The 65,563-nt window shown below is 44.5% G+C and overlaps 3 protein-coding genes across 5 annotated transcripts in view; 1 reads left to right on the forward strand and 2 right to left on the reverse strand.

Moving 5' to 3' along the window:
* The window catches only part of TMPRSS5 (transmembrane serine protease 5), a 12,825-nt gene extending 1,281 nt beyond the window's left edge, over positions 1-11,544 (reverse strand). The window contains exons 1-12 of one of the 3 annotated variants that reach the window (XM_074356898.1): positions 11,422-11,544; positions 9,080-9,203; positions 8,622-8,720; positions 7,968-8,090; positions 6,779-6,914; positions 6,315-6,428; positions 4,907-4,950; positions 4,085-4,247; positions 2,935-3,113; positions 1,244-1,342; positions 629-771; positions 205-357 (exon numbers count right to left, since the gene is read on the reverse strand). In XM_074356898.1, coding sequence (XP_074212999.1) covers positions 205-357; positions 629-771; positions 1,244-1,342; positions 2,935-3,113; positions 4,085-4,247; positions 4,907-4,950; positions 6,315-6,428; positions 6,779-6,914; positions 7,968-8,090; positions 8,622-8,720; positions 9,080-9,203; positions 11,422-11,424 — 1,380 coding nt within the window. In that variant the 5' untranslated portion in view covers positions 11,425-11,544. The remainder of the gene's footprint in view (positions 1-204; positions 358-628; positions 772-1,243; positions 1,343-2,934; positions 3,114-4,084; positions 4,248-4,906; positions 4,951-6,314; positions 6,429-6,778; positions 6,915-7,967; positions 8,091-8,621; positions 8,721-9,079; positions 9,204-11,421) is intronic. The other 2 variants (XM_074356899.1, XM_074356900.1) reach the window with 2 other exon arrangements.
* Positions 11,545-27,546: 16,002 nt separating this feature from the next.
* ZW10 (zw10 kinetochore protein) lies at positions 27,547-56,090 on the reverse strand. Its single transcript, XM_010953537.3, has 16 exons — positions 55,887-56,090; positions 53,805-53,939; positions 50,707-50,808; positions 50,437-50,514; positions 50,125-50,284; positions 48,642-48,794; positions 48,014-48,205; positions 42,697-42,860; positions 41,626-41,808; positions 38,660-38,898; positions 36,593-36,664; positions 34,330-34,499; positions 33,344-33,474; positions 32,684-32,815; positions 30,803-31,005; positions 27,547-28,151 (listed from the first exon to the last, which is right to left on the reverse strand). Exons 1-16 carry the CDS (start codon positions 55,989-55,991, stop codon positions 28,031-28,033), a joined length of 2,340 nt encoding a protein of 779 aa, XP_010951839.2. The 5' UTR covers positions 55,992-56,090; the 3' UTR covers positions 27,547-28,030.
* A 3,824-nt stretch (positions 56,091-59,914) lies between these two features.
* On the forward strand, positions 59,915-60,604 carry CLDN25 (claudin 25). Its single transcript, XM_010953536.2, has one exon. The coding sequence runs from the start codon at positions 59,915-59,917 to the stop codon at positions 60,602-60,604; it is 690 nt and encodes a 229-aa protein (XP_010951838.2).
* The last annotated feature ends 4,959 nt before the right edge of the window (positions 60,605-65,563 follow it).

The raw sequence follows: 65,563 nt of genomic DNA on the forward strand, positions 1-65,563 counted from the left end.
GATCTGGGCTACAAAATCAGGTCTACTTTTCCGGAGTAAATGGTTAAACTGATCAAATGGATTCAATGTTAGAAGTGTCACCTCTTCCCCCTCCCACTCTGGGGACATTCCCCAGCCCCCAGGCGGGCCCAGGCCTAAGAGGTCACGATTTCCGAGGGTTGGGTCCTCTACAAACAGGTCTGCCCCACCTGGCCCCACATTCACCTGCGTGGTGTCGTGGATCCAGTCCAGGAACTCGGCGATCTTGGCGTAGACGCCGGGGTGGTTGGGCTCCGCGCAGCCGTGGCCCCAGCTGACCACCCCCACCAGGCGCCATGTGCCCCCGTCCAGGCACACCAGGGGGCCCCCGCTATCCCCCTGAGGGATCCAGGCACCAGGACAAGAGAAACAAGCAGTGAGTCCTTCCTGGGGGAGGGGAGCCAGGCCGCCCCAGGGCAGGGAGCGCACCGTAGATTCCACACCATCCTGCTTCCAGGATGGATCCCATCTTGTCTCGCCCTCCTAAACCCTCAGCACACAGCCAACTTGCCTGGGCGCTCCCCACTCCTAGAGAGGATGTTCAGTCCCACACCCCTCTACCAGCCCCGCACACCCTGCCCACCCCGCCCCAGGCCCCTGGCTGCCGCACCTGGCACGCATCCGCCCTCCCGTCCAGGTAGCCCGCACACAGCATGCGGGGTGTGAGGGCCCCGCTGTACACGCAAGAGCTGTTGCAGAGCTGGGTGCTGAGCAGGGGCACCATCGTGTCCTGGAGCATGTCCGAGCTGTGGGCTGCAGGAGGCAGAAGCAGAGATGGAGGGACACGGAGCCAGGCCCCAGGAAGGCAGAGCAGCAAGAGGGGGTTAGAGGCCCGGGAGACACGGAGACCCAAAGAAGGGGTCCCAGGGTGGGAGCTGTGGACTCTGGGCAAGGAGGCAGGGGTCTGTCCGACCTGGGGGCAGGGAATGAGGAGGAGCAGACCTCACATATACAACCCGATGCCAAGGCCCTGGAGCTCCCAGGACAAGGGAAGGGGAAGCAAGGGCCTGGGTTTGGGGGAAACATGGGGTTGTTCCCCCAGAAAGATGCAGGCAAGGAAGACGGGCCCACAGGTCTGGCCAAAGGTGATGCCAGAGGAGGAGGGGCCTGGCACTGCCCTGTGGCCAGGGGAGGAGGCGGTGGGAGGTGGAGGTGCCTCACGTTAGGGAAGGATGACCCCCACCCCCCACCCCTTTTGCATCCAGAGCCCTGGGAGCTGACTCACTGTGGCTGGGGTCAGTGTGGCCCCAGCCAGACACCCAACACTGAGAGCCCCTCGGAAAATCTTGGTCTTCAGCCGGCAGGCACACGGCACCCACGGTGTCTGTGGAGAGTGTGTGGTGTCTGGCGGGGGTCCTGGGCCCCACTCAGGCCTCCCTCCCCCTGAGGCTGGGAAAAGAGCAGGCCTGGCAGACATCCTTGCCCCCTCCTTGTCTTGGTTCCAGCCTCCTGTACCACTGGGCAGGTCACGCATGCGCTGTACCACCGGAGGGGCACCATGCACACAGAGGACAGTGTGGAAACCGCAGCTCATGGGGCACCCGAGGCTGGGCGATGTCCACACTGAGCACCCCCGACCTGGGACTGAGGGGGTGTGGAAATTCCTTCCTAATCTCTCCTAATGATGACCTGTTTTAGATTTTCCTCAGGGTGTTTGGACCCCCCTGGGGCATTGTTCCAACTGGTCCAATGAGGTGTAGCCCAAACCTGATTTTAAGTAGTGAGTAGACATGCCATGAGATAAACACCGCCTCACTGGGAGAAAGAATTCCCTCTCCAGTTCTCTTTCAGCCCCTCGACTGCACCAAGGAGAACAGCTCCGGCTGCTGCTCTGTTCCTGTCTGTGCGCCCCCGCGAAGCAGGGAGACGGCGCCCCGGGCAGGGCCGCTCTGCAGAGGACAGCTTGGAGCTGCGACTTGAGAGTGCCTTTGTGCACTCTCTGCATTTCGGTGGTGATTATTTGTCGTGATTATTATTATTTTGTGGTTATTATTTACTGTTAGTCATATGGGTTCTCTAGTTAGGGTGTAACCTAAAGTTTCCCTTTAAATACATTTAAGTCACTTTAGAAGTGTTCATTGTTGAACAACAGGGCAGAGACAACAGCAACTGTGGTTCGGGAAACCCAAGGCTCCAGGTAGCAACGGGAGGGAGGCGTGCTGAGTGTTTGTGAGTGTGCGTGTGTGTGGCGTGGCTATGTACGCATAGGAATGAGCGTGCATGCGTACCCCTGTGAGCCTTGCATGAGCGTGTGAGCATCTGAGGGCACGCACACGTGTGTGTGTGTTTCCGCGAGTGTGAGTGTGTGTGTATGTAGGTGAGTGCAGCTGGCCTGTGCGGGTGGCAGAGCCGCCCTTCTAGGGGAGATGCTGTGGGGGAGAAGCCCTGGCCGGGGGGCTGTCTACCTCGTGAACTTGAAGAGAGTCACTTCCCTCACTGAACGCCAGCATCCTTATCTGTATACACCTGCCTCCTCTCCCTTTCGGGGCTGTTATGAGGATTGGATGAAAGCATATTTGGTAAAGGAAATCTTATTAACCATAACAAGGTTCTAGTTATTAACTGTGATACTGTTAACTATCTAGTTAACTATTCTTAACTCTGGCCTGGCTGGGACCTGGCACCAGCCTGGGGACCAGGCTGGAGCAGCCTGCAGGAGATGGAGAAACTGTGATGCTCCTCTTTGGGACCTCAAAACGCATCCCACCTGCAGCCCGGCTGTGAAAAGGGCCAGAATGTTTGTCCCCAAAGGATTACATGGAAGAGTCAGGGCCACCTCAGGGCCAGGTGATGCCAGAGCGCACGACAGCTACCAAGCGAAGTGAAGGTTTTAAGGTTCCCAGCTCGAGGAAATCTTAGAAACCAGCCTGCCTCTCCGCCTTTCCCCGGCGCCTGCTCCTCTCACCGCAGCCTCACCTGAGAAGTGGAGTGGGGTCCGGAGCTGCAGGAGGGCCACGTCGTAGTCATGGGTCTGGGCGCTGTAGAGCGGGTGGGCGATGATCCGCTCCACCAGAGCCCCCTGGTGTGGCCTGACCGTGCTGTGGCTGACCAGCCCTACGTGGACCCGCCAGCTGGACAGGCGGGACAGCCTGAAACTGCACACAGGAGCCACGCTGAGCCCCCGGGAAGGGAGGGGCTGAAGAGGCTGATGTAAATGAGGCGGTGGGTGGAGGGAGCTGCCAGCGAGGCTATTGGTGGGGCCCCATCACTGGGCCTCTCAGAATCCCCCTAGCAGCTGGCAAGACCCTGGGCATGCAGTAGGTGCTTAATAAATGCTCAGGCACTGATGGAGAGCGAAGTGAGACAGTTATGGGGTATCTACAACCACCCCCCACCTCTCCTGCATAACCCCCCGCCAGGTTTTACGACAAATGGGAAGGCCCTGTGTGAGACGGTAACTCTCAGCCAAGGCAGTGAAGCTTCCATGGGTCCTGTCTCCCCCTTCCTAGCTCTGCTCTCGGGGAGGGGCTTCAGCCCTCCCGGCCTCAGCGTCCTCGCTGTAAGATGAGGCTTACGCTCTCTGCCCTGCCCGCCACCAAAGAAGAGAGCTGAGGAGCTCATTCATTCCTTCCAACCAGTAGTTATTAAGCCCCTGCTATATTCCAGGACTGTCCTAGGCCACGGGGACGAGGCGGTGGACAGACCGACAAAGGGGCTGGATTCAGTGAGAAACAAGACAGAGTCGCTGTTCCCGTGGACCTTCCAGTCTAAAGGGGGAGAAGGACGTTCAACAAATAATCACATGGGAAATGATTTAATTACAGTGGTGATCAGGGAGTGCTGGGAGCGTGAGAGCATTTTAAAAGCTGAAAACCCGAACAAATCTAAATATCCTAAATCTAAATATTCTAAAAAATATTTGTATTATTTCTAGAGAGTATTTGTATTATTAGGGCTATTCAAACAAAGCTGTTCTTGGCACTGCACAGGGAGAAGTTCACAAACACCACCGGCGCCCACGCGCAGCAGACATGGGAGGCAGGCAGTTGGACAAGGACATCTTAGACAGGACGTAGCAACAGCCAAACAGAAGAGGCGTCGGAGGCGCTCTCCTCCCCAGACTTGCCTGTGCACACAGTGCGCCGCCGTCACCACCCAGCGCGGGGCCAGCACGGAGCCCCCGCACGTGTGCCGGGAGCCCAGGGCCACGCTGGCCTGCCAGGGCCAGCGTCCGGGAGCCACCGCCTGCCCGCCGACTATCCGGGAAGCCAGGGGCCTGGCCCCACACTCTGCAGACAGACAAGCACCAGCGAGATGGAGAGGAAGACAGGCGGATGTCGGCACGGTGCTGCTAACTGTCGGGAGTGTGGCCCCGCGGCGTGGACGGCCCCCGCTCATGACTCCTGGTCCTGAGCACGTGAGCTCAGGCTATGAGCCTGCTGAGGGCAGGGACGGTGGCTGCATTATCTACAGAGCCCCAATACCTAAGAAAATATCTGTCCCGTAGGAGGGGTCAGATACTGGTGCGTGGACGGATGCACAAAGGACAGATGACAAGACGGCTACGGGACTGGGAAGACGGGTGAAAGCAACACCACAGACTGTCTCCCATGTGGCCCCTTGTTCCCCACCGTCCTTAGTCTCCAGAAGCTGCTACTCCATCTCTGGGGCTCTTCAGAAGAAGAGGGGTGAGTGTCAGGGGCCAGGGCAGGCAGCAAAGCAAGGAGGTCACCTGCCCAGACCAGCGGCTGGTGGGGGACGTGACAGAGGCTGAGACACGGCTCTGCTTGGGCAGAATTGTGTCTGCAAGTAGGCACCCAGCAGGCAGGTGGGCAGGCGGGTAGGGAACCCCACTCCAGACCCGGCTGAGCCTCTCCATGCGGCTCTCTCACCCTCCGGGAGAGCCCTCCTCCCATCGCCACCTTCCTGGACCCAGGACAGGACTCACCAGAGCATTTGAGGGAGACAATTTGACCGGAAGTGCAGCTGTCCCTGTGAAACAGAGGCGGCGCAAGCAAGCAGCTGGGCGGGGTGGGGGGGGGCACCCAAGGCCGCACACCCACCTGAGGGCGTGGAGGAGGGGGTAGTTGTTGGGGGGAGCGGAGGTGGCCTCTCCCAGAGCGACAGCCATCTGCCTCCTGCCTCCACCCAAGCCCCAAGGCCCTTCCTCATAGCAGGTGTCCTGGCCAGCAAGGCACCCTCTGCCCAATGGCCCCAGGCACGCAGGACATCGTGGTCCTCTGGGGTCGATTTGCACAGGGCCCAAAGTCACAAATAGAGTATTCACAGATGTGAAAATCTGGCTGTTCCCACTCAGGCCCCTGCGTAAATGTGTGCTCAGTGGCTGAGAGGATAAACGAGTCACTGAGTGGACAGGGTTCTTGGCCCCATCCTCCTCCCTAAGCTGACTCGACATCCCCAGCCCTTTTCCTGGCCACGTGCGCTCATACGCCGGCTCTTCTCTCTCCCCTCCTCTTTCTTAGCATAAACCTCAAGTTCTTTCGGACCAAAGCCCTCTTCTCTTTCTTTACTCATCTCTTGCCCCAGCAGCCCAGTGTCTGGGTCCTCAGTTTCTTCGTTTCCCATACCCACGGCCCTCCAGTCTCCTGGTGGAGTCCATCCTAGCCCTCCTTCCCTTTGCCTGGTCAGGTATCCAAGACAGGGATGCATTTTGAGCCTCCCTCATTGGCAGCCACATTCCCCTGATGGACTCTCAGGGGGGGACAGGAGCTGGACAGCAGGGGCCGGAGGTTCAGACGGGAAAGGCGATGCAGGGATGGCAGGAGGCTGCCGGAAAGCTTAGGACACCCAGGCAGGGCAAAGACCTGCTCAGCTTGCACCCGCCCCCAGGATTTGAGGAAGGGTCCATCCCAGAGCCCTCTTCTCTGGAGGGTCTCTAGGTTCCAAGCCATCAACTGTCTCTCTCTTGAGATGCCAGACTTTCCAAAAAAGGTGCAGCAGGGGTGAGAGGGCACTAGCTTGGAGCCAGGAGCCTGGTTTCAAGACTTGGCTTGACTGTTTATCAGTTCTGTGGCTTTGCACAAAGCCCTTGACCTCACTGAGCCTCAGTTTCCCTACTTGTAAAATGGGAATCAGAGTACCATTTCAAATCCTCTAACAATAACACCCAATCCTGCCGTTCTTGTGAGGGGCGGATAGGATAACGTGTGTGAAACTCTGACGGGCAGGGCTCCTATGAACTGAGTTAGTAATTTCCAATTGGGAAATGTCCCCCTTTGTCGTCCTGTTTACACCTCCAGTGTCCTGGCCACCAGGGTCCCATGTTGGGAAGATTTTTTTCCTGGCTTGTTCACTAGGAAACGAGGGGCATCGCTCAGCTTCATGAGAAGCCCTACCTGGGCTGCCACACCTCCTCCAGGAGGCCTTCCAGTCTAGGAGAGAGCTGGGCAAACTCCCTGGAGCTGTTCAGCCTGATGTCAGACAGGTTCACTGCCTTGTCGTGAGTGAGTCTTGGCAGGAGAAAGGAACAGAACAGGAGGAAATGGGCTTTAAACTGCAGCACGAGAGATGGGGGTTAATCATAACCAGAATGTGCGGGAGATATGGTACCAGGATAGTGACTGAGCAAGACTTTGACAATGACCTCTTCTGGGATTCATAATTGTTAAAAAGCAGGGATGTGCAAAGGAGAGAAACAGGCTGGGGTACCGTCATGCCCAGGGGCCAGGAGATGACCAGAATGACCTCTTGCCATTTCCTGAGTACTTTGATGCTGACAGGCTGATAGAGGTCTCCACTGCCCCTCACCCCACCCACCAGCCCTCCACCCTCCCCAGGCCCCGGGTCTGGCCCCAGTTACCTGAGATGCCCGAGGCTCCGGCAGATCCGCACCCCCAAGGCAGAGCTCCAGCCCTCGTGGCAGACCAGGAGCCAGCCTGGCCGGGCCCTCACCTGCACTTCCAGAAAGAAGTCCTCGGTGTTTATTCTGAAAGATACTGAAACCACAGCATCAAAGCCACATCCCACCTGCGGCTGGATGGAAGGGCGGTGTGGGCAGGGCAAGCCGGACCTGGCTACGGAGGGACTCGAAGATGCCTTCATGACAGCATCTGGGTCACCCAGATGCTCCCCAGGGATCCGGCCAGTTCTGAGAATACACAACCCCTCTTTGCACAGAATTTTAGTTCTGTGTTTTAACCAAGTGCTTTCAAACATGCTCCATCGCAAAGTGTCACAGCAGTCCTGTGGGGTGAGAATTCCCATCTTCCCTGCTCTGCAGAGGAAATTAAGGCGCGGAGGTTGAGCGACCTGTTTAAGGTCACAGAATCTGCAAGTGATGGACCCACGTTTCAAATCTTGTGACAGTACTAGCGATGGTCGCCATTTATTGAGCATCTGCTTTTTCCAGGCTAAACTCTCATATATTATGCTATTATTAAGCTTACAACTTGGTGCAGTGAATATTTTTTACCGCGTTTCATGGAGAAGGAAATGGCGGCTCAAAGAAGTAACTTACCCAAAGGCACACACAGCTAGCCAAAGGCAGCTCCAGGCTGTCCCAGCTAACCTCTGTGACTGAGTCTAACCCCAGCCTTGGCAGCATGGTATCTTCTGATCCTCAACTCTTACCTGGAGGGGAGGGGACAAGATTGGGGTTGGGGAGGGGGAGACAATGTGGAATGATGTCCCCAGCCCTCTACCAAAGACCCTGGCCAGCCACACACTGGCTCTCCCATCCCCCCCACACACACCTGCTGGCTTACTCAGCCCCAAATGGCAAGTCGCCATCTCTCCTGCCAGCCTGGGCTCTTGGCTATGCCCCAGCTAGAGTTAAAGACAGTCCCCAGGGAGGGCTGGAAGCCCTAAACTCAGAGCTCAACTCTTCAAGGCTGGATCGTGTCACCACCCTCACACTACGGAGACACAGGGGAATGACAGTGAACTCCTGGCCCTTCACGTTGGTCCTCTGGCCCCCAGTCAGAAGGGAGGATCTCAGAGCCGTACAGCAGCTGGGGTGGGAGTCTCCCAGCCTTGGGGGTGTGGCCCACCTGCTCTGGGAAGCGAGGGTCGCAGGGCTTCCTCACCACTGGCCTCTGAGCAGTTCAAGGTCATCTCCTCATCCTGCAAGTTCCCGGGAACGGGCTGAGAGGCAGCTGGCCACAGGTAGAGCACTTCAGAGGACAAAGGCAGGAAGAGGGTCACCGTGAAAAGGCTGGGGGAAGGAAAGGATTCCTACAGGAAGGGGCCAAGGAGCAGGATAAGACCCCTGCAGCAGAGGGAGGCAGAAGCAGCCTCCTGGGGACCCCGCATCACCACCCCGCCTTAGGCGCGTCCGCACGCAACACACAGAAGACAGGCAGATCTCTCTCTGACTCTGTCACTCTCTGACCAGGAAAGATCTCTGGAAAAAGTTTGACTAGGGCCTCCCTGGATCATCCCGCAGGCCTCCCTGCTCTCCTGGGGCCCCTAACCCCACCAGAGCACATTTCTCACCGCAGGACTAAAACATTCTTCTTTATGTAGAGCCTGAGTCCCTCCTGTGGACCTCACCCCTCCTCCACTTGCCATCTACTCAGAGTGGATGGAAAAGATGCTCGCCCATCCGCCCGCCCCTAACACCTGCTTGGCACCTGCTCCTCTCTCCCAGCACCCCCTAGATCCTGTCCTTTGTCCCTCCCAACCACTGAGGTCCCAGCACTGACCTAGAAGCCACGAGCCCAAGCTCGCACCAGCCAGCAGCCCCAGGGCTCCCAGCACTGCACAGCCGCGCCGCCCTGTACGCCAGCGCCCTGCCCGGGAGCCTGCGGGGGAGGACAGAGGAGAGTCTAGGGGCCCTGCTCCTGCCTGCCAGCCTCACTCCACCCTGAGGTGCCACGCTGGGGCCAGGCAGCCACCCAGTCAGGACAGGAGTTCGCCTGCTGCCCCAGCCCGCCTCTCTCTGCCCCATCATCCTGGGATGAGTCAGGGGCAGGGCTCTGATCACTGGAGCCCTCAGAGCCCAATCGAGCAGGTCTGGGATAAATAGTGAGACAGCCTCCTGCCATCAGCCACTTAAGGCTGACCTAGGAAGATATGGGGGAAAGAGAATCTGGGGGACGTAGGAACACTGTCCCTTCACTGCCCCCACCCTGTCATTCCCCTACCGCCCCATCTGGCTTACTGGGTTGCTGCTGGGCCTCCAGCCTCCGTAGCTGGTCTCCTGGTTCTGCTCTGAAGATCCCGGGTCCTGGGCCCTCCTCTGCATACGGAGCCTCCATGGGGGCCGGGCCGTCCGGCATCAGGCCCTGGGGAAATAGCTGCCAGTGACTCACCAAGGAGAGGAGTCAACACCCACCATGCGTCCCCCTTCAGTGACCCTGGCCGTGCCCTCATTGCCACTTACAAGCCTTTTATCCATCTTGGGGACTCTGTGTGTTCCCACAGATGCCTGTCAGGCCTCCCTGCTCTCCTGGGGCCCCTAACCCCACCCACCTTCCTCTCACAGCCAGTGTCAGGGCAGAGACCTGAGCCTAGATGAGGCCAGCTCCAAAGCCCACACTCTTCACCACCCCCTCACCCTGCCTCCCGCTAGTGTGGAGGGCACCCTCTGAGTCCCTCAGCATCCCTCCTCAGCCCCTACAACCCCAGCCTTCCTCACTCCCTCCTGTCTCAGAGGAAGAGGTGCTCCTCCCCAGTGAACCATCCGTTCTTTCCCCCAGTACACAGTGTCTAGCCCAAGTGCACAGCCACGGTGGGGGATTCGGAAGGAGTTCAAGGTCAGTGAACATGGACCGCCATCACCACCGCCTCAAAGAATTTGCATGAGTCCTAAAGATAAGTCACATAAGCAAAGTGGCCCATGTTCAGTGACAGAAGAAAAGCTCAGTTCAACTACCAGTGGAATTCAAAAGCAGAGCTTACTTCTTGTTGGGGAGACCAAGGAAGGCTTCCTGGAAGGGGCAGCCTCTGAGACAGGCTGTTATAGATGAATAGGGTTTGAACTGGCCTGTAGGGGCATTGGGCGTTCCCGCGAAAGAGGACTGAAGAGGCAAAGGCGTGAGGGTAAGAAGGCAGAGGGTGGGGTGAGTCACACATGTGCCTGAGGTTCATGTACCATGAAGAGGAGTCGTGGAAAATAAGATCCTGGCAAAAACATTGGGCCAGTGGTTCAAAGCTCGGTCTACAGCCTACTATGTGAACTTGACAACTCATCAACCCTCCAAACTTCAATTTTCTCATTTATGAAACAAGAGCGATAGCACCTGCTCCCCAGTGAATAGCTCCCCACCCCGCTCTGGCCCTCATCTCCATTCCTTCTCCACCACAGCAATCTTTCTAAAACGCAAACAGGAGCAAGTTAACCCCACATTTAAAGTGTCCAATGATCTTTGTAACCTTTGGGATAAATTCAAAGCTTCCTGGCATGAATCACAGCATCCTCTGTGATCTAACCCTTCCTCCCCTCTCCATCCTCACCTGCCAGCACTAACTCCTCCACAGCAGAACTCAGGGTCGTATTAACAGACGTGCCTGTCCTCAGTGCCTTCGCTCTCACACCACGGAGGCGTGTCACCTGCTGTCCCCTTCCCCACATACTAACTCAGCTCAAATGCCGTTTTTCCTGGAAGCTTTCTTCAAACCACATGGCCACAACTGTGACCCAATACTATGCTCATTTCCTTCTCTCTCTCCTTCCTCTCTGGTCTAGAAATCCCAGGGTCTAGCTCAAGGCCCAGCACAATGTGGAAATTCAGTTAATGCATATTAAATGCAAGGGAAAGAGGAAGGAAGGAAGAAATGGAGGGAAGGAGGGATGGAGGGAGGCACATAGTGGAGGGAGGGAGGGAGGGAGGAAGAAACTAAACAAGGTTATGTGATTGAGAGTGTTTTATAAAGTACAACGCAAGTATTAAGTATAATAATATATACTAATATAATATATAAAGTGAAATATGTATAAGCTCTGGATTCTTTCTTCAATGAATTTATAATCCAGTAAAGTAGACAGAGCCCCCTAAAGTTGAAGTAACTCCCGTCTTCTCTGCAGACCACCCTACCCAGGCTACATGGCTTGGTCCAGAGAGGAGGATTCCAGGGCACGCTCAGGGAGCCTGGCTTGAAGTTCAGCCTCTGAACAAACTGGCCTCACCTCGAGTGCTGCCCCACCTCGACACTCACCTGTCCCAGCTCACGTGGTTAGCCTAGGAAAATGGTCTTGATGCCACAGGACTTCCTGGTCCCCCCTTTGAGTAGGATTTCAATGTAGCCATGATTTGCTAAGCACTGCCCGTGATTAGAGCACCTGGCTAGGCACGTAGGGGACAAGAGTGGGGAATAAGTCAGCCCCGCGGGAAAACAAAGCCAGCAGGTTGGCCACACAGGGTCCCCTCTAGGATCTAGTCCCTGCACAGGAACTGCCAGAGAAGGCTTTTTCCAAGAGCCGAGCATCCCAAGGGTGGGGTCAAGGGTCAGGGTAGAAAGAGAGAGAGGCCCGATCAGAATGGCACAGAGGTGCAGCCTTACCATAGGGGCCAGTGGCAGTGATGTAAAGCCTCAGGGTCTGCTGGGCAGCGTTCTGCTCCTGGTCTTGGATCAGCATTGATAAATAACCCGGCCAGTTGGTTGGAGGGTGAGGCTTCCCTAGTTCACACATGGCTCCTCCCTTCATCACCCCCCTACACACACACACACACCCAGAGAGACAATGAACTCCGCTCAGAAACCATGAATAGACCTCTTGTTGCAGGAAAGGCGACCATGGGTTAGGCTGGGCTGGGCAGCCTCAGCCCCTCCCGTTTGCTAACTGGAAGCTTAGAAGCAGAGAAAAAGGTTATGGGGAGGAGGGGAGGCCAGCTACTGCTGCTTAGCAACCAGGTCCCTTGGGCCAAAAAGTGTGCCCCATGCGTGCGAACACAGCCCCCCCTTCCTGCTGACAGGGCTGGATTCGAGAGACTGATATTAGCATTTGCTGAAACGTTTCTGAGCCCTCGGGACTGTGTCTCGCCTCTGCGTGGGTTGGCTTTCCCAGCAGTCTGGGGCTGTCATCGGGCTGGAACTGGGACGGTGATGGGGGAATCACTGTCACCTCTCTTCTCGGGGCTGCACCTGTCACCCCAATGCAGGGAGGTGGGGCCTCTCGGCCCAGCTGCCCTCGGGGCCAGTGACTGCAGGAGCTTCAGAGCACAAGGGGCCCAGCTGAGCCCAGGATGGGCCAGACACACCTGGGAGCCACAGTCCTTTAGTCAAAGAGGCAGACGGATCCCCGGGAAGGGGAAGGCTGGCGTGGCTCCCCCTCCTCCACATGCCTCTCCGAGACCCCTCAGATGGGGCAGTTAAGAACTGAGCTTTAGAGTCAGGCCTTCATCCAACTCCAGTCCCGCTACCTCCCTTACTCAGCCTCACCTGTAAAGTTAGGATAATAGTACCTGTCTCTTAGGGCTAAAGCTGGAGTTAAATAAGCTATTGAATATAAAGCTCTTGGCCTGGTATTTTATTCAGTAAATATTAGCTGCTATCATATTTATTATTTAGTAAATATTAACTGCTATTATTATTACTGTTGAACGTCACCCACACAGGCTTTATTTTTACTTTTTGCTCCCTATTTTCTTCATATACTCAGACACAGTGGCAAGAGCTGAGAATCCCTTGGCTGGGCTCTGAGGTGTCCTCGGACAATACTCTCCAGCCTAGAGATGTGAAGACTCACTGTGTGTCAGGAACTAACCCGGGCATGGGGAATGAATGAGACACAGGCTAGGAGCTTGTAGGCTGGGAGGAGAGACAGGAACGGGTATAAATGTCTGCAGTTTGTGAAAATTGAAATCACAGAGGCATGAACACAGAGGTACAGGAGAATAAAAAAGTGGCTGACTCCTTTGCCCAGAGGACCCAGGGAAGGCTCCACAATGGAGGAGACATTTGAGCTGAGTTTTGATAAATAAGAAGACAATTACATAGAAAGGCATTTCAAATACAGCACGGATGATGCTGGTGAAAATGGCAAAGACCCTGGAAATTCTCTCCTCCATAGAAGTGAGGTAACTGACCAAAAAGAATTGTCAGAATCAACTCTTTTAGAACTCTAGAAATTAACCAAAGGCCTATAGCAATATGGGAAGAGTTTATCAGAGAAAAATGAAGACCACAGCTAACCCATACTCAGTGGTGAAAAGCTGATATTTTCCTCTAAGATCAGGGACAAGACAAGGATGTCCACTATCACCACTTTTATTCAACACAACACTGGAAGTCCTGGCTTTAGCAATTAGGCAAGAAAAAAAAAAAAAAGGAATCCAAATTGGGAAGGAAGAAGTAAAACTATCACTATTTGCAGATGATGTGATGTTTTTCTAGAAAACCCTAAAGACTCCATTAAAAAAACTGTTAGAATGAATGAATTCAGTAAAGTTCCAGGATACAAAATCCATATACAAAAATCTACTGTGTTTCTATATGTACATTAAAAATGAACTATCAGAAAGAGAAATTAAGAAAGTGATACCATTTATAATTGCATCAAAAAGAATAAAATATGTGGAAATAAATTTAACCAAGAAGGTGAAAGTCTTGTACACTGAAAACTATAAGATATTGTTAAAAGAAATTGAAGGAGACACAAGTAAAAGGAAAGATATTTTGTGCTCATGGATTGGAAGAATTAACGTTGTTAAAATGTCCATACTATCCAAAGCAATTTACAGAATCAATGCAATCTTTATCAAAATTCCAATGGCATTTTTCATAGAAATAGAACAACCATCCTAAAATTTGTGTGGACCCACAAAAGACCCCAAATTGTCCAAGCAATCTTGAGAAGGAAGAACAAAGCTGGGGGTAGCACGCAACATGATTTCAAACTGTATTACAAGGCTATAGTAATCAAAACAGTATGGCATTGGCATAAAAACAGACACATAGACCAGGGGAACAGAATAGAGAGCCCAGATGTAAACCCATAGTCAATTAATTTGTGACTAAGGAGGCAAGAATGTACAATGGGGAAAGGATAGTCTCTTCAATAAATGGTGTTGGGAAAACTGGACAGCCATATGTAAAAGAATGAAACTGGACCCTTATCTTACACCATACTCAAAAACAATTCAAAAATTGAGTAAATACTTATATTTAAGACCTGAAACTGTAAACTCATGGAAGGAAACATAGGGAGTGAGCTCCTTGACACTGGCCTTGGCAATGATTTTTTGGATTTGACACCAAAAGCAAAATAAACAAGTGGGACTACATAAAATTAAAAAGTTTTGCACAGCAAAAGAAATCATCAATAAAATGAAAAGGCAACACATGGAACATATGGGAGAAAATGTTTGCAAATCATTAATTTGATAAGGGGTTAATATGCAAAATATATAAAGAACTTATACAACTCAACTGAAAAAAAAATCTGATTTTAAAATGAGCAGAGGACTGAACAGACATTTTTCCAAAGACATACAGATGGCCAACAGGTACTTAAAAAGATGTTCAATATCACTAATCATCAGGGAAATGCAAATCAAAAGCACGGTAGGATGTCACCTTACACCTGTTAGAATGGCAGTCATCAAAAAGACAAGAGAGAACAAGTGTTGGCGAGGATGTGGAGAAAAGGGATGCCTTCTTAAACTGTGCGCCCCAGGGGGTGCCCTATGTGAAACCAACTGAAACATCACCCCTCCGTATTTTAACCCTGGTGATTCAGATGTAGCCTCATCCTAGTCCTGGCCCTGCTCCCCAGCCCCCTCGCCACCAACAACTCCCTGACTCCCTAGGACACCTCTGTGGATGAGCCTCGATTCACGAGCCTTGAAATCCTGGCTTTCTCTTCTCCTTCGAAAACAGTAAGAGCCTTTTGCGACTGTCCTTCAGCTGGGCCCTGGCTCCTCCAGACAGATAACGCTGTTCTTTCTCCTCCACCCCCAAATGGAAATACCCAAGTGCAAGTTATATAGAATTCTCAGACTTGGAAATTTTTTTTAAAGAGATCATTGAATCTACCATCTCTCCTATCAGACAAGAAAACTGAGGCTCTGAAAGGTGAATATGCCACAGGACACTGGAGGCCATCCAAGCCCAGGTTTCCTGCCATCCAGACCAGGGTCTCCCCCATTTCCATGCACACCCTACAAGCCATGTATTAATGGCTGAACAGGCAGCTCTGGAGAGAAGAAACTCCACCTGTGGACCATACCTCTGTCTGGTGCCTATGGAGTTCTGTCCTGATCATCACCTCCCCTTTGTGTTTGCCAGTGGATGACAGCTTCAGCTCTTGTTTGTGGATTTAAGCTCGCACGGGATCATCTCTTCCTGACTGCCTCCCCTACGGATTTCAGACTTACTTAGCCAGCCGCCATAATCACTCCCTCTTTATCCTCTGGAGGGGGAAATGTTGGTGCTCCAGGTGGAGGTGATGAAAGCATGTGTGGCATAAGATGCAGGCTGGAAATTCTGGACAGCTCTGTGCTTCCCTCTCAGTTCCATCCTGTTCCCCTCTTCAGTTTCATCTATCAGCAACACATCCCCCACCCTCATCCAGTTCCTCTCTGTGGCGTGGTCCACCTGCATCTACAGCATCTCCAGATCCCCTCAAACAGCCCCCACCTCCTTCAAGTTGGGTTTGGATCATCTCAGTGAGGTTAGTTCAAGCCACCAGACATTCTACTGGCAGCCCACAGCCTAGTGAAGCCCAACCTCAAACCCTTTCCATCCAGCCCTCTGGAGTGTGGTTTTCTCGATGAAGAAATGAATGACTCCTATGTCTAATGAGAGAGGCTTTAATGAGTGAGAACTGGGAAAATGCTAGATCCAATTAACTTATTCCAAACAGTACTGTATATCGATAGGCAGGGAAGAAACCCCAAGCATCTGCTGCCATGCTGCTTGCTTTGAATACAAAGAAATGGATAAAGGAATAGAAGGAAGGAAAAGAAATTTATGTGGTCTCATATGATGATCAGCTGCTTACTCATTAGCATATTGTGTCAGAGCACTCTCTTCTGTCTTGTTACTCTGACCAAAGTCTAGAATGGGGACCAGTGTGGAGGGCAGCCCCTCAGGGGGGTCCTGAAGGGTCTGGAGGGGACTCCAACTCAGTCTTCCCCCTTCACTGCTCTCCTCTTTCCCCAGCAAGACCCCACAGGCTATCTTGGGGTCATCTTTGCCTGCTCCCAACTTCTCACCTTCCATCAGTCATTCCGATTGGTCATCTGACCCCTCTTCCATTAAATCTGCCCCCTCTTCCAACCCTTGCAGCCACCACCCTGACCATCCACCAGCATCTCCCCTAGAATTACTGTAACAACCACCCCATCGATCTCCTGCTTCCAATCTCTTCCATTCTAATCAGTCTGCACCCTTATTCCTTTTAAGCAAACCCAGACGCTCAGCTACCAATACGGAAGGATAAAACAAGTGAGCATGGACCCCTCTTTTTGGTACTGTGCTGTCAAAGGGACATTTCCCAGAGCAAATCTAAATAGATTAAAACCCTTCCATGGCTCCCCAGAGCTCCCATGATAAAAGCATTCATTCATTTACGCATTCATTCATTCATTCAGCAAGTGTTTGTTGGTTCCTACCAAGGGCCAGGCCCTGTTCTAGATTCTGGAGTTACATTAATGAACAATCAGGCAGACCTCCTCTCTCAAGGAGCCTATAGTCTAGCTCGGTCACGCCAGCAATTAGAGCGCAGCATCTGATGGGGGAAAAACAGGGTGTGATGGGTGTGAGGGGAGCATCTAGCTTGCACCCAGGGCGTCCTTAGCAAGGCACAGACGGTTCTTTCCAAGTTTGCTCAACGTACTTTTCTGGCCTCATCTTTTTTCCTCCCTTTAACCCTCCTCCCCTAAGCCACTCACTAGTTGTTCCTAGACTAACCCCAGCACCCAAGTTCATGCTATTCCCTATTCCTGAAATGCCTTTCCCCCTTTTACTAATTATTTCAGCCCATCAGTCAGCCAATTAGATTTATTGAGGATGTACTCTGTGCCAGGCACTGTGCAAACCCCAAAAGAGACAACGCTGAGCACAACGAGACACACTCCCCGCCCTAAAGAGCTTACCGGTTAGTGGGAGGAGACACACATGAATCAAAGGAGCACGGAAGGTGCACATTTATAGCTCTGCAGACATGCTATGAGGGGCCCAGGGGACTGATGAGAGCAGGTAACAGACATACAGCTGAGTCTGAAGACTCAGTAAAGACTTCTCCAAGGAAGGGGCGATTCAGCAGGGATCTGGGAGAGGCGAGAATGCTCCAAGCAAAGGCAACACGCAGATTCCTGGTGGCAGGAGAGAGTAGGGGTACTCCCAAGGGACTGGAAGACGCTGGAGAGGAAGAGTGAAGAGAAGATGAGAGGAGCAGGGGCCGGAGCGATGGTTGGGCCAGATTAGGCAGAAGCTTCAGAGCCGAGGTAAAGATGGGTACTTTTCCTCAGAGCAACGGCAATCATTTTTAAAAAGCAGCCCGGGGACGTGATCAGCTTGCTACCATCTTTAAGACCCAGGTTAAATGTGCCTCTACCTTCCCAGCAGCCCCGGCAGTCCCCTCACTCGACAGCTCCCTGTAACAGCACACGTGCCACACACACACGTGTCACACACATGTGTGGCATGGTGAGGACTAGTTGGTGGTAAGGTCTCACAGAGGAGACCCTCCCCTCTTCATCTTTGTCCTTTCAGCTGCACACAGGGTCTGGTACGTGGTAAGTGCTCAGTAAAGTTTTGTTGAATCAATCCATCGACACGAGTGGTTGCCAGTTTCCTTTCCTCCCCTCCATCACCCTGCCCAGGCAGGGAAGTTCCGCCCCGCTGCTGCCGTAGTTCAGACTCCTCCCATCCCGTGCCTTTTGAGCAATCTCTCTGCCTCCCTTCTTTCCCCCTCCATCCTCCACAGGGCTACCAGGTTTCCTTCCTAAACAAAGGTCAGCCCAGGCCCCTCTACTTCTCATAGAAGCCTCCGCTGACTCCCCATCGCCCGTAGGATCAAATTCAAATTCTTCAGGCTAATTGTTCAGTGCCTTTTATGATCCAATCTCAAGCTAATCTTTCTGGCCTCATGTTTCATTGCATCCTTCCTTCCCTGGACGCCATATTCCAAGTACAATCAAGGTCCTACAATATTCCTCAAATAGGCCTCCACTCCCACCCCCAAGCGGCTGCTCAGGCTGTGTGCTTCCCTCACATTTTCCTAACTAGAAAACTGCTGATGCTTCAAGATACAGCTCAACTGCCACCCCACCACAAACCTCCTTCTCTAATCCCGCAAACCCGGAACTAGCGGCTTCTCTTTTTGTATAAATGTAGTTATTCCTAGCCCCTTGCCCAGGAGCCAGCACATCCTAGCCCCATCTGTTCCTGCCGGGACCTCTGCCCGCATCCGCCACTGAGGCAGCCGGGAAGAGTGGGAGGGACGGGAGAGACTGCATTCCCAGGGGGAAAAGGAAACAAGGCCACCCTTGTTCAAATATTCAGTTCAAGTATTCTAGGAAATGATTTCTAAGCCTATAGAGAACCACCCATTGTTTCTGGATGACTTCTCAAGTTCAGACATAAAATAACAAGTTTCTGATTTACATACTATAAATAAAAGTGACCTCCCCAAATTGCTTATTTTGTTAAGCAACCACTTTTCTTTTTAACTTTGTCTGAAAGCCATTTACTTTGGGAGTCTTTCGAATTTATAGCTGAAGACTGAAACTTATGAGATACTCAGTCGACTACAGAGTGTGAGAAGAATTCCCCACAGGGCGAGTCAGTGGTGTCACTCTTGGACACAAAGGGCATTTTTCATCTGCTTTGGTGAAGACGCGAAGGAGTAGCAAAAAGTTTCAGTCCTGTGGTTGATCACAAGTACTTTCCCAAACATCTGCTCTAGGTCAGCGAGCTCTGTCCAACAGTTTAAATCGATGTTTAATGACTGACACGACTGTAAAACCCTGTCACGGAGAAAATAAGTCACTCTCTCCATGTGCAGCTTTCTTTGATATCTACTTTGTCACCACTGATCTTTGTTTCTTCTCCAAGAATGGCTTTCATCAATTATCCAAAGCTCATCAATGCCTGATTGCATACAGGGAGGGTGGGCACGGGGCCAAGTTCTCTGCTCTCTTGGAATCAGCAGTCCAACCCAGATGCACGTGTGGAACGGAGACAGCAAAATGGCCCCAGGAGTGCTGTCGTCCGCTGAATACAACACAAGCAAAATTAGAGTTTTCTTCCTTTTCACACCATCTTGTGTGGGGACAGCTCCTCTGAAGTTTATTCTGTTTCTGTGACCATCCTGAGAGGTAAGCTAGTCGGGGTTTCTGTCTCCATCTGATCGGTGACCACACAGAGAGCAGAGGGGATAAATAGTTTGCCCAAGTTCACACTGGTGGGCCAGGTGACCGGGGGAAAAGGAAAATCCCCGTCTTCTGACTTTAAATCCGGAGCTCTCTCCCCATCTCCACGGCTGCCCCCACCACAGACCTGGGGAGACCAGAGACAGACTGACAGCATCCATGCCCTTGGAGTGAGAGGCGGGGTCTAGGGCTGGGGTTTAGGTGGGAGAGAGAGGGAGGGGCTTGAGGAACCAGGGCAGCTTGGACAGGTAGGGTGCATGCTGCTGACAAATCCAGTTGAAGGGGATTTTCAGGAACCTTTTAAATTAGGGGAGAGAACTGACTTGCTATGTGACAAGATGAGGAAAGAGGCGGGTAAAACTGCAGGGCCTTGGCTTTTAAGTGGTTCCCATTTAATGTTAAAAGGCACATCCAGAGAAGGAAACTCCAAATGCCAGTTCAGCTTCCCTCTCTTTTCCTGCCGGAACAGGTGCAAACTTCCTGGGCCTGGGGCTGCCTCAGGGATGCCAGGAGCCAGCAGTGAGCTGTCAGCCTCCCCTCCGGTCTCGGCCAGTCTGTGAACCACAGTTAGGAAGCAGCTGTCCCAGTGAGCTGGCTAATTAAATTAGAGCCCACTGAATGCCTTATTGACCTGCAGCTCACTCCAGCGAGCAGGCCTACTTGAAGGTGTCTGTGTCCATGGCTGTTGGTTAACAGATTGAACAGAAGGGTCGAAGACGGTAAGAGGAAGCAGGAAAAGCGAACAAGGCATGTAAAGAACAGCTGCGGGAGTGTGACCTGTAGGAGACTTATTTATCTGATGTTACGGGTTGAATTAAATGCCGCCTCCCATCCCCACCCCTGCGCCCCAAAAGTCATATGTTAAAATCCTAACTCCAATGCCTCAGAATGTGACCTTATTTGGAGATAGTGTCTTTGCAGAGGTAACCAAGTTAAAATGAGGTCATTAGGATGGGACCTGATCCAGTGTGACTGGATTATCCTTGAAAGGGGGGGAAATGTGGACAGAGAGACACACACAGAGGGAAGACAAGATGAAGAGACACAGAGAGATGGCCAAGGACGGAGACCCAGAACAGGTCCTTCCCTCACAGCCCTCGAAAGGCACCAGCTCTGCCAACACCTTGGTTTTGGACTTCTAGCCTCCAGAACTGGGGTGACGTACTTCTGCTGTTTGAGCGCCCTAACTTCTGGTGCTCTGTTTCAGCAGCCCTCGCCAGCTAATACATCTGGAGACACACAAGAGCCAGAAAGACCCCTGGGTGAGAAGAATTTGTCCTGAGAACACATGAAAAGAGCACTAGCTCAGGAATCAAACCAACCTGGGCTGCAACTCTGACTTTGTATTACCCGCTGTGTGTCCTTGGGCAAGGCACTCAACCTCTCTGTGCCTTGATTCCTCATCTGTAAAATCGGGATAGTAACAGCTTCGTCAAAGGAGTGTTCTTAGGATTAAAAGTATAGTCTTTGGCTTATACAGATCCAGGTTGCACATGGCCCCTCAGCAACAAGGCACAGTCACCAGCATAAATTCTGACCACCTACCAAACAGTGATGAGAATGGGTACGAGGCGCTTTTGTAAAACAGCTACAAAGTGCACCACGGCCGGATAGCAGCACGCCCTCTGTGCGGCTCTGTGAACATTATGACGAATGCTTCCCCTCTCAGTTCTTTCTGCCCCATCAGATTTATCACACACTTGCTCTCTCTCCCTATCTGTCTGGAGACCTCAGCTTTATGCGCAGAAGGCCCCCGCCTTCATTTCTCCTGCCGGACTTGGGCCAGGAGGAGAGAGTTCATTTAGCAGCGCCCAGGGCCTTCCTCCTGCCACTTCACTCTCCAGCTCACTCCTAGAGAGAGCCCTATATAGACTTTGAGAAAAAATATATATATACCTTTATTTGCCCTTTTTTGTTGCCTGGCTTAAAAAAAAAATACTTGTTACTTAAACCCTCCCACCTCCACTCCTAAATAATAAGCATCATAATAAAACCAAATGGAAACCACTTCCAGTGACAGGACTAATAAGGACACATAATAAAGCTCTAGATTCCTTGGGAAATTGGCTGTTTTGGTTACCTGTCTATTCTACTTAAAAATCACTCTATCAAGGCTGAAGACTGACTTCTAAAGAATTAGAATGTAAATCAAATATTCTAAATTCCAAGTGCACTGGGCTGGCTGGATCTTTACTGGTTTGGAAGCCTTGCAGAATTAGGCAGTGTTTCAGGGACACTGTCAGGCTTCAGTTAGTGCTGAAGAGTCCTGGTAACAAGAACTGGAGGTAACTTGTGCCTCCAGGTGGTCCAAATTCGAAACAAACAGGCTTTGATACATATACATAAATACAAATATCCACACACGGCCAAGGGCAGGAGCGCTGCTGGACCCAAAATCAAGTCCTTCCCATGTTGGAGGTCTCCTGACCACTTCCCTCTACTTCCAAGGACACTTCAGCTCACACCACAAAGGTGCCCCGTTTTTCTCTTTATTTGCGCCATGTTGCCACATCGTGTGGGGCTGACCTCAAATCATTCATGGTTGTTTATTAAGCTTTTTCTGCCCAGCTCCATATCAAGAAAAGCATTAGACACCATTCCTGCCCTCAAAGAGTTCCTATTTGGTTGGAGAACTGCCTCCATAATTAAACGCTAAACTGAGTGCTTGAGCTCAAAATGCGAAACACTAGAGCTAACGTGTCTGTGATCACTGTGTCGGGCACTCTGCTGTGCGTTTGACACAGATTATCTCTTTGAATCTTCTTAGCGGCCCCACGAGGGCAGTCATCTTACTACCCCCATTTTACAAATGAAGGTTCTGAGCTGGAGAGAGAATAAATAACTTGGCCAAGGTCTCAGAACCAAGTAAATACGGACTTGGGTGTGAAACCCAGGTCAGTGTGACTTCACAGCCCGTGCTGGCACGTCACCCCTGCGCCCGCCACCCCACCTTCCTCTTACCCAAGTCCGGGCAGACCGGCTGGCCGCTGCGAAGGTCTGCCAAGGGGCCAGAACTAGGTCACTTGTGCTCTTCCTTCCCTTCCCTCCTCATCCCCACATACTCACCACAACTCCTCCTAACCTTTCCCAAGAAAAGCAAAACAAAAAAACAGAGAGCTGAGATGAGAGGCTTCTCAGGACCATTTCCTTCTACTGTGAAGCAAACTCCAAGGAGACAAATAAAAAAGGTTTTTATGTCTTTGTTTCATGGAATAATAATATTACTTTCTTAACGAGAGCGTAACTCTATAAAAAAAAAAAATTAGCTGTCATATGGGTCCATGTCCTCCTCTAACTGAAACTACACTTTCTTTCCTATTGCTTACGGTTACCAAAGGGGGAAGGGGAAGGGAGGGATAAATTAGGAGTTTGGAATTAATAGATACACACCATTATATGTAAGATAGATAAACAACAAGGATTTACTGTAAAACACATGGAACTATATCCAATATCTTGTAATAACCTGTAATGGAAAAGAATCTGAAGCTGTGCACCTGAAACTAACACAATGTTGTTAATCAACTATAGTTTAATAAATCAAATAAGAAATAAAAAGAAAGACATCATACTATGAATGAAAGAGGAGGTGGGTAGTTCAAAACTGAAAATCTGACCATATAATCAATAGGATGATACAATAAAAAGCAGGAGTGTGGCTGCAAATGAAAACCAGCGATGAGTTCAGCAAAACAACAATAACAAAAACATGAAAAAATAGTGTGGGGAAGATCAAAGCCCAGAATATGCTGAAGTTTTGAAAAAATATTATTTCAAGGAATTTGAGGGGACAGGGAGGGAGTGTGGTCAGTAAAAGAAAAGGAAGAAAAAGAGTTGGGCTATACTCGGAGCTGATAATGTGATGCTGAAAAAAATGACACACAGAATGTTGCAGACTGTCTGTCATGAGCGTGTGTTACCTTTATAATCAGGAAAACACTGACTGTTAAACACCTTTTTTTAGGATGTTCTGTTAACATTTAGATCTGTGATAAAAATTTAATCTTTAAAACCTGTGGAGTTTAATTTTTTAAAGTGACACGAAGGAAACCGAACAACTCAGACTCTACGTTGCTTCCATGTTCCTATCAAGGAGCATTATCTTCAGCCTGGAAAGGCTAGAACCAACATATTTGAGAGGAAAATGAAGCCTGAGATAGGTGAAAAGATAGAGAAAGAAAACCTGGGTTTTAAATGAGTTCACAATTCTAGACTCAGATGAATTCTACCCCATGGGACTTAAGAGAACCTTCAGATGTAATCACAAAACCAGGTTACATAGCCCTTGCAATAAGCAAGTGTCCCAGTTTTCCAAAAAGGGGCAAAAGACCTACAGCTACTTTAGACAACTGTGATTAAAGTTAATTCTACAAAAGACTACTAAATAGCTGGTGAGCAAGAAGTCCTAATTTTTTTAGTTTTAAGCAATAATAATGTAGATACAGATACGGCAAACTATTTAGACTGTGCATTTAGGAAGAGAGCTTAGTATGGAAATTAAATGAAATTTCTAACAGTTAATCTGACACATTTAATGTTGTGCGTAATTTGTATTTTACCACATGGTAATTAATCAAGCATAAATGGATCCCGTCATGCACATGAAAACAATTTGTATTCTTTTAAGGCAGCATTTCTAAAGTCAGAGAATGGGTATGGGAGATAGAAGCCAATTCCACTCCTGACGCCACTGCACCCAGACAGACCTTAGGGAAGGGAGTTAGCTGCTCTGCCTTGAACCAAGCCAGTAGCAGACTCCCGCCAACACCCAGCCCTAGGACCCACTAGTTAGAGCTTGGTCACCATGTCTAATGGGAGTCTCTGGGAAAGGAACCCGGGAGAATCTGGTTCTAAGCGGATAGGAGGTCTCCTCTCTGATGAAATAATCAGCAAGAGGAGTCTTCTCTGGGCACCTTTTGAACACTCAGAAATGATGGGGTCAGGGTGGCTGGAGCAAGTGCTGGGCAGAGGGAAGAAGGAAACAAAGGGGAAGTGGTGGCAGGTCAGCCGTCAACTGCACTTGAGGCATTTGTGATTTAACACCCTGCGTTCAGGGAATGGGAGTGGGGTGAATGCAGGGTGAGCCTGAGTAGAGAGCTGAGGTTGGGGGGAAAGGGGAGAAGGCAGGCAGCTAGAAGACAACCCCTGCGGGCAGAGGAGAGGGGGGATGACAAGGGCCGAAAGAAAGATGCAAAAAGAGAAAGCCCCACAAGACACAAAATTCAGACTTTTCACAGGAATGAGCCCTGGGTTGAAAATAATATGTCATTTGCTTCAATAATTGACCATGTATTTGTGGGAGCAATGGGGAGGGCGGGGAGAGGAGGGGTACCGATGAAACAAGACAGAGGAGTTCAGATTTATCACCCTGTGTTAATTTTTTCCACACACTTACAATCTTCAAACATACTATCTAATTTACTTATTTTATGTTGATTATATATCTGTCTTTATCACTAGAATTTAAATCGCCAGAGAAACAGGGGATTTGGGGTGTTTTGGGGGGAGGAGTGTTCGGTGACTAGAGCAATGCAGAATCAGTGTAGGAAGTTTTAGAACCACTTATAAGGCTGAGACAAGGGAGGGAGTAGGTGCCTCTGGCCTTGGGACTAGAGTCTTCTTCAGTAGCTAGAGTAGCTGAGACCCATCCACTCCCACCCCACCCTCTCAAGAAATCTGGGGCACCTGATTCCTGAGGAGGAGTGAAGAACTTATACATAGCTCGTCAAAATTATTGCCCTCCTCCCCAAACTCGAGGCAGACGTTTCATAACAAGGTTTTGAGACATCTAAGGCTATCTCCAGTTACATCACATGACCTCCCACAAAATTCTTAACCAAACTCCTCATCACAAAGTGAGGAATTTCTGTCTAAATCATATAACTGAAAAACTTCTGAAAATTGGAGCTTTGTAACTTTCAGGGAATTTTAGGCTTTAGCAAAATGCATATTTTTAGGAGGAAGTTATCACAAAACCAGTCTTCAAAGCCAGTTCTGTGATTAGGAAGAATGTGAGCATCAAAACCCAATTTAAAAAGACTACTTTGTACCAAGACTTTTTTGTATGTAAGGCAATTTCCAATAGCCTTATCCCTTCCTGAGCTGACAGCTACCTCCCTTTGCTAAGAAGCCACTCCTATACATGCCCTCATTTCTCCACTGCACAAACCAGCTGTGGAGCTTGGGCAGACTACTCCTATGGGCCAGATTTCTTATGACAAAAACACCCCAGGGGATGTGTGCGTAAGTACCTCTCAGAACTTCCAGAAGATAGACATAATCTCGGGAAATCAGATAAACAATAGAATGAAACCCCCTGAAGGGGTTGCTTTAAGTGCATCTTTTAATCTTTTATCTTGCTATTAATCAAAGAAAACAGTTTGATCTATTCACGAGTGACGGTTTGGAGATATGTTGCTGTTTATAACACAGATGCGTGCAGGGCCTGGGTCACCCTTCTGGGCTGGCTGAGGCCAGAGCAGAAGCCCAGGGTGAAGAGGACAGGCTCCCTGGCTTCCATTTCCAGCCATCGGGCCTGGATGCCTGTGATGCTCCCAGGCCTGAGGGAAGAGTGCCATCTGGAGGATCTGCATCCCAGAGAGAAATCCAGGGCAAAGCTGACCACGGAACAGGGCAGTTCAGGACCCACGCTGTCACAGCAGCCACTGTTAGTCACCTTGGGGATTTAGGTTCTTTGCAGACTTACCTTTTTAACAAAAACTTGCCTTTTTACTAAAATTTGAGAGAACTATTCTTGAATTTCATTTCCCAGTCAGCTGCATAGTCATGGTTGTTATCCAGGAAGCGGTGTCTTCTGGGCAGCCTTCAGGTCCGCTGAATGAGTCAACGTCCTTTCCTCCCATAATCCACATCCTCCTTCTAGAGACGGTTCCACTCCCACTCCACTCGGGCCCTCTATCAGGGCAGGTACCTTCAAGGTCCCCGGGGGAGCTGCCAGATCCAGCTCCCAGGCCGCTCAGTCGGATGGCTCATCCCTAACTTAATCATGAGCTAGCAACTGCCCTGGCCAGGGGAGCGGACGGAGTCTGACCGCTCTGTACACTGATACACAAACTGCCCATTAGAGGAGGTTGTTCCGGGGGTGGCCGTCTACACAGCCTCAGAAGAACCGTGACGCAGTTTTCTGTGCTAATGGGGGGAGGGAAGGAGTGAGGCGCACGCTTTGCAGTTACAAGAGACCCTGCCCCCAAATGGCTGTACTTGTCAAGCAACAGGAATAGTTGCTCTGAACAAAAGCAAGCTGTGTAGCCGTCCTGCAATGCGTTTACTTCAGTTCTGTCCTCAGTTCCCCAGCCTCACAATTGCTGAAAACAGAATGCTACTGGAGATGGTGGGAATTTTCAAAAACATTTTCTTCACCTGTGAAAATGGTCCCTTCATCCTCTCAACAAAGACAACCTTTGTTCACAAAAAACTAAAGTTGGTCGGGGCGATACTTTTTTCCATGCGTTCTCAGAGTAAGATATGTTGAGTACAGACAAACAGCTTGTCATTAACACAGCTGAGTTCTGTTATAAAAAGAAACCAGCCTTCTTTCTGATTCATTCTATGACCCCTAAAAAGGTAAAAGAAAAACTAAGCAAGCAGAATGTCCAGGGGCTGAGCCCTAAGAACAAGAAAGCGAGGGCAGAACACTTCCAGCAGGAAGCAAAACACTTTGTTCTCTGTGGGTCAGGGTTTGCGGGGGTTGAAGCCTAGGGAAGCAGAATCACTTTACTGCAAACATCCTCCAGACAGCACCTCTTCCCAGGCACAGAAAGATCACACTCTCTACCCTCTTCACACAAGAGGAAATCGTATTTCAGTATGAAGAGATACAATCCAGCGTCCTACAGAGAGTAACTTTAATATAATATACACCTCCGATGGCTGCAAAGAGTTAAGACAGAAAGTTGAGCTGAAGGCTCACCCACATCCACCAAATAAAGGATTAGGCCGCAAAGCCCACAGTTAGCATCTCAAAGCACATACATGCCAAAGAGCCACTGGCAATTCAAAACCTTTGTCGTTTGGTACTGAAACAGGAACTTGAGAGGCCGGGGAAAAAAAAACCCAACCAATAAAATAGAATTTAGTTGAAATAGCAAAAAGTGCCAAAAAATTTATACTGAAAGAAAGACCTAGGAGTCCTAAGAATGCTGAGAAATTAGTAGATAGTGTTATGAAGAACAGGATAGTGAGCGAGTCCTCTGTGAGGATCGTAAATGTCAAAAAGGATGGGACAGAAGACAGGAGAACGTGATGGTCTCTTTTGTCAAAGCTCCCATGTTATTAAAGACACTCACCCTTAACTCTGAAAAGCATTATTTATTGGAAAGAAATATTAGAGGAAGTCTCCTTAATTCCTGCAAGGCCAAATATGGTTCCCTTATCCTCCAAAATACATCTCCCATTTGCTCACAAATTCTTTACTCTGACTCGTGCAATGTCCTGGATTCCTTGATCCGAGGCCAGGGCTGATTATTTTCAATGGACACAGTTCCCACAGGGTCTTGGAAGCAGCATGAGATAATGCTGCCCCGCAGTTTCTCATCACGGGAGGGCAGCTAAAAAGTCAGCAAACCGAGGTGCTTCACTTGACATCTTAACATCCATTTCTTCAACAAAGCCTAATACAAGCCATGAGGTATGGTGTTCTTGGGTGAAATCAAACTTCCAGGATATATTAGCTCACCAAAACCAACAGGTGATTCCAAGAAGCCTTTAAAGGAGTAATTACGCCAACAGAGGAATCCACATAGTCAAGACACAGCCTTCTCAGGAGGCTGGAGCTATTTAATCTTAGCAAGGGCAGCCGCTCTTCTTTCCGTGTTCTGGAACAAGGCACGAATTAAAGCTTTCACTTCACTGGAAGAAAATGCAGCTGCCAAGGGCCCTTTTCCATCTGCCCACCTGCAAAATAAAAGATACAATTTCTATTTCCTATTACGTCTCTAAAGTATAAGCAAGATTTTAAAATTGTTTACTTGATCCCAAATGTGTATTTGTTTTAAATGGAAATAAAGCAAAACCTGGCATCCTCTCCTTCTCAATAGCTTTGATGTCTTCTGCGCTTTGGAATCAGCAGAGATGGACGAAGAGACCAAGTCAGGAAGATAAGACTGTTCCCCCTTACTCTCTACCCACTACTCCCTGTTTGAACTTGACAATGATGACCACACCCTCACATGGCAATATACACTAATGGGATTTGTAAGTACTTTAAAAAGTGAACCATGGGCCACACATTTTAACTGACAAAGGATAGGTATAAAAAAACATGAAATCACACACAATCCAGTAGAATAAAGGGTAAAAATTATGATAACAGCTCACAGACATAAAGAACACACTAGTTACTACTGGGGGAGGAGCAATTAAGGAGCAGGGGACCGAAAGGTACAAACTGTTACGTAAAAAAGAAGCTACAAGGACATAGTGTACAACACAAGGAATACAGCCAATCTTTTAGAATAACTATAAATGGAGTATAGCCTTCAACAATGGTGAATCACTATACTGTACACCTGTAACTTACATAATACTGTACCTCAACTAGACTTCAAAAAAAGACATAGATACCCAGTATCAAAAAAAAAATACGTACAGACATTTTATAATGGAAGAAAAAGGATCAATGAACAGATGCTCAATGTCATCATGTAGGGAAATGTGAATTAAAATGACAATGAGCTATCATGTCATGGCAACAATCTAGCAAAAATTTTCAAGTCTGATAATACCAAATACTGGTGAAAATGTGAAGCAACAGGATAAGCTATGAAATATTCAGCTATAAAATAAATAAGCCATGGGGATACAATGTAAACACAAAGAGTACAGTCAGTAATATGGTAACAACTTTGGTGATGGATGGTAACTGGCCTTATTGTGCCGGTCACTTAATAATGTGTAAAAATATCAAATCCCTATGTTGCGCATCTGAAACTAATATAATATTGTACAGTAAATCAATTAAAAAAATAAAAACTATAAAATATGTATAAAATAGAACATGATACAGCAGTGAAAATGAACCACAGATTCATGAATGAATTTCTTGAACGAAAGAAACAAGTTTTACAAGGTACCATTTTTAGAAAGCTCAAAACAGGCAAGTGTAAACTTTATATTGTTTAGGGATATGTGCAAATGTGGTAAAGCTATAAAAAGGCAAACAAAGAAGTAACACAAAATTCAAGATCATGTTAGTTCTGGTGGGGACCATCTGGAGAAGAGTACACAAGGGTACACACAGGTAGCGGTAATACTTTTCTTAAGCTGGGTAATCACTACATGAGCATTTATTTTACTCTTTCTTTAAACTGTGAACATATGTTGCATATACTGTACTCCTCCATATGTATGTTTGATAATTTTTGAATGTTTAAACTAGAGGTACTTTCTTCGGTAAAAAAAAGTTTTTCTCAGGTTAGTTATTATCTTTGTATTTCCTGAAATCTCTGAGAAAAAAAGAAGCTGAGATATATCAATACTGTAATTTTTCTCATAGCAAAGAATTACTGATCATTGTTGGGCTCCAAGAGGGCCCTGGGATAGCACAAAGAAAAATTCTAATCTGCTGCCCTCTGGAGTCTTACCTGAAAACATCTTATAACCCACTAAGGACTTGTAAATAACAAAAGGAATAAATCAAATTTTGTACTGAGTGTAGTTAGAGATATTTTAATGTGTTTTTTTTTTTTCAAGCAAAAATCTCATCTACCTCATTTTAGAATGGATAATATTTGCTGAGAACAACTCAGACCCATCCAGGGTGACCAGACTGGTATCGCTGGGCATCTGCAATTAACCGAGCTAAAGCAGGGAGACAAGTAGCTACAGGAATGGATATTGACCTTAAGGTCTGTTCAGTGAGCTCCCTATGCAAGGTGTTAATAATATACCAAGACAATAATAAAAGCATCCAAGGATGTGTAACTGACCCTCGTCTATTCTGTTTTGCATAGTATCAATGACTTTTGCACTCTCAGGATGAAATGACCTAGCATACAATTACTGGGCACAGAAACATTAACTGATGGTGTAGAAATAAACACATCACCTACCATATTTAAGAAAAGATGAAACTTCTCTATGTGTATGACGCTGAATCTCTAAAACTACTTTACTCCCTGCAGAAAACTGCTAGTCAATCTAACAATGGTTTGATGCTGAATATTTTTATAGATAAAAATCACTTCTCTGGTAACGTATCAAGGCAATCTTAAAATGCATCCACTGTTGGTTAAAATGGGCAAGAATTTCCATCCAGGTGTCAGAGGGTTATACTTTTTTACATGTAAGGTTATCTGTCTGTACAGCATACCAAAACATGTTCAAGACCAAAATAATAGAAACAAGGTCTTTATGTCATCGCACATGAGAAAGCAGTAATGAGGTCCACATCATGACAGACCCCGCAAAGGCCCCAACTACTGCCACTCAGTGTGCAGCTTCCCTGAGTAACATTAAGAGACAGAGAACAGCATTGCCATCAATGGCACCAATACTCTTTCACGGCTGTGATGAGATATAAAAATCCTACAGAAGGGCTGACCCACCGATCCCCGATTTCTTGCAGGCTGGCCTGTAACATCGTCATCAATTCTTTGAACGGCATCCATTTTGGCACATAGACTGGAACCTCTTCTTGATATTTCTTGTTCTTGCTTTCTTCAGACAGAGGTGCAAATACTTGGGGTCCTTCATCCATCACTGTTTTGCATAAGGAATACAATCTATCACCATCTTCCGTAGAGATGTCCTGGTTTTGCACAAAGGGAACAGAACAGAACAGAATTGGGCCAGCTTAACATGAAAAAATGCTCAATATCGCTAATTATCAGAGAAGTGCAAATCAAAACTACGAGTTTTCACCTCACACCAGTCAGAATGGCCATCATTCAAAAGTCCACAAATGACAAATGCTGGGGAGGCTGTGGAGAAAAGGGAGACCTCCTCCACTGCTGGTGGGAATGCAGTTTGGTGCAGCCACTATGGAAAACAGTGTGGAGATTCCTCAAAAGACTAGGAATAGACTTACCGTATGACCCAGGAATCCCGTTCCTGGGCATACATCCAGAAGGAACCCTACTTCAGGATGACACCTGCACCCCAATGTTCATAGCAGCACTATTTACAATAGCCAAGACATGGAAACAGCCTAAATGTCCATCAACAGATGACTGGATAAAGAAGCTGTGGTATATTTATACAATGGAATACTATTCAGCCATAAAAACCGACAACATAACGCCATTTGCAGCAACATGGATGGACCTGGAGATCATCATACTAAGTGAAGTAAGCCAGAAAGAGAAAGAAAAATACCGTATGAGATCGCTCATATGTGGAATCTAAAAAAAAAGCATATATACAAAACAGAAACAGACTCATAGACACAGAATACAAACTTGTGGTTGCCAAGGGGGAGGGGAGGGGAAGGGACAGACTGAGACTTCAAAATGTAGAACAGATAAACAAGATTAAACTGTATAGCACAGGGAAATATATACAAGATATTGTGGTAGCTCACAGCGAAAAAAAATGTGACAATGAATATATGTATGTTCATGTATAACTGAAAAAATTGTTCTGTACACTGGAATTCGACACAACATTGTAAAATGACTATAATTTAATAAAAAATGTTTAAAAAAACACCTAAAAAAAAAAAAAAAGAATCGGGCCAGCTTAGTAGTAAGTTAAGAGCAGATCTCTGGTGCATGCTATCCAGGGGGTCAGCCACGGCAAGATGTTTTCCAAACAATTTAGCACATCTTACTAGACACCAGATTCCATCAGCGCTGACAACACTCCTAAAGCTAGAATGACACAAAATATGTTTCAACAGATTGTCGGTACTTTAGTTTGTCTGCATGGAAGAGCCTATTTCTCCAGTAGAATGTGGCACAGCTTGCTGCAAAGCAGGGGATGTTATTACAAGTAAGATGTTATTACAAGTAAGGTATCAGTTGGCAGAGGCCAGGCAACTTTCCTGTAGGATCATCACACATACATTCCCAACTGCAACAGTGTGTTGGAAGCGACACACAACACAAGGCTGCACCTCACTTTACTGCATGAAATTATTTCGTTCACTTACATATTACATAAATATGTAACTTTGTACTTTACATTTTGGAACCACTGCCCCGTTTCCAACCTCTTCATTTACAATTTACACGATACCAGATGAAGCAGCAGTATAATCCCACTGTCTTACACAGGTTTAAAGACAGAGATTAGCAAGTCTCCAGCAGAACAGAATTACGGCATACGTGAAAAAATAACAGTACAATGAGTGAGACGTGAAACGGGAACAATTTCTTCTGCCACCTGTGTTGACTAAAAATGAGACTTCAACGTGACTGTCTCAGTAAAGTGACCATCTGGGACAAGAATTGCATCTCCAGTCTGGCGAGGCATCTAACGGTCCTTACCTCTAGGGCAGTCACTCTGCCGATGATCTCAGAAATTGCTGTATTGAGTAAAGTCCCCATAGCCTTGCAGTATATATTCACTGGCAGGACATCCTGCCACACAACTCCAAGTCGCTTTAGTTGGTGCAGTACCTGTCAGAAGAACACAGCTATTTACGTGGAAGAGAGATTGTTACAGCTCCTATTTTCTTGATTTATATTTATCATTTGTGTGTGTATGGGAGAAGAGGCATCATATAAAGAAAGGTATGTGCTTCTTGAATATCTAACCTGAGTGATCTCCCAGCTAGATGAAAAACAGACTCATCCTGAGGATGGGAAAACTGCAGCAAAAAGACAAGTCACTTAGAAGAGAGAGGCATTTTTTTTTTTAAGATGAAAGCTAGTATTTAAAATTCCCCAAACCCTAGTTCATGGGTTAAATACTTGCTATGACAGACTCACTAGGTAACTAGTCACTCTACTGGCTTGATGGAAAGACAGCTTCCTACTGAACTGGTGGAGCCAGGGAAGGGAAAGGTCGTGAACATGGGACCCACATTTTCCAGTTGGGGTTGTGGGGAATCAGCTGAGCTGTCACAAATTTTTTGCTGATTGAAAAACAAGGGAGGAGCGTCTAAAGAAAGAGGACAGAGTCCAGAGCTAACAACAGCCTCCCACCTGCCGGACCGCTTTACTTGCTGCGGAATAATTCTCCTCGTCATCCATGTTTGAGAAGTTTCTAGCACTTGATAATCTTTCCAGAAGTTCTCCTTTCTGTGCCCGCATTTGGGCCAAAAAACACTCTGTCCCTATGAGAAAACAGAAAAAAGAATTCTAAAAGTTGTTCAGTTACACACTGCGAAGCCAGGGGAGAAGAGACAAGACAGACATGAACCGCATGTACCTTTCCTGCTTATCTGGAAACACCTGCTCGCTAGATAACATCGGAACGTGGCCCTAAGGTTAGCAGAAGCATCACTTCTGATACACTAGCCAGTCCCTCCAAACCCGCCCTCAGGACAGTGAGTCTCTTCCAACAGTTTGTCCAGAGTCAGATAAGAAAAATTACTTATACAGAAGAAGCAACTGCTTTTTTTTTTTTCTGATAGATGTATACCACCTAAGGGAAAAGTCAGAAATTGAAAAGCTAAGTAAATGACACAGAGTCTCTGCTTTTCTTAGTCTATCATTATAGTCAACATGTTGATTTACCCCACATTTCATTTATTTTAATTTTTAATAATCCCAAGTAAAGCTAAGGGAGGTAGACGAGAAGGGAGTTCAGTTGAGGTTTTGCAAAAAAATCAGCACTGACATTAGTGCGCTCTCACTGGCAATGCTAACAGAATTGTCACTACACAAACCTTATTGTGTGTCACTCCACTGACATAACTCTGATTTGAATTCACTACACACCAGCGATGAAGTTGGGAACTCTAATGCACCATGAAATCATGTCATGAAAAAGTAACGCTTTCAAAAGACTGCATTCACTTCGTAAAACTGAGTAACGGAGAACACCTGGACGTTAAATGCCCTCCCACTCTGCAGTATGGCTCAGGACCACCACCTAATTTCTAACCGCCTCATTCACAGATTACAAAGATGCTAGTCTGAGAAGCTGCATAATCCACATGGTTTCCTGAATTTAAGGTATCAGTTACCGAGTCTCCTGAAGCCAGGTACAAGATCCACAAAAGTAGTGGTGCCATCACACAGAATGGGGGCAAGACGTAATCGGAACTGATGCCCGAGGGTCAGCAAGTGGTGAGCGATGTACATACAGTTGTTGTGGTGAATGGCGGCCAGCTGAGGCAGTTTTTGAAGGTTCTCCCTAAATCAGGAGGAGGCGGAGGACAAGACATAAATCACGGTACAGAAGTTGGGGTTGATGGAAAGTCTACTCTTCTAATGTATTTCTAGGCGTTAATCACTGTCTACTGTATAAATGCTGTACGTAACAAGATGTAACCTCATCACTCCCACTCCGGTTCAATCAGTGAAGCTGTTCTGTCTGCACGGGACCTTCTCCTATAAACTATCCCCATGATTAATGAAAAAGAGCAAGGGGATCAGGATGTCTACCTGTGTCCGCTCTTTGTGCCAACCTAGCCTAGCTATACTTAATACTTCCCTTGAAATTTAACACTGCTAAGTCCGTGGAGACACAGGTTTACTTCCCCTTTCTCCAAATTCCTATTTCATTTCTATAAAGAAGTCCTTGAACTATTTTCTAATTCACTAGTTTTCAAAGGTGGCTAGAAATTAGAGTAATCCAAGAAATTTAAAATCTATAGATGCTCACTTAGACTTCGCCCCAAACAAACTAAATCACAAACTCTGAGTGAAGCCAGGGCATTTATATGTTTTAAAATCTTTCCAGATTTTAATTACCACAGAAGATCAAAAATCCCTGCTCTAATTCTTCTGCACATATCAGTCTATCTACCCAGCCTGGGGAGAGAGCCTGTCTTATACTTACTTCTGCTACATATCAACTAGCAGTCATACAAGTAACACCTTGTGGTTTGCTGATTCAATGTCAGGCTAGAATGTACCACATCAGAAACTAACAATCTAGAACAGTGGTCCTCATTTTGGGATACAGATCCAAATTACTGTAGGGCTTCAAAAAAAAAAACCAGATGTGTGGGTCTTACACCCCACCTATAAATCAAAATCTCTAGGGGGTAGGGCCTAAGTAAATATATGTATGTTCTCAAAGTTCCCTAAGACAGTCTGAAATCCTACCAAAGCTGAGAGCTCTAACCTAGAACAGTGGTTCTCAAAGTGTGGCTCCGCTGACAAGCAACACTGGCATCACCTAGAAATTTGTTAAAAATTCCAGGCTTTATCCCAGGTCTACCGAATCAGAAACCTTGGTATGGGATTTGGCGATCTATATTTTAATAAGGCCTCCTGGTGATTCTGATACACATTGAAGTTTATAAACCACTGGTCCAGCATCAAGTTCCAAGGTCATACAAAGGGAAGAGAGAAACAAACCTAACTCCACACTTGTCTGAAAAAGCACAGAAGCTCCTAAGCCAACTGTCTCTGAATCTACAAAGATACGGTGATTAACTGACAGGAAGATGATTTCTCTTTCCCTTTACCTGACTAAGTAGAAAGTGAAATAAAAATTGTAAATCGCAGCAAAGAGAATACAAATAAAAATAATAAGGTTCACAGTAAACAAGCTGTCTTTTAGAACAAAAGCAGTAGCTGGGCCTCCTTAAAAATACCTCAATTGTTCAAAAAAAAAAAAAATCTGAATCAAAAAATACTCCAAATAATAAACTGGGTTCTTCTCTGAAACCAGGGTCCTGGATTAAGGAATAGCTTTGTTGACATATTGTTTAAAACATTTATAAAAGGTATCCAAAACACTTAATTTAGAAAACAGAGAACTCCTGGAGGCTTAATGTTATGAGTACCTTTTCAGATTAATATGAAAAGAAACTTTTAAAATCCAAGACATAAGGTAGATACCTAAGATAGCCAGGAAGAGTGGCTGATGGACAGTGAAACAGCGATCTCTCGTGGTATTAAGTCTGCGAAGCTATGAATGCCAGGGGGAAACGTGGCATGTCTACTGGACAGCAATATGGAGTGAGGACCTCTTTATTTTGTAACTAAGTAAAGTGAGGCAGTTCTGAAAATACCCACCATCAAAACCAGGGTAAAGTTCTTCTGAGTTTTTAAATCTGTATCACCTACTACATGCAAGATTATAGTAGCCTTATTAGTTTATTAATAAATGAGCAATGCCCTTTAAACCTGTATTTTAAATGGTTTACTGCATTTTATTGTGAATTTTAGTAACCAGTTATCTTTGATGGGAATATAAAATCACTGGTTTTAACCTGACTTACAAACACTTCAGATCTACAATATTATACCAAAGTCAGATACAATGGCACTTACTTGTGATATGTTGGTACAACATCATGGAACAAATGGAAGATATTCCTCACTGAGTAGAAAAGTTGAACAGCACTAAAAGAAAAACAAGGTTTCAAAAGAAATGCAGAAGGATATATTGGCAATGAGAAAAAAAAAATCAAATTAAATGCACCTTAAGTGAGAGTCATCGGCTAAAACTGCCTCGGTCACTGCTGAAAACACAATCTAGATGGAAATACATTCTCAACCAGTTTTACTAAGACTGAACTAGACTTCAGTTCTAAAAACCTGGACCCATTAATAATTTTAAGAATAGCAGCATTCAACCCAAAGCCTCTTTTCCATTCATCAGTTTGGGTTCTGCCAGTACCCAGAGTATCCCTGCAGTTACAAATGGAGCTAAGCCTCGAGCAAATGCCACCTGCCCACTGACACACTCTGCAAAGGGCAAGCTATCAATAAAGGGGCTCGCTGATGCTGCCAGAACCAGCCCGCCTTTCAGCTTCCACCTTTTCTCCTGCTTCCCCCAATGCAAGGAGATGAATCAACATTTCTAGCACAGAATCTAACCTCACGTTTTCTTGCCCTTTAAATCTGGCCTTAGAACATGTAAAGATTATTATTAAAATGCACTTAGAAAGAACAAATATAAGGTTTTTATGCCTTACTTCTACGTATCTTCAACTATGTATCTTGAACGAGTCACAGGAATTTCATAGTTTTTAAAAATAATGGTTATTATACCCCAAAACACTTATGACTTGCTTGTGATACCTGACTATTTTTGTTGCACACGTTGCTGTTTGACATTTGATAAGAGGGAAACAGGTTGTTGTAGTGTAGTTGTGTTTTTGTTTGTCGTGTTAAAAACTATTTTTGGCGGGGGAAAGAATGTCCACAGACACTCAGTATACAGAAATATTGTTTGGGGTTCTCTTCGGAAAAGTCGCCTTGACTCCCTAACTCTGGTCTGGTATATTTCAGGTGAATGTCATGTAAAGAAACAGTCATGCCCACATTTATTTTGCCAAAGGAGTACATATTTCCTTCTACATGTATCTTTTTTTCCTACTTATATTTAAAACTGGATGGACTTGTGAATATAATGATTCATTAAAATCATGTAAGTATCTTGGTAAACATGTTCTTTCTAGAGAAGAATAAAACAAAGGGGTTAGTTTTTACATAGAGATAAAAACTGAAACTCCGGGAGTCCATCTGAAGATACAATTTGATTAAGTCAGGCCCTAACTGAGACTGTTTTCCACTATGAGGATGAGAAGTACAAAAATTACTACACACAGATTCAAACTAAGGTTTTGTAAATCTGTTTTATAATCAACTTGGGCTATAGCCTACCATTTTCTCCTCAATTTAGCTCAGGAGCAGGGGAGGAGCTTCCTAAACAAAAAGAGATTCAGTACAAATGCAGAAGCATGTGGAATAGAGTTTGGGTACCCTGGATACAATGTTGACTGGAAGAAACCTTGAAAGGGAGAGATCAGAACTTTGGTGCATTCCACTCCTTTCCTTCTACCTTTGGCTGGCTGCCCACCAAACTATTCTTGCTTTAAAACTGGTATTTAAAATGTAAATTAATTAGGGCCTAGATTTCCAAAGGTAAAATGAAGGTTAAGGTAAAGGGCCAGCGCATGCTAAAACAGACAGTACAACAATCACTGTTACCACCACCGCCAATACTAATGAACATCTGAGTATTAGTTAATTCCCAGGCAGCATTCTAAGTTCTTTACAAGTGCTTCCTCATGTAATATCATTCAAATCGAATAAAAAGTTAAAAGTAAATAAAAATTGAAGAGCTTTTGTGAAAACTGATTGACAGTTTTTAACATCTGTCCATCCATACACATGCTTTTATTTCTCATACCTTGCTGTAAGATTTATGTTATTGTAAATAAAAGTAAATTATCAATACATGTCTGTGTGCTGTACTGTTTTTCTAGGGAAAAAAAAAATTAATAGGATATGAAAACCCAAAGAATTCCAGTTAATTTTCTTAATAAATGTCTAGCTTACGTACGCATCTACCCAAGTCATTGCCATTTGCAGATGACTCAGAACTCATACCATTGATCGCTGCTGGTTGTTGCCTCTAGTAAAGTCTGATAGGCAAGTTCCATTAATTTCTTCACAGATTCACTGATGCGGCACGTGGGCAGAGAAAAAGAATGCTGGTCCAATGAATTTTCAGGCTCCAGATTCACCACTTCGTCGTACTGAGTTATGGACACTTTCTGAACTTGCAGCTTGTCATCCTCATCAGGACTAGGAAGGTCTGGCACACTTATCTTAGAGGCAGGAGTAATCTAAGATTCAGACAGAAAGACAGAAAATGCATTGTCCTCAAAATAATTCAAATGCAAGCATACAGTGAGGAATAGGATACTGGTTGCTTGCATGATGCTTACACTGTTGCTCTAGAGTAGCTGGAAGAGCTGAGTAAATATGGCTGTCCTTTAATGACCTGCTCAATCTTGGGGGAGAGCACGTTATGAGAAATAAACAAGTCCTTCCACTGCGCCATTCTTCTAGTTCTGTGCACATTTACTCTCGGTGGAGACAGCAGAGCTGTGAAACTGGCCCAAGATTTCAGGTAAATGAAAGGACCTTCAAAAATTCTCTTTCTCAGACCAGACTGTTGGATTACTGCACAGCAGTACGCTTTTGTGTTCCACTGTCATTAAACAAATTACTTGTGTTGGCTTGGTCAAAGAAACAACACATTCACGCTAGCTTATCCTATTCTTAAAAACAAAATTCCAAACCCAAACCAAAAAAGCCTCCCTAACATTTACACAGAATGAGAATTCCCTGACTTGGTCAAGACTAAAGGAAAGAACACTAGACTTACAGTCTGGAAACATCAGTGATATTTTTTAACCCTAACTTTTAACAAAGTCATTTAACCTCTCTGGACCTCAACTTTCTCATTGTTATGTGAAGAAATTGCACTACAATAAGGGTTTTCAAACCTTGCTTCTCAAAGATGCCTCAGGGACCAAAAAAAAGGGGGAGTGATTAAGGGGGTGGAAGCAGCGGGCTCCCCACTCCTACCGCAAGAAGAGCAGCTCTGTCTGCACGTGTTGACCTCTATGGAAAACTTCTGATAGAAAAAGTTTTAAGTCTAATCACTTAAGTCATCAGACTTGCCTTCTTAATCTGCAAAATGGTAAAATCATGTCTACTTCATAGGGCTGTCAGGAAGTTTAAATGAGAACACAAGCATCACAACCAGGAGAGATGCTACTGGCATCTAGTGGGTAGAGATCAGGGGTGCTACCGAACATCCTGCAGGACAGCCCCTATGGCGAAGAATTATTTGGCCCCAAATGTCAACAGCGACAGTGCTGAGAAACCCTGATCTAGAGGAAGATACATTATTAGGATTTGGGTACTTGGGGAAAAATACAACACTACAGAATGTGAGAACTAATTGAATAAGGAGCTCAGAGATTACCTAGTTCAATTCTGTCATGTTACAGAGGAGGAAATGAGATTCAACAGGTTAAAAGATTTAGCCCAGAGTCACAGAGCAATCTAGTAAAAATCCTCTTTACATCAAGGAGTTATGACAGAGCCAATGAGATACATGTTACTTTCATTTACCAAACATTTACTAAGCATTAAGCCCACAGTAGTGTGTGCCAGGTATTCTCCTGATGCTAGAGATCCAACAGTAAACAAAGCAGGAAAAAAAAAGCAGCACCCCGCCCTCACAGAGCTTATTCTCTAGAAGGGAGAAACCAAATAATTCACACAGAATGCTTATCGCTAGTAAGGGATATGAAGAAAAATAAAGCAAAGAAAGAGTATAAGAAGTAAGGGGAGGTCACAGTTTTAAAAAGAGCGGTCAGGAGAGGGAGCGAGTCACCTAGGTGTCTGCGGTAATATTCCAAACGGAGAGAAAAAGAGCTTCGGAAGTTGTGCAGCCACGTGGGCTGGGCACCGAGTGTGCGGGGCCTGCAGGGAGCCCAGAGTGCGCGAAGCAGAGTACGTGCAAGAGCAATGTGCTAGGAGACAGTCAGACAGCAGGCATGGGGACACAGCACAGAAGTCCCTGCAGGCCTCTGGAAGGGGCTTCCTCTGAATGAGATGGGAGCCAGTGGATTTTGCGCAGAAACGTGACATAAGTGATATTTACATATAAAAATGTGCAGCCCAGTCCCCAGTACTGAGTACATTTCAGCTCCCTTAACAACCCCCAAATTACCTCAAAATGTGTTAACATCTGAGCACTTCGAATGGCGAGTTAAATATTCTGCTGAAGTAGACACAATAGCAGGGTACCCCCAAGGGAAATGGGGGATGGCAGAAGGGGTAGAGGGAAGAAGAGCTCAGTGCTTTCAGTGACAACAGAAAATTCCTCAGCCATTTTTCTGTTAAGGGATGACTTTAATCTCTGTCACGCTTTAATCTAAGTAACACCTGACATTTGCCAAATATTATTTTATATGTGTAAGACATTAAAAAAAAAAAACAGAAAAAAGTACACAGAATTATCTAAAGTCAAAGAAATAAATTACTCTCAGTACAAATTAATTAGTCCACTGACTTTGCAGATAATTGTTTATACCCTACACAGATCACAACTTTTTGTACGTTTCATTATTTTTACTTGAAAACGAGTGTCTCCATTAGCCTAAGAAATGAAGTCAACATTTTCACAAAAGGATATAATCTCTGCATATAACCATATCAGTCATGAAACTGTGTACTAAAAACTCAAGTGATGACGTTGAGAAAAATCCACAGGCTAACACACTGTCTGATTTCAGTAACAGTGTAATCCATTACACTGATGTAGACTTTTTCAATTTACACCATGCTTTTATGTGCATTATCCTATCCGGACCTCACAATGCCCTATGAAAGAGGTAGATGTTAGGACCACTTTAAAAATGAGAAAACAAACGTTTAAGAAGATTAATAATTCGTCTCAGTGACCTCAGCAACTGCCACAAGCTCTTCCACTCCACCATAATCCTCTCAAAAATGATCTGCTCCCTACGTACAACGTATAACCACCCCCATACCGTCACAGTGTTGTGAATTTCAGAGGTCATCAGGTTTCTAGCCGCCACGATCACATCCTGACACTTCTTGTTAGCAAAATGAGAATTGACATTACGGGCGTATTTCAGCAAATCTGTAGTATCTCCTTTTAAAAACCTCATCTCCTTTAGGGCATTTTCAAATTCTTCAGTAGACTGTATGATCTGAGAAAGAAACACATGAAAAAAAATATACATATATACATATATTCCGTTTCAATATTAAAATTTCAAATCCAAAGTATAGAAAAGAACAAGGACCAGCTGATCATTTAAGTTTTAGAACAGACCACCGATTACTAGGTATAAAAATAGTATACATTTTTCTAGCCTTAAGTTCTCTGGAAGAGCATCTTCAATAGAAAGTTCTGACTCTACTGAGTAAAGGTGAAAAAAATCTTTAAAATAAATATACAGTAGTATCCTTGGTTTCATTTACCCACAGTAAACCATGGTTTGAAAATATTAAATGGAAAATTCCAGAAATAAACAATTAATGAGTTTTAAATAGTGCGCTGTTCTGAGCAGTGTGATGAAATCTTGTGCCGTCCTGCTCTGACTCGCCCAGGACATGAATCACCCCTTTGTCCAGCTATACATACTACCTGCCCGTTATTATAGGAAAAAACATAGTACGTATGGATATATATAGTTCAGTACCATCCACAGGTTCAGGCCTTCACTGGGGGTCTCAGAACTTAGCCTCAAATAAAAGGGGGGGGGGGACGACTGTATTTATTTTAGTGTCTGAGGAACCACTAAAAAGAAGCCAGAAAGTAAAGTGTCACATAGTAGTTACTACAGCTATACAAATATAAAAACAATTGTTTTCCAAAAGTATCCTACTTAAGAAAACTTACTTAATAAGAAAACATACTTCCCCAACCAAAAGGTAGGAAGCCAGGAAAGAAATGAAGTTACAGGGAATTTGCCTCCACACTTCATAATTTTCTTGCAGATGTCACTAAAGAACAAAAGATCTCCAAGGTAAACAAACGACACCAAGGGGAACCCATGGTCTCCTCAAACCTTCTGCAACCCTTCTGCTCTTACCTCTTCATACTGCTGTAACTTGCTGCTGTTAGTCGGGATGGAATAAACCAAACAATTTTTAATGAGGCACTCAGATAAGTCCTCCCAGATCATGTCACCAAGCATCTCAGCCAATATGATCTTGGATGTTTTCTCATTTTCTAGGTCAGCATCAAGAGGCAAATCTGAATTCAAAAGAAAAAGTTTTAAACAAGAAACCATTCACGGTCCAGATATACTCTCAAATTCCCTTGTTTTCTAGAATCCCCTAATTCTAAGATGATGGGGAAGAAAACAGCACACATAATTCTACCACTGTCTCAACTGACTGCGTGGGACACGGCATGACACACTATTATTTTATTTTCACTGCTCAGATGAATTGTCTGCACCGCATTACTGCCTGTTCTCTATTAACAATAAGGTATCAAGCCATCTACATTATAATCATCTACTGCTAATCTACCCATCTGATTCTATGACAAGCATTCAGAAATTCCGCACACCAAACTGAAACTAGTTTAGAATAAAATCCCAGCTCTTTAATAATGAATAAACATAGGTTTTTTTCATCTCTGCACAGGATCTGAGTGTTTAGCCTAACTAAAATAGCAATAAACCCCTTACATTATAGCATAATATCTAGTCTATGAAACAGAGTACCTCAATATCTCTTCTATGGTAATATTTTATGTTGGTATTTTCCAACACATTTTCAGGGAGTTATATTTAGGATACACTATTAATTAATTAAATACTTAAGAATCAGTGACCAACGTAGAGGGAAAGACCATAAGCAGGACCACCTTTTTTGAACCTAGTTCTGATTCACCAAGGAAGACCTTAGGAGATAAGAACCTTAAAAGAAAGTGACCGTATTACCTCAGAGCCTTGAGATACGTTACAGCATCTGAACTCTAGGCCTTTACTGCCTGACTTGGTAGCAGTCAGCCACATTTTGTTACTGAGCACTTGAAATGTGGCTAGTGTGACTCAGGAACTCAATTTTTTTTAGTTTTTAGTAATTTCAAATGAAGTGTAAAAATGGAAGCAAGAGTGGGCGGTTATGAGGGGTAGGTGGCCCCAGGGAGCCTTGTGGTGACAGAAGAGTTCTGTATCTTGATGCATGAATCCACACAAGAGATAAAACTGCACAGAATTGTGCACACACACACACACACACAAACGCACACACAAGTGCAGGTAAAACTGAGAGAAATCCGAGTAAGTTCTGTGAATTGTACCAAAGTCAATTTGCTGGTTTTGAAATTAATACTATGGTTACACAAGATGCTAACACTGGGGAAAACTGGGTGAAGGGTACATGGGGCCTCTGAACATTTTTTGAATAAAAAATTTAAACTAAAAAAAAAAAAAAAAAAGGAAGCAGCATAAAATGCTTTCAAACACAATTTTTGTTGCTTTGATAAGACCGCATCTCACTTTAACCATCACATCACGTAAGCTATTACGTTGTACTGCAGTGCTCACATCAGGTACGTGTATCATTTCTAGTATTCCGTATGAACACACCACCCATCTAGTCAGTGTAAACAGATTCATTCCACTCTAGCAACTTTTTTACCCTGTGAACCAACGTAACATTATAATGTGCTTATTTGAATATTTTATGCATACAGCACAAATGACTGTGATATCTACATGAACTGCAAAATGCAGTTAAACTGAAATCCTTATTTCGATTGATATATTCTTGTAGTTTAAGAAAATACCTATAAACAGATTTTTAAGTTTAAAACTAAGGTATACTATTGATGCAGAATCAAGTAAAGATGCAGAAGCTAGTGAAACTAGTGGAACAGTAAAGGAAAAAAAGAGATGAAAACAGGCCACAAATTTTACAATGGATGGCAACTGCAACTTGCTAAAACAAAGCAAAACAAATCTTTGCTTGCTGTGCAAAAAAAAAATTTTAAGATAATAAAGCAGACAACATTAAGAGAAAACTTTCAAGAAATACATTAGGGAATTGTGAAGTTTCCTCTCAAAAAAGAATTGACAAAATTAGCCATCTGAAATCACAATTAAATGTCCAACCAAAAATGTGATTTTAATGGGATCTGAGCTTGTAACTTTGGCTAGCTATAAACAGACTTGGTAAAGTCATTCTATATGTTTTCTCTGTGCGCACAATTTGGTGTCAATTTTATGCTGGTTTTTAAAAAAGTTAAGGCACTTATCTGTCTTTTTCTATTGACCAAAAGAGCTTGATTAACAGAGGAATTATCTGTAATTTGGAGAATACAAATGCAAGCTTTTGGTTAGTTTTCAGAGTTCCAAAAAAGTTGATTCTGCCAGTTTCTGCCAGTTTTTAATTGCTTTTATGGAGGACAGATTTTTGGTGTTCCTTACTCTGCGCATGGTCACTGATGTCATCCAAGTACCGATTAAAAAAAAAAAAAAAGACTGATTAAGATTGTTGGTCTTTTTATGAGCAAATTGACCTAAGTTTCCCAATAAAATACCAAAAGAGAAGGTACGGAAATCCTTCAGAATTTTTGAAGTGCTCACACATCCCACAGCAGCATTATCAAGGTATCTGAGGAGCCTCATTCATCTGGTCACAGTGCTGGGATCAAGACCCTCCATTTAAACCCTGCATAGGCAGCATGCTTTTCTCAATTCTAGGCCACAGATAACCCCTCAACTGTCTACTGCTTTTTAAAACATGATTTCCAAAGGATATCTGGCCAGGAGAACCCATATTTCTCTTTGTTTTTAAAAGAATGATGCAGAGAAAATAAGTTTATTGCACTGTTCAGATATAAATCAGTCATGTGTTAACACTCTGGGGAGTGGAACTGAGGAGGGCGTGGAGTGTGCCACTTTATATACTTCTGTAGTTTCCTCTAATGAGTATTACTTTGGAAATTAAAAGAAAGGAAAATAAATTCAAAATACCATGTGAAATAATTTTTTAAAAAAAGAAAACGCCTAGAATTTAGCCATAAACCATACGTACCTAATGGTGGCCTTTTTAGTGGCAAGTCTCTTAACAACCTTTCAACCTTCTACAGTTAATTGTATGTCCAGAATCTCTACTTCTTGGTAAATTTTAGTAACTTATACTTTCTAGAAAATCATTCATGGCAAAAGCAAAATGTGCTTGTTGTGACCAACCCAATACTATTAAGGTTTATAAAGAAAGAAACCAAATGTTCCCTCTCCACAGCCACAAGCTGCTCTTTCTCTCTCTCCTTCTGTGTCCTAGTGACCAGTGTTAAGAGTTTGGCTTGTATTCTTTTTCCCTTACGTTACACTGTTTATATAAACATATACACTGTTTATATCACTTCTGTAAGGAATGAAAAACTGGGATACCTGGGTCAAAGAGATGCATATCTTAGTACAACTATATAGCTTCAGATTACTTTATAAAAAGCACTCACAAAAGCCATGAAGGAGACTACCTTTCCATTTTCTTGCCAGAAACATCTTAAACAGGTCTTTTATCAACTCTAAGGGTGGAAAGTTCTACCCTGATGGTGTGATTTCCATTCCCCTATTAGGGAAATTAAGTAACACATATTTTTAGGTTAATTAATAATTTGTACCATTTCTTTCATAAATTGTTTATTCATTACTTTTTTTTTAAACCTATTTTTCTACTGTTCTCTTTTTCTGTGGGAAAAAAAATCTTTATATTACCTCCTTGTCTGTCAGATGTATTACAAATATTTCCTCCCAGTACACTATTACCTTTTGACTTTATGGTATTGTTTACTATATAGAATTTAACATTTATATATAGTCAAATTTGCCAATCATTTCCTTTATGCATTGTGTGCTTCCTGAGACTATTCAAGTCTTCTCCTAAATTTTCTTCTAGCATTTTTACCGTTTCACTTTTGCATACAGGGCTTTAATTCATCTGGAATTTATTTCTGTATGATGTATGGAGCAGGAATCTAACTTTGTTTTATGCCATATAGCTAATTTTGCTAGCATCATTATTTAGTAAACTATCTGTCCCATTAAACTGAAAATGTGACTTTGATCAAATGGTAAATTCTCATTTATGTCACTTCAAAAAAAAGTGAAGGAAGTTTTATATTGGTGATAAGATGCAGGAGACATGACAACAGCTGCTGTGAAAAATCTGAAAGTCCATCATCTATAATAAGAAATAGACTTATTCTGTATGGCTCCACACAGCAGAAATAGCATCAGTAAAGCAGATATTTCAAGGCAATATATTTTGAACATATTTTTAAAATAACTATCCTAAAGATTTAATTTCCAAAATGGGCATTTTGGCCATAGTATTTAATATAAAAAGGATATACAATTAAAACAAACAAACAAACAAACAAAAACTTCAGAGTAATCAGAGTTGCCCAGTGATAGGATGGAAAGCCTCAAGAAATGAGTTCTCTCTCACTAAAGGTGCTCAGGTTGGTTACATGAACAGAGATATCTGGACTGAATCACCTCTCTAGTTCACTCCAATCCTTGGATACTGTTTATAATTTTATAAAAATCAGTGTATTATCTCCCCAAGTGAAGGAATAAGAAGAAAACTACCTTGGATTTTTGTAATTTATGCAAGTCTTAACATTTTTTATTCTCTGCTGTCAAACCTAGAAAGAATTCTTTGCTTTACATATAAAAATATTTACATATAAATAAGGTATACGACTGCCAGGAAGGCATACGAACAATAGCGGCATTTCTTTTTTATCTTTTCCACAGCAAGGATGCTTAATCTGACTATTCAATAAGACAACTGAGAAAAGCAAAAAGAAGGTAAGTCAAATAGAGTAAAAACAACAGTGTTATAATAAAACACCAGAATAGCATGACAGCCAGAAAATGATTTAAGCAACATAGAAACTGGCTATTTCAAGGATGAATATATAAAGATCTAACCAACAGGTTGAGTTGGAGTGAAATTCATTTCCTACATTAAACCCAGTTTGTTTTTATCAACTAGGTTGTTGGGGATTCTTCCCATCGAAACATGTAAAACAGCACTTGGTTCATTTCTGCTTCTCCCATAATTAAAGCAAGAGCCCAAAATGTGATGCTACTAGAAGTCCAGTGAGAGAAATGCATCCTGAAGTTCAACTAAATATTACAAACACAGAATCCGGGCACCACTGATAACCCTGCTTGTCAGCACAGGGCAGAGAAGGAACGCAAAGTAGAGCACAAAATAAAAAGGCAACGGCTCTGGTCCTATGACATAATTTACTCACCTCCCATCCTCCATTCACGCAGATTGTTGGTATTTTTATTCACTTTAAAATAATATTTACTTTAAAAAATCATATTTACTTTTCAAAAACATAAAAAGCACTGCCTTGGGGACACATACCTAGAAGCTGTTTCTGGACCACTTCCAGTACCAGTCTGATCTTTGCAAAAACTTCAGATGGCGATGGATGTTCCAAGTCATTCATCACAGATTCAAAACGAATAACAATGATGTTAGGCTGGTTTTCTATCACAGCAAAAACGGATGGGCAAGATGCCAGAGGCCTAAGGATATACTTCAGCAGCATCTGACCTGAAAATGATATGAAGACTCATCAAAAATCACCAGAAGAAACAAACAAACAAAAAAAGATTTGTGCACCTAACAACAAAAATACATACACCATGACATTACACAACACCCACAATGCACTGCAGGTTTTCCCACTAAAGCATCCCAGACTGTCTACAGATTTTTATATAAATTATTCAAAAAACCAAATAAAACAAATACCGGCACTTAGTCAAAAAAAAAAAAAGAAGAAGAAAAAAAAGGAAAGGATCTAGGCCCTTAATGAAAAGAGTAATATTTACAACAATTCCATTTGATAAACCATGAGGCCAAACCCTGTATGATCCATTATTGATATTATTCAGAGAATATTTGTTAATTTTTTCTGTCATTCCTTTAACACTGGACCTTCTGAAATTTCACATAAATGAAACAAAGCTTAAATCATTTATCTTACCAAATGACTTAAGCTTGGTATGTAGCTCCCCAAGAAGAGAAAATGCCAAGAGGACAGAACTGATGGGTGGCACGGGGCCCTTCTCCTCTTTCTGAGATTGCTCAGTACACAAATGAAGTTCTGTTTGTAGGCAAGATTCCAAGTTGCTGATGTCTAAGAAAAAGGGAAAAAATATCAGCTGTCTCAGCAACACAGGATGTTCCCATTCCTATTCCTGAGAGCCCACTGTCTCCTGAGTCTTTAAGTACATGCTCTTACTACAATCCACTTCTAATGCAGCCAAATATTAATTACGACATACATGTCCTGGGCATCACTTTAAAACAGGAAATTACTTTTTTTTGGTATGTTCGAAGAATCAAACTGAGTGCAAAAGTATGATGACGTGCTTACAATAACTGCTAATTCAATATGTACTGAATGGCTGAAAAAAGTCAAGGAATAAAAAGTGAGATCCTAGTTTGCATTAAGACCTCCCCTTCTATGCTCCCTCTTACCAAGTGAAGAGAACAGCCTGCCAGACAAGTTTAACAGGAAGAGTGTGTTACAACAGAGAATGAACACACCTGCCACCTTCTCTTAATTTTACAGTCTGCTTGGAAATAGCATCTAATTATTTTCTAGATTCCTTCCTTCAAAATACCTAAAATACATACATGTGTATATGTGTGTGTATGTGTGTGTGTCTATGAACACACATCCATATATAATGTATCTGAGGGCCAAAGTGGACATAAGAAAGGGAGCAAGAGGAGACTGTGAGGTTTCCTCTGAAATAAGACTAAATTTCAAGATTAAGTGCTGGAAAATACACCAGGTTTAATGGCATGCCCTTTACATATACCCTCAGGGGTTTTACTTTGTGTAAACAAGACATCAAAGAGGGCTCCCACCCAGAGGTGGGCAGAGGGACTGAGAGCCAAGTAGTATAAATAAAAGCCAGGGCCAGAGTTATCCTATTTCTTCACCTTGCAAAGCAGCCCCCATCTCATGATTCTGTCACCATTTTTACCCAAGGACTGAAAAAAAATTGGCCCAAACTCCTATCTCATTGATCCTCTGTCTTCTTTCCTTAGCAAGAGAGAGAATGATTGAATAGCTTCTTTAAGCTTCTAGACAAGATAAACTGTTGGGATTAGGGATTTGGGAACTGGCACGTCCTACAGCGCAGTGGAAACGGTGTGGTCTTAAAGTGCCACCTTCTCTACTTTCTTCTCTACCCCTCCTCCAAGTGGACCCCTCCCAATCACCTTCCCTCTTCTCTGCTCCTTCCTACTGGAAGGGACAGAAAGAGAAATGTCACAGAAGTAAAAAGCATTTTGGTCCTAACAAGCATTTTCCTTAAAATGAGAACTCAATATAGACTTGATAGAATAATAAATGAAACCTTCTCATCTACCAATATAAAACATTTGGAATATATTCAGAGGCCAAACTGGTTCAGGCAGATTAAGCAAAGCAGTCCACCTGAGGTCAGCAGCACCTTTTGATGGTGGGAACTTCCATACAATCAGCTTCTGCCACTCTTCTCCAAGGTGATACAGTATGTTCTGTTTCTGTATTGTAAGCTCCATACTGAGAGATTTCAACATTTTTAAATCAAAGCATTTTCTGGATTTTAACAACTTCAAGCATTTCTGTGCCTGGTAGGGAAACAGAATCATTGTTAAACATCCCACCTGGACTGTGGGCAATCAGAATACATTTTATAATAATAAGGAATACATGGAACACAAAATTTACTTAAAACAAGAATAGTATTAATTGCTCATGCTTTGGAGAAAGTGTTTAATACCTCCTCGAGACGCTGAGCAGCAGCGACATACTTCTTCTCTGCTAATGCACAATTGTATTCTTCAATAGCAGTTGAAAACTGAAAAGAGAAGTGTAGTTATTTAGGTATCTTATTTTACATACTATTACTTCAAGTCTGTCTGCTTGCCTGTTTTTAAAATTTGGGAAAGAAACCATATAGTCAAAGGACACCCATTTAATACTGAGACCAACTGGAAAAAAGTCACTTTCTCACCACCAAAACACTGAAGTTTGGTTTGAGTTTACTGACCTCTTGTAGCTGTTTAAGCAAACTTAGGACTACTGAGTCTCTTTCCAACTGTTGCTTCAGGTCTGTAAATTCAGCAGTTGATACATGAAGATCCCGGCGGACCTAAGTCACACATCAAAGACAAGTAATTTTAAGCTATACTATACCTAAGAAATAAAACATTTCTTAAAATCAATAAGCTTTATTAGGGGACTGTAATTCATGATGAAACTTACATGCTGATGAAGACTGGAATAAAAATCACAGAATGCAGTAGAAGAGACCTTCAGTTGTCCACGTAGCCCAAACCCTTATCCTACACAGGAATACCCGTTTCCAACAACGTAACATCTTTTTGTCACCATCTATTCTTGGTTTTAAATTCTCTTTCATCAGAAAGCTCATTCACCTGGATTACTAGCAGGGTATCCCCACTGCCAAGTGGTAATTCATCCTACAGCTGAACAGTTCTAATAAAAAGCTTTTCTTACGTTGAGTGAGACTCCACCTCCCATTCTGTCCCCTCTATTCAGAGACTTGGTACTATCAATTATTCCCTCTCGTCTTTCACCTCTCCCTAATTCATTCTTCATTCACGAATTATATATTGATTGAATACCTATTAGAGCATGGCTCCTCCCATCAGATTTAAACGTTAAAATTTCCCCCATCTTTAAGAAAACATCTCCACCTCAGCAACTGCCCTATTTCTCAACAGCTACCTTATTCCTCTCCTGCCTCTCAAGCTTCTTGCAGGAGTGATCCATACTCACCGTCTTTACTCTCTCACCTTTCATTCACTCTATAACCCACGTGATCTGGTTTCTATCCCCATCATTCCACCAAAACTATTCCAAAACAGCTGGTGCCAAAAACACCGATCAAATTTTTGTTGCTAAATCCAAAGCATCCATCACCCGTAATAACCATTCATCAGTACACCGTTACTTCCTTTTGCTTAGTTCCATGACACCAATTTCTACCCATCTTCCTCCTGGTTCTTTGGCCATTCTTTCTCATTTTCTTTTGGGAGCTTCATTTTCCCTCTGATCACTTCACACATATTGACATTCCTTTCTGCCTGGCCCTCTTATTACTCTGAACCAACGGTTCTCAAAAACTAAACTTTTTTTTTACCCCACCCCCATCCAGGGACACTTGGCAATGTGTAGAGACATTTTGGCTTGTCACAACTGACAGAGTTCTACTGGCATCTAGTGAGTTGAGGTCAGGGATATTGCTAAACAACTTACAATGCACAGGATAGCCCCCCCAACAGCAAAGAATCCCCAGCCTCAAATATCAACAGTGCCTAGACTGAAAAACCCTGCTCCGTACACTCTCTCTGGACAATTTAATCCATTCCCATGGCTTCAAGTTCTAAGCGCAGCTATCTCAAGTCCACATCATTTTCCAAATCTCCAAATATGTTATGGAAGGAGTGATATGTAAACTGTCCTCTAAAATCCATTCTCCCACTCTCCCCCAGTAACAGCACATGGCTACCCAACTAGGCTACGCATTCTAGAGGGACAATGTGCCTAAGATCCCATCAATGGAATATAAGCCAAAGGGATGTGTACCAGTTCCAAGTCTTAGTCTCAAAAACACGGATGTGTCCCCTCTGTGCCCTCCCTTTGCCCTTTAACCTCCAGCTATAACTGGACATGGGGCAAGACCCACTTCAACCATGCAAACAACAACAAAGTCTTAGAGCGTGCTTCTCAAACTATAACAGTGGCCAATTCCACTGCTCTCCAGACTGCTGGAAGACAATTCTTTAGGGGCACCTCACATTTCTGCACTGTCTTGCAAGTGAAGCAACTGACCATCTTTTGGTCTGGGCTACCTTTTCAAGAACACTTGTGTAGTGAACACTGGAAAAATAGTGTTTCCCTCCGTAGCAAAAAGCAGGCATTATGAGGCTGAGATTCCCTAACTCAGGAGTTCTATCATGCAGTCCACTGCACACTGCCCTGCAGAAGCCTGGGCTCAGGACACTGTGCAAAAATGTTTAGCATTCTGGTTACTGCTGTGAGTAGTAAACTGTCCTTCTTCTCTCACCCAAGGATGCTCATGTTAGAAGCAAATGCAGAAGACACCTAGGATTAGACTTTGTTTAATCCTCTAATATCAGCTTGATTTCCTTCAACTGCCTGTTTTTCCTAAAAGGAAACTGCAAGGGAAAAATCCTGGTGAGATAATATATGTGAAAAATATTTTCTAAATTATAAAGTGGATACTCCTGTTTCCAGACTGGCTTCTTTATGATGACAGCACTCTGGCAAATGTGGTCAACATTCTTAAAACCCACTGGACCTTCCATAAGAAGTATAACAAGCACGAGGCCCACAAAGTGACACCGTGTAAGACAGGCAGGGATTCTCTGCATGGCCAGGAAAAGTGGCTTTACGACAGGAAGAAGAGTGGCTGATTGGCAAACCAAGCCAAGTTTTCAGACGAAGGCCAAAAGACAAAGACTGTGCTGAAGCTTTAACAGGTTGAGGGCAGCTGTGGGTATAAAAGAATGCCGGCCATTAAGAGATACAAGCATTTTACAGTAGGAGATGATGGGAGAGAAGGCCAAATGGTCCAGTTCTAAGCTTCATCTATTTTTATTTTATTATGAGGACAATAAAATATCTAAAATATCCTGAGTTTTTTTTTAATTTATAAAGTGCTATTAAAAATGTAAGACATTATTGTAGCTAAAACATTCTTGCCATGAAAAAGAAATTTTTTAAATTATGTTTTTGGAAAGTATTTGCTTTTGTTTTTTGGGTTTTTGGTTTTGGTTTTGTTTTTTTTTTTTTTCCTTTGGTGGTGCAGGAGGAGGGAGGCATTTAGGTTTATTACTTACTCTTAGAGGAGGTAGTGGGGATTGAACCCAGGACCTTGTGCATGCCAAGCATGCACTCTACCACTTGAACTATACCCTCCCCCTGTTTTTGGAAAGTATCTGAATTTTAAAATTGGAAGTTTCCCTAAAATCGTCTCATCCAACTTCCATTCCCCAATAAGGAAAGTAAGGTCTTTGAAAGTTGTATAAAACTGAATTGTCTTAAGAATCAGGAAGCTGACCTGCCTCCCAATAAATCTACCTTACAAACTATTCTTACCTCACTCTCGATCCTGGATTTCAGCAGGTCAATGTCGTCAGACAGCTTATCTACTTGGGTAACCAGGTCCTGTGCACTTTGCATGCTAGGCAGGAATTCACTGTACTTCTTGCTGATCATACTGCATACCTCACCCTATTATATAAGATACAAAATTGAAAATGAGATGAGTAGGGAACTCTGTTACATAGCTCGTCTTCTGTTAGGTATCTTCCATGTTAGAGCCTTTCTGCTGGTTACCCACACCCATCTGCTTTCCCTCCAAGCCAATGGGGTTCTTCAAAAAGCACATTTCTCCCACCATTAAGAGTCCCATAACTTAAGGATGCAAGAAGACAATGACCAAATCCCAGTGGTGCCCAAGAGTTGTGCAAACACTGAAAAAGAGAAAGGCACAACCAGAAGTTCTCATTTTGAACTATATCAAGACTATCGCCACTAATTTTAATCATATCACTAACAGAAAAAAAGCAAATGTATAAATTAAACCCATAATGTGTATACTTCAATCAATTTGTGAATTTCTGCTTTCTTGCTTATAAAATTGTAAGATCTATATAAACTTGTGGTTGCCAAGGGGGCAGGGGGTGGGAAGAGATAGACTGGGATTTCAAAATTGTAGAATAGTTAAACAAGATTACACTGTATAGCACAGGGAAATATATACAAGATCTTATGGTAGCTCACAGAGAAAAAAAATGTGACAATGAATACATATGTTCATGTATAACTGAAAAATCGTGCTCTACACTGTAATTTAATACAGCATTGTAAAATAATTATAAATCAATAAAAAATGTTAAAAATAAAAAAATAAAATAAAATAAATTGTAAGACCTCATTTTAAAACCCTAAATTGATTTGAATGCCATTATCTCTGTTAATGCGAATTAATTTGATAAACAAATTATTGAATACTTTGCACTGAATTAGTCAATGCTTTGGAAGACACAAGAAAAAATTATGCTTGCCCACAAATAAATTCCTTTTAGGTAGGAAAGACAGCATACACAAGTAATCAGAATACAGAAAATGTAATATGACAACAAAGTTAGTGTCCTCCAGGAACACAACTGGAGTTTCGCTTGGAGTACAGAAAGTAATTCTCAACTGGCTGAAGATTTAAGTTGTTAAAATCAACTAATGAAAAGAAAGTTAGGTCCAGAACAGGGAAGAGCCTTGGGTGCCATGCTCAAGTAGCTTGATTGTCTTCTTTCCATTTTTATATAAAAAGTGATGAAAAATCCTAAAGCCATATTAAAGAGATGCCAGTGACATCAATACTTAACATTTAGGAAATCATTTTGGTAAAGAGAACTATTTTTGTGCTTTTATGGTACAGTACCAAACTTGCTCCCTTAAATCCAGACCTATACAGGTAAACATCACTTTAAATAAAAGCAACAAAGACAAGGGCAAATACTAATAGGCTGGTGATAGCAGAACAAAGTGAAACTGCTTGTGGCTATGTGCCTTTTGTTTTTGTATCAATCTCAAGATAGGAGGGTCCAAAGAAGCGCTATTTACGTGTTTTGTAACACTCAGCACAGCCTCAAGGGCCTAGGGTGGAGAAACTTTTAAGAAAATATCGATACAAAAAAAAAAAAAAAAAAAAAACAAGAAAAATTCCTAGAAAGGAGATTGGTATAATCCTCCCAAAGCTATTAGATTCACCCACAAATCGTACAAGGGAGTAGGTGGAGGAGATAAATACACGCCGACGAGGGGTGGGGGGAGCCTGCCCTCATTTCTACCCTCTCCTATGCAGACACCTCGGCCCTCCAGTCCCACCTTCCCTGCTCTGCTGGTCTCCTCGGCCCTCCTCCTCGTCCCTCTATCCCATCCTTCCCCTACCTAACCCCACTCCCCAACACCGCCCCAGCCCCCTCGCTTCCTCAGTCTCCCACTTCCGTCTGGGCTCCCCTCTAAGCGCCCTCCTCAGCCCACAGACCTCCCAGCCCTCCCACTCCTCATTCTTCCCCCTCAGCTCCCACACCCGACTCCTCGCACCCACTCTGGCTGCCGTTGGCCCCACTCCTCTCCCGTCCCTTTGTAGTCAGCCACCGGCTGCCCCGCCTTCACCTTGATCTCCTCCACCCGCCGGGTCAGGCGGCTGATCCGAGTGCCCAGATCCTCCTTCTCCAGCCTCCCCGAGTGTGCCAGAACTTCTGTCACGAACGAGGCCATCGCCACCACTGGAACCAACGCTGACAGGGTCACTCTCCCGTAGCCAGCGCGGCAGCTCCAGTCCCGTTGGCGGCCTTGGCGCGCGGCCTGCCGGGAAACGAAGTCTCGCGGGGCCCGAACTGCCGCGAGAGGGGGCGAGCGCCGAACTACAACTCCCAGCAGGCACCGCGGCTGTCTTAGCGTGGAATTTCCACGGTGTCCGGTAGTTGGCAAACTGTGTGGAGACGCGTTTTCCTCTGTCTCCGTTTTCAAATCGCTTTTCCTTTCCCGCCCGTTTTTCCCTGGGAGAAATGTTTTTATTTAATAACCAGTTCCAACTGAACCTTTCTCAACTTCAAAACGCTTACCTGTGAAATTTATCTAGCCAGAAAACCCAACGAGCCCATCTTGATGTTTTTTTCGTTAAATATTCCTTCTCAGGGGCCGCAGAGGCCGTCAGTCTGTACGAATGGTGCTCTCTGAAGTTGTGCAAGGAAATGACTTCACCTCATTATAAACAAAAATCTGCCCATAATTGCACTCCTTTTATATTGCATGGTTTATATTACATCTGTGTGTGTGTGTGTGTGTGTGTGTGTGTGTGTGTGTGTGTATACTACATCTATGTAATACTATTCATATTACCCAAATATAAATAACAGTACAGTGTGGACTAGAACAAGATACTTGGAACTTTCTATCAGAGATTACAAGTCAATTTTATCAAAACCTTTTTTAAAATTTTTTAATGTGTTATGTGTTTAAGATATTTACACATATTTAAGATAAATAAATACATATATTGAGATGAAGGATATACATCTCTCTGAGTGATGAATTTGTGGGGGGGGGTTCCCCTTCTCTTTCCCTATTTATTTTTCTGCAATAAACGTGTACTGCTTTGATTAAAATGTTATTTTTAACTTTTTTAAAGGTCTCTTGCAAGGGTTGACCCCAAGTAGATGCTGACCCTAAGGTCCTTGCTAATTTTAAGTGCCTGTGGGACAATCTGCTTATCCTAGTGAGGCCAGGGCAGCTTCCTGTGACGTGAGCAAAGGAAATGAAGCTGGAGTTGAGGCAGGAAGTCATAATATCTTGGGAAGCACCTCTCCCTAGAGAACCAAACCAACTTGTTTGGTAGACCTGTCAGCTTCACTTTGAGTTCTAAATGCTACTGATAATAAATGCCCAGTGAGAAAGAAGGACCTGCAGATGAAATTCCTGAAAACTTGTATCACACATTTACTGAGCAACTACTATATGACAGATGCTGTGCTAGGTTGAGAATCCAAAATACTCAAATAAATAATCTCAGGAAAATACGATCATTACTATTTTGGAGGTAGATAAGGGACTGATCCAGATTTTGTGGGGCCTAAGTCTTACAGTTGCCAGGTGAGGGTGGAATCTTTAAGGAAAAGAATATAAAATAACAAATACAAAATTAGATACAGGCCTTGGAAGGAGCCTGTGCAAGGAAAAGTCCCTGAAGCTTAATCCACCTCTGAGGAAGAGACAAAAATGCAGAGAAAATATTGGAGGAGGAGCACCCAGTCTCTGATTGAATCAGAAAGGTTTCACAGTAAGAAGGAATCTGACCTAAGAATGGAAGGAAGATGCCAGGTTGAAGTTCTGGAATCTTCCTCCAGGAAACCAATCCATTCATACCCACAAACACAGCTGTGGAAGCTCCACCTCTCCCTGGGCACTGGAGAAGCTAAAGATTGTTCCTCAAGTTTCCAGAGAAAGAGGGAAGAGCCAGAGTCAGCCTGAGGAAGGAGAAGAATGCTCTTCTAGGGGATGGAGTGAGATTGCTACACACGGTCAGTATACACAGGCATGAATGAACACTTGAATAAATAAAGAGGAATTACCAAATGAATGGGTTCCAGTTTCCCCCACTAACCTGATCTCCCTCATAGTTCACACTTTATCCTGATGTGTGTGTCTCCCAACTCACAGATTTTCACAAATCATCAAGAAAGAGCTCCGAGGAAGAGCCAAAGAATTAAGGAGCAGTGTCTGACCTCTCATGGCTTACACACCTGCGGCATGCCAGTATTCAGGAAGCCAAATATCAAACACAAATCCAAAGGGATGTAGTACAAGCAGACAGTGTTTCCAGGGATGCCTAATATTTCACCATTGTGTTGATTAGAACATGCGGTTGTTATAAAAGCAGCAGAAGGAGCCTACGATTTAAAAGAGCATCCCATTTGCTTCAAGATAGTGTGAAGGGAGGGATGGGGAGCAGTGGGTACAGGTATGGATGAAACAAGGTTGGTGTAAGTGGATAATTTTTGACGCTGGGTGACAGTGCATGAGATTTCTTTATACCATTTGCTCTACTTTTGTATACATTTGAAATTTTCTGTAATAAAACATTTTTTAAAAGGGCATGCCAGAAGATTCTGCTCACCTCCCTTCACCCCTACAAGACTGATAATCTAATCAGGCTGCTTAAGTGTTGAGGCATCTTTCAGGTAAAGTCAAGATACTGCTTTCTCAGATGCTTCCTCTTTGCTGAATATTCCACACCCTTCTTTCACTTCGTAGTGTACACAGGGCAATCAGTAGGTTAAAATATGAATAGGGGAATACATTAGTCAACATTTATGTTTTCAATATAACAAATCCCAATTTTTTTCTGTGTTTTGCCATTAAGATTAACCTTCATCTATGTGCCGTGTCACAGGTGCATAGGCACAGGGCAGGTGGAATCTCTGCTGTGGCCTGGAGACAAGAATATGAAATGTCACCGGCGAGCCGCCTGGCTTAGGAGTTGGATCTGTTGCTTACCAGCTAGGGGCTTTTGGCAAGTTACCTAACATGTATCTCACATCGGTGGTGTGAAAAGTAAAGAAGGATATAGAATTTAGTCAAAAGTCTGGTATTTAGCTGCACTCAGTTAATGCAAATGATTTCTTTTCTTGTCGGAACCTGCCTCTTGGCAGCAGCAACAGAAAGGAATGGAAGCTGGTATGACTACCATCTATTTATAGCTGCTTTCCTAACAGCAGCAGGAGGCTGAGGAGGAAGGGCTTCCCTCCCGATATATTCTGGGTCTGGATAGCTTCCTTGGATTGGGGGATTTTTTTTTTCTGCTTGCAAAAATACTAAATTATGAATTTATAAATGTATAAAATACATAGACAAGCAGAAATAATAAAATAAAAACTATCCATAATCCTTCCACTAAAATAACCATAGTTAACGTTTTATGGTATATGATATATAGATACATACTTACATACATATATACAGATATATGCAGTTTTTTGTGAAAGTGAAATTGCATTCTATATACTCCATATATTGTTTGCTCACTGCTTTTCTCACTTAACAATATGTCAAAAACATTTTTCATGTTATTAAAAGTTCTTCTACATCAATTAAAAATGGCTGCCTAAATTGTACATAGCAACGTACAATTATTAATACTAGTTCAATAAATATTTTCATAAACCTTTATATATATTCACAGTAAATGAAGAGAAGTTCTTGGAGGCAGGATGCTGGGTCAAAATATGCATATATTTGAAAGTATAAAATGTGAAGTCATGTTGCCCTTTAGAAATATTATATCAAGGTATAGTCCCAGAACATCATTCTTGTCTTCTTGCAAGTGGGGAGTGACCCTAACTCTTAAGTTTATGAATTTATTCATCAACTATATCTTGATGGCTTGCTGTCTCGCTTTTATGCCTCTCGTGGACCCTCCCCAAGAATCCACTCCCCCTGCCAATCTTGGACACACCCCCTAAACCCAAACATTGCCAAGTTCCTGGCACCTGCTTCAGCTGCTGCCTAGAAAACTGAAACAGGAACCCTCTCCAAATGCGAGAGACCTTCCACTCAACCTCCCCAAATTCCTCGCTGCCAGCCAGTCACCAAGCCGCCTGTCCTCCTTTTCTTTCTGCCTCTATTTTGTGGCAGGAGCCACCATGGCCTGGAGTTCCCGTGGGAAAGCCCAGCTCGGGGGACTGCTCCTCTCTCTCCTTGGCTGGGTCTGCTCATGTGTCACCACCATCCTGCCCCAGTGGAAGACTCTCAATCTGGAACTGAACGAAATGGAGACCTGGATCATGGGGCTTTGGGAGGTCTGCGTGAATCAGGAGGAAGTTGCCACTGTGTGCAAGGCCTTTGAGTCCTTCTTGTCTCTGCCCAGGGAGCTCCAGGCATCCCGCATCCTCATGGTCACCTCCCATGGGCTGGGACTACTGGGGCTTCTGCTCTCTGGCTTTGGGGCTGAATGCTTCCAGTTTCATGGGACCAAATGGGTATTTAAGATGCAGCTTTGTCTCCTGGGAGGGACTTTGGAGGCATCAGCTTCGGCCGCTACCCTCTTTCCAGTCTCCTGGGTGGCCTACGCCACCATCCAAGACTTCTGGGATGACAGCGTCCCTGAGATTGTGCCTCGGTGGGAGTTTGGAGATGCCCTCTACCTGGGCTGGGCTGCTGGAATTTTCCTGGCCCTTGGCGGGTTACTTCTCATCTTTTCATCTTGCCTGGGGAAAGAAGATGTGCCTTCTCCCCGGATGGCTGTTCCTACAGCCCCACCATCCTGTGCTCCAGCGGGGGAGTCTGACAGCTCATTCTATCTAATGCCAAGACCTAGGAGCCTGGTCATCTAGGACTAGCGTCTGCCAAGGAGTCTCTGGAAAATGTCAGTACAATTTATTCTCTTCCTTAGCCTTCATCACTCTATATTTGTTTGCCTCATTTTGCGGGGGATGGTTCCTGTCTCATTTGTCAAGAATTTGACAATCTTGGTAATATTCTAACCCTAATTTCAGAATGAAAAATCAAGGCACATGTGTCTAAAAACATGTTTATCTGATTTAGATTCCATTTGTATAAAATGCTTTTAAACTCATAACATGAATTATATGCTTGATTCTTTTATTACTAAGGAAAATGGATTACAAAGTGGCATCCATCCTAGAAAATCTAGTCTCCTGTTAATCCAGATAGAAAAGCTGAAGAATATGCCTTGGCAAGTGAAAGTGAATTATGGGCCTGGAACAGCACCTCAGGACAGGAAACCTCCTTGTGTTTATTTCCAGCCTCGGGTGCACGATTTGAAAGGGTGCTTCACAATGTATCTTTGCTGTTTTGTAGATTTCTGATACTCCAAAGGGAAGTCATACTCTTGTTTCTGCCATGTCAAGAGGCTATGTACGGTCTGCTCTGTCTTCCCAACGTCATGGTGAGAAACAGTCAGTGTGAGTGGGTGGTAGGGTGACCAACTCTCCTGGTTTGCCCAGAACTGGGCATTTTCAGCACTGAATGTAGGAAGATCCCTGGCATGACTGGGTACAAGGACTGCCCAAAGGGGCATATATGTGGAGAGAATTATCAGCTCCTCGGAGCTGGTAAGCATAGGTCTTTTACTATATGCAAAATCACATTATAAATTTCTCAAATTTTAACCCAAATGTCAGAAGACCTACCCAGGCCATGGTACAAATGAAGCCCCTTTCACAACAATGACCCAAGTTCCTTTGCTTGTCCCCCCTGCCTGACCACCACCCCCCCACCCCACCCCCGTCTTCCTCCAGCACTTCTGCCAGTCTTCCAGAAGAAGCCTCAGGCTTGGTCATAAAGCTGCCCGTCAGCTGAAATTACCCTGCATATCCACCCTGTTCCTCTCACTACCATTTGTCCCCCACTCCCTTAATTGGTTGAAAAAGAGTCACCATCGACCCCAACCCTGTTGACAGTTCCCACAGGAGCACAACTAAGGGTGATGGTCCCTTTGCCAAGTTCAGAGGCACCTGGATTGCTTGCAGGACTGAGGAGCCCCGTCTCCTCCACGTTGGTCTTGCCCTTCGCCCTGAGGCTATGTGGCTTGTGCTGAGATGTCTCTGGTTCTCAATTAAATAGCCCTGGCATGGCCCTGGCATCTTGAGACAGCCGCCACTCAAGCAAGAATGTGCACACACCGACACAAGAATACACAAGTTTGCCAGCAGAGTCCCAACCAGTTCCCATTTTTTTCTGAGGCAATGAGTCTGCCCAGGTGCAGCCTCGTCTTTGGCACCTTACTTACCTTCTCACCCAGAAGAGGGTCCTCTAGGAGCCTTAGTTTCTCCAGAAAGCTCCTTTCCTTTTTATGAATGACTTTTTGGGGATGTCCTCTTGACATACACAAATCCAAATGACTCTTAGGTATGTAAATTTCTGAGTATAAGAAGACAGTTTGCATCAAACTTGTATTCTGGCCTTCTCTGGTTCCAGTGCTGATTGGATCAACAACCCTTTAGTTTCAAATATCTTTAGGCCACTTTTCAATCAGGGGTGAGGCTCAAATATCCAAGAGTTATCCTGGGATTCCCTAGGATCTACAAGAAAGACCCATTTCATCGTTCACCCATCCGACCGTTTATTCACTCATTTAACAAATATTTATTGAGCAACTACAATGTGCCAGGCATTGTGCTAGCAACCAGGAATAAAACGGTAAGACAAAATTTATCCCTACCCCTCCTATAGGTGAATAGAGGAGACAAATATTAATGAGAAATCACTTACATGAATGCAAATTGTAACCGTGACGAACTTGACAAATTTGAAAGGTACATATCATGCAATTGGAGGAATTTAACCTAGTCAGGTGAAATGAGTGGGTACCCTAGGGAAATGATGACTGGCTGAAAAAGCTAAAGGCTGGCCGGCAGTTCTAGATGGAGAGAGACAAGAGTATAAGGCAAGGCTGGTAAAGTAGGAAGGAGCCAGGTCTTACAGGGCGTGTAGGGCTCATAGGGCCTGGAGAATGTTGGCTCTGTGCTCAGGACCACGGGAAGCCAAGCATGTGGCCAGAACAGGCGCTCAGCCCCCAGCCGCCTGCAGCCGTAGCCTGCTCGCCCTTCCCTAACACCTTGTCCCCACCGCACAGTTGTGTAGGGTTTATGAGATTACAGCATACTTTCACGTCACTTGTGTGTTTTATTTAATGTATCTTGAGGGGTTTTTTAATTTTTTTTTTTTTGAGATTGGGAGGACAGATATTATTTGTTTTGCTAAAGAGGAAATTAAGAAGTTAAACAACATGACTTCAGTGAATAATTAGCTGGCCAGGACTTGAATCTGGGGTTTTGACGTCGTAACGGCCTTTTGTCACCCCATCCAGTTGCTTCCTGGGAATCGGTCGCCGAGACAATCCACCAGACCAAAGGGAAAACTAGCAGCGAAGTGGAAGGAAAAACCAAAGGCCTGCAAGAAAAATCGTGTGCTCTGTGCTTTTGTTGAGGTCTAAACAGGGTCTCTGTGGCCAGGTGGCTCACCTGCTCCTGCTGGTGGCTTGCAGCCCGCATCCTAATCCCACGTGTGCAGGTGTTGTGATTCTGGCTTCCTCTGCAAAGAAGCGAACACAAAGTAAGGATTTGTTAAGAGAAAATAGCCTGTCTTCCCAACTGTCCTGATAAAGGACACAAAGGCATTTAAAAAAAAAAAGGAGTCAGGCAGGGACTGCTGATTGATTCTCAGTTAGCCAACAGCATGTCATCCCCAGAAAGGAATGTCACATGCATTCTGGCCAGAATCCACTTTTAGAGAAAGAGTCCAAGAAAGAAGATGCTTTTTACCTAAACCTACCACTGCTTTTATCTACCTGTTTTGTACAGAAAATAATGAGACATAAAAATAGAAGTAATTAAATCTTAGCTTCAACACAGCTTTTTCTCATACATTTGTGGCAAATTATTTCAACATTAAAAGCATCTCTTTGTTGTGGTTACACATGGGGAAGTGTGTTGTCATATGTATTAGAAACAAAAAGGGACATCCATCAATCAGTGTTTTAAGTCAAAAGCTTTTATTATGTGCAAGGCATTGAAAGAAAAGAACTCAGCAACTCGCCAGATTTGATGCAGTTAGAATTTGATGCATTCAGTGCTACTGTCTTCTCCACCAGTCTTCCTTTGGATCTGAGCATTTCAGGGTCAGCAGGGAAAGCACTCCAGAAGGTCCCTATTAAAATGCTCATCTGTTATCCTTCTGAACCTCTGAGACAGTTTCTGAGGAAAAAGTCCCATAAGTTAGACACATTTGGGGATGGGAGAGAAGTCAGAAATGGTTTCCTGGGCTTCTAGACAGGAGATGTGTCTTAGCAGCCAGGAGCCGGACAATACAAAATTCAGAGTTAGGAAAATGTTCGCAGTCACTGGTCTCTAATAAGGAGCTGAGAGATGTTCCACTCTACTAATTGATGGATTTATTTTTTAAGCCAGTTGTTCTTGCTACCTCATCCACATTTACAGGACGTGTATAGACTGTTTTGTCATCCAGAATTCTGACCAGAGCCTCAAAACCAAGTCCCATGGGTGCTATATGCCCGTATTCTAAAGAGAAGGGCTCACCACATTGTTAGTAAGAACTGACCAAACTGGTTGGCCTTCATACCCAGCAGCCTACGTAAGAGAACCCCGGGTTGGGGGTGGGGGGGAGGTATAGCTTAAGTGGTAGAGCGTATGCTTAACATACACCAGGTCCCATGTTCAATCCCCAGTACCTCCTCCAAAAACAAAAACAAAAACAAACAAAAAAAAAGGGAAGCGCCTTCATGAAGGAGGATTCCTGGAAGGGAATTCATAACAGTTGGGAGCACTGTGATGTCTCTACACTTCCCTGTGAGCAACGGGGTGGAGATGGACCTCAAGAGAACTACTCAGAGGTGGGGCTGTTCCCGGCAGGGAAGACCTGTATCTGAAACACACCCATCCCACCCCTGCTGAGCTGCAGAAAACCCTGTGCTCTGGAGGCACAGAGAAGGGTGCCTGACCACCAATGGAGCAGCCTGAAGCGGGGGAGCAGGCTGAGAAGGGGCAGAGTGGCAGCACCTGACTTCTGCCTCTTACTGGGGCAAGGACAGTGAGCTTTCCATAGCCCAAATGGATGCTGGGGAAGGCAATCTGGGTGGCACTGTCCCTGAGCACCGCTGGAAAGGGTGAGTGACTAGAGCAGGAGCTGAGAGGGGCTGTAAGAGGTCAGCCAGAAAGTCCGAAAGCCGTATCCTGGAATAATGTGGTTTTCTACAGGGTTCTCTGAAGAACCCATAAAATAGCCCACACAAGAGCTAGTGATTGGATTCTTGCCATAACAAAGAACATTTGAGAACCAAGAGAGAATTACAAATAAAACTAGCTGTTTCTTTAAAAAGTAAACAATGTCCTTTGCCTTATTCTCCTAGAAACCCTCCTTTCCCAGGCTCTAGGGCAGCGGAAGTTGGGGTGGGTGAGGCGGGGAACAGAGCAGGGCAGTGGAAGAGCATCCTATGGCTCCTTCCTTACTGCTGGTCCCTGAACTTCAGATTGGGGCCTGAACCAAGGCCAGGGAGAAGCCCTGATGCAAATGGATGAGAGTGAACTTTTGATCTAGATGCGTTCAGACTCTGTAATTCATGAACATTTTTATTTTAATACTCAAACATGACAAGAAAGCTCTGAGCATCTGAAAAGCAGTGGAAACAAAAAGAGAGCTATTGACTCATCGTACTCTATCAAGCCCAGGCCATCCAATAAAAAGATAAAAGAAAAAATATATCTAGCACAAGGAAAGAATCAGATGGGAGATACTGTCGTGTTTCCATCCAG

This window comes from Camelus bactrianus, chromosome 33 (assembly GCF_048773025.1).
Source record: "Camelus bactrianus isolate YW-2024 breed Bactrian camel chromosome 33, ASM4877302v1, whole genome shotgun sequence".
NCBI classification, from domain to species: Eukaryota; Metazoa; Chordata; class Mammalia; order Artiodactyla; family Camelidae; genus Camelus; species Camelus bactrianus.

Coding starts and splice junctions, on each gene's coding strand:
- CLDN25 (XM_010953536.2), top strand. CDS start 59,915: ATGGCCTGGAGTTCCCGTGGGAAAGCCCAGCTCGGGGGACTGCTCCTC.
- ZW10 (XM_010953537.3), bottom strand. CDS start 55,991: ATGGCCTCGTTCGTGACAGAAGTTCTGGCACACTCGGGGAGGCTGGAG. Junction 41,809..42,696: donor AGTTACAGCAGTATGAAGAG/GTAAGAGCAGAA, acceptor TTTCTTTCTCAG/ATCATACAGTCTACTGAAGA. Junction 33,475..34,329: donor ACCTGGCTTCAGGAGACTCG/GTAACTGATACC, acceptor GTTTTCTCATAG/GGACAGAGTGTTTTTTGGCC.